Source organism: Camellia sinensis, chromosome 2 (assembly GCF_055761805.1).
Source record: "Camellia sinensis isolate YWXY chromosome 2, ASM5576180v1, whole genome shotgun sequence".
In the NCBI taxonomy this organism is placed as follows: domain Eukaryota; kingdom Viridiplantae; phylum Streptophyta; class Magnoliopsida; order Ericales; family Theaceae; genus Camellia; species Camellia sinensis.
Window position 1 is genome coordinate 159,859,374 of NC_138962.1, and position 72,089 is coordinate 159,931,462.

Below are 72,089 nucleotides of genomic sequence, written 5' to 3' on the forward strand. Positions count from 1 at the left end.
ATTTTATTTTTTTCTCTTACAAATATTAAATCTAATTACATAAAAATTCAATCTTCTTTTCAAAAATAAAAATTTTAATTTGTTAAAATAGTTAAAAATTAAAATAGTCAATTTTTAAGCCAATATTTATTAAGTCATTTTAAGTTATGTATTCATTGACCACCTTTTTTTTGTTTTTTTTTTTTTAGCACCATTTGCTCCAAAATGAGCAGACTTCATGCAAGCACCCCAATCAAAAACATGTAAAATGTCTCTCCATAGAAAGGAACATGAATTCAGATGTCACAATTGGAAGAAGATATTACATAGTCATCACATCACTAATTTGAGAATTTGGGAAGGAATTTGAAAATAAAAGAAAAAAAGTATATAAAAATAGATAAAATATAAGTATATTTTATTCACATTTCACCTACATTTTCCTTCTCTTTCCCAAATCTCTCCTCAAATCTCTCAACCAAACACAGCGTAAGGGAGATTAGAGGAAAAAAAACAACGCCAACTTATTACATATTAATGGGTGTTTAGGAAGGAAAAAAGTAGGTATACACCTAACATTTGGCATAATATACAAAATAATTGTCCTGAGACTTGAACCTATAACATCCAAATTATTAGACTAAGGTTTTGCCTAGAGGTGTAAAAATGACCCGTGGGCCGCCCAAAGTCTGCTCGCGGCCCGAGTGGACCTGGTCTGGCTAAGCCCGGGACTTTGGGCCTAGGCTGTCTATTTGGAAGCCTGGCTTGACCCGTCCCGGCCCAAAAATTTTCACCCCCCTTGCGAGCCTAGTTCAATCTGACCCCACCCCCGAACTACTCCTGCGCGCCTAACCCGTAACAAAATTCAAAAAATAAAAATTAAACAATTCAACTAGTCATTTCACTGTTTACTTGACCGTTTACACACCCAACGGCCCAAAATTTTCTTTTTGCAAATTAACCCCACTCCTCCCAAACTCCTATAAATACCACCCCTCTCCTATTTTATTTCTCACAAACAATCTCTCTCTCAATCTCTCAACTCTTTCAATTAATTTTGAAATCTCATACCTAAGTGTCAATTGCAATTGTGTAAGAAGAAACTAATTTTTATATTGCATTCACTAGTCGGTAACTTTAATTATTTAAATTAAATTTGTTAGTTACTCATTTTTTTACATTAATTATTTCTTAGCATATATTAGTTGTTATTGTTTACTCATTATTTAAATTAATTGTTAGTTCTTATATATTATTTTACTTACATTACTATTGATCATAATATTCTTAATGTTTATGTCAATATTGATGCATATATTACACAACATGAATCTGTTGATTCTCCTTCTAATATAACTAATAACCATCTTCTAACAACTGGATCATCATCTTGAAACACGATTAGTAGTGTTTGGGAGCATTTCGAAAGAATATCTGTAAATAATCCTGATGGTACAATTACTGTTAAAGCAAAATGTAAATATTGTTCACATTTACTTAGTGATACATCTGCATAGAGTACTAGTCATCTAAAAAGGTATTATAACAAACATTTACAAAATCAACAACTTGATATTAGAAGTCAAATGCAAACATTTGCAAACATTTTTATTGAGAGATTCATCATATAGTCATTTTTATATGATCCTATACGTGCACAGAATTATGTAATTGATTATATTATTAAAAAGAACAACATTTTACTACTAGTGAATGTCCCCATTTTTTAGAAATGATTCATGGAGATTTTGCACAGCAATATCAAGGTTTTTCAAGAAATACTACCAAATGTAGGATTTTAAAGAAATGTGAGGATATTAAAAGTGAATTATTTGACATCTTCAAAAATTTGAATGGAAGAGTTTGTTTAAAATCTGATCTGTGGTCAAATAATAGTTTAGAATATCAATGTATCACTGTACATTTTATTGATAATGATTGAAAATTAAATAAAGAATTATTTTATTTAGATTAGTTGAACTTCCATACACTCGTCATTCTCTTGGTGCAGAAATAAGAAATGTATTATATAAGTGGGTTTTGCAAAATAAAATATTTACCATTAATTTAGATAATGCAATATATTACAATAATACTATAGCCCATATGTATTTACCACTTGTTGATGGTGATTTATTTCAAGTTCGTTGTTGTACTCATATTTTAAACTTGATTGTTAAATAAGCTATACATATTATGTCTTCTGCTAATCGAATTTCAGAATACAGGAAAATTTGTCAACAAGAAGATATACCATTTAAAAAATTAATTTTAGATGTAGACAGTATTAAAGACAATTTGTAAACAAAGAAAAGTAATAGATTTATTCTTCACAAAAATATCAATAGGAGGAGTACTAACTCCCACAGAATTGAATTGGCACCAAGTAACCTTGTATAAAGATTTGTTTTTAATTTTTTATACTGCAACAAAATTATTTTCTTATATATACTTCACCATTTTGTTTTACATATATTAGTAAAAATAATGAAATTTTTTACAAATTATACGGGTAAAGAATTTTATGTAACTATTATTACTGCAACAAAAGGGAAAATTTAATAAATATCTTAATCCATTTCCTCATCTTTTAGATTTAGCCATCGTAATTGATCCTTGTAAAAATAGTTTATAAGAATTTTTAGAACGTATTTTCGCTAATAAACAACTTGCCTCTATTTTGATAAAATATAGAAAAATTATTTGAAGAATATAAGTGACTTGTAACTACAAATACATCTACACATACTACACCAACCTCATCTCGAAATGAAAGATTAAGTGTTTTTTCAGTAATAAAAAATAGAAAAATAACGTATAAGTACAAGTAGTTTTGAACTACAACGTTATTTAAAAAGTCAACCAATGGATGATTTTAAAGACTTTTGACATTCTAGATTGGTGGAAACAAAATGAAATAATGTGGCATGTACTTTCACAAATGGCGCGTGATATACTAACGTTCCTATTTTTTCGGTTGCTTCTGTAATAACTTTTAGTGTAGATAGATGAGTGTTGAGCGATTACCGCAGCAGGTTTTCTTGCCCAAATGGTTGAGGCATTGATGATATCCAGAGATCATATGCACACATGTGTTTAAAGCGAGTAAATTGTGAAAATGAGATCATAGTGAAAATGAGATAATTCAAAGTGAGTAAATTGTTCCAATGATTGATCAACAATTTGTTTTTTACTATTTCATTTTTTTTTTTTTTGGTATTAGATTATTTACAGTGATGCAATTGTTCTACCATCATCAATAATTTACATCTATTTTATTTAATGATTGTAATATATTGAATATAAAATTATTCATTTCAAAAGAACAAAATTACATAATTTCATACTTTTTTAGTTATAACCAACAAAACATAAGTCATACATAATTAAATTTAACTACCACTACACACAAAACAAAATGTTGGGCCTCGCAAGCTCTCGCCAAAATTCGGGCCAAGCTGGGCGGCCCAAAAAGTTAGGCCCAAGCCCAAGGGATATTCGGGCCTTGGGCGGGTTGAGCTCGAGCTGGGCGAGTGGGCCTGAACATTTTTTTTGTTTTTTCTACCAAATGTTATTATTTCCTACTAAAAAAGATATTGGGCCTTAAGCAAGCCATGGGCCGGGCTTCAAAATGATGGCTCAAGCCCCCCTAGGCCCACCCCAGGTAGCGAGCAGGTTTCAGGTTGCCCACAGGCCCTTTTTACACTCCTGAACATAACCAAATATCTCATTAATTTTAACTAAAATACTCTAATACAATTTTTTTTTTTTTGTTTTTTTACCCTTCATAAATAATCTATATATGTAACATATTTATCGTTTATTTTTTGTAAAAATAAATAAATAAATAAAGAAGCTCAGCTTGTAGCCTAGTCCTAATCTGAGTGGGCCTGGGCTCCTAGCCCGGCCCGGCCCGAAAATAAGGCTAGAGCCCACAAGTCTTGGGTGGGCCGGGCCGGAATTACACTCCTAGTTTTACCATTGAACCAATAAAACTGGAGAAATTTAAAAAAAAAAAAAAAAATGCCACAAATTATCGAGGTAAAACTATAACATTTTATTCACTGAACTTGGTTTCGAGTACAATTATAGAGCAATTAGAAATCTTAATTACAGTTTTTCTTCTCGAGACCAAATGAATCGGAAAAAAAAACGAATGTAAATGTTCTAATTTAACAAGAAGAAATATGAACGAATGATGGAGACTACCAATGGAATGAAACAGATAAGTTTTAAGGGTAAAAATGAATTGAAAGAATTGAGTTTTGAGGTTCAAAAGCTTATTACTGTGTTTTTAGGTAGAAAGAGTGCAAGGCTTTAAAAACCAGAAAACATCCAAAGTTCTTGCTTCTTTTTCTGCAGCAATAGAAGCACTTTTTACACGAGTATTATCGTCTGCAGGTTCCTCCTTTCTTAACTCTGTATTGCTCTGCTCCAGCTCTTGAAGGATTCCCCTTTCCTAATAGATCAACAATTTACACAAACAGCAATCAGTAAATACTGTTGTTCCAAAAAATATAAAGGACCTTCCAAAAAATCACAAAATTCAATGCATTTGTACGAAAATCAATACACTATATAACATTTTCACATATTTTCAAGACATTTTTTACAAACTTTCCAACATTAAACAATGCCTATGGTGCACTTGTTAGCATTTGCCGAAAAAAAGAATTGCAAATATTGATGTTTCCATCGATGTGGGATATCATGTAAGCCAATTAGGAATCAAGTCAACCACTACTGGTAAATTGAGCTTAAACATTTTGGGTCATATCTCTTCAAGTTATTGGGCCAATAGGTTAACGAAACCCTGGATGTGTGTAACCACCCGCTAGCCTCGCATATTGAGCGAAGTAGCGACTCGAATCTAAGGGTGTTGCATACTACTACAGGAGGGCTTGAGCATTTTGGGTCACGTTGGGAACACAAATATTGGGTAATTTGGTTGGAGAGGAATACTAGAGCTTTTTAAGTCCAACGTAGAAGAGATTGCAGAGATTTGTTATTTCTCCTCTTTTTGGGCTTCAGTATCTTCTCTATTCGAGGGAACTATTTTGGTTTTTATTTCTAGGGTTAATATTCTTTTCCTTCTCTTTGTGGTGAGCTTCTTGTACTACATAATTTCGTAATGATCCGGAAAAAAGTTCTGCCTAATTCAAGAGAGGCAGAGATAATTGAAGTCTGCTTATTCACATCTTGATTGCCTATGGATAAAGGAAAAAGAAAAATGCAAGGAGAAAAGGGTAAATGATCAAAAAGCTTGTGCTAAAATAAGCGCACAACTCAAATCATTACCATAGTGAGAATCACCAAAAGCAATTTCAAAAGTTCAAAAGCATTTTCACTCTGGATTCTGTTTTGTTATGGATTTAAAAGCTTAAAAGCATTTCTAAACAGTGCAAACGACTTTCCCAGATATGTAACAATTCCTTTTTCCTGATAAACAAGGTAAATATCATTACAGAGCAAAAGTCGAAGTATGTGAAATAAAAATTTTGACCGTCACCTAGTGGGAACTTATAAAAAAGTGAGCGTCTACCACAGCAAATAGACTAGAAACACCATATATAAATTCCCCTTCTTAAAAGGTTCAAACAAAGAAATTGTCAGTGATCATATCAGTTTGATCTTTCTTAGAATATGATATCAGAGCATCTTCCTTGAAAGTTCAAACAAATGAATAGTTGGGCCTGTTCTGTATTATTTTTGTTATCTTCGTTTTTGTTTTTGTTTTTGTTTTTGTGTGTGTGTGTGTGTGTGTTTTCAGAAACAAGAACAATATAAAGTTTGAAAACACCAATCATTTTGAAAACTGTTTGGTGTTTCATAAAAACTAGGTATTTTCTATGTATTTGGACAACGAAAACCATGCCAAACAATATTTTATGTGTAACTATGTCATTTCCTGCTCTGTCAATTATTTAATCTTCCTTTCCTATCCTCCTTTGACCCAAGCACACAACAAAGAATAACAAAACAAAAGAGGGAGCCTATTCACTGCATACCGGCAGAGGCCTGGGTCTGGAAGCTTTGAGAGGGACAGATTTGCCGGGTCCATGAGTAGCCGAAAAACATTGAGGAGAGGGGGGACAGGTTCGAATTTGCAACAAATTATCCCCCTCCTTGCGCTTTATATTCTTCAAATCCACGGAGATTGGAATGTTTTCTGTCTCATCCGCTCTCCTGCACACAACATACTAAAAAATTCAATCACCTACAAGAAAAAGAGAGAAATAAAAGCGATCCTCAATTGGTAGTTACTAGCTATTATCTTTGTTTAAGTAGGGCTTTTAAAAGACTATTGAGGAGACACAGAAGATAATCCTCTTTTGGTAGGTACAAATCACATAATCATGACTGCTTGCACAGATTGAAAATAATGTGTACCCCCCAATGGCTCCTCTTCTTCCTATTAGGATCTCCATGCAATACATCATATACATTTGTGCAGATTAATTGAATTTTTTCTATCATTTAAACTGCCTGAATATAGGGCTGAGTGTTTTCCAAGTGAGTTCCATTATAATTATTCAAGATCATGCAGATGGAGATGGACCGATGAAAGCTCTAAGTCTATAGTATTGTGATTAAAATAATCAAACAACCATTCATTTCTCATTGACTTTACAAAATACTCTGGAATGTGATCAACCAGATAATAGTCAAGAGCCTTCTATTTGTCAGTTTTCAATTACAAGTTTCTCCCAAAGAAGTACTCCACTCCAAATTAAACAAAATGTAGATCATAACCATCAATTTTATCAATCTTCATTCATTTGTGGAAATTGAACATATTTTGGTTAAAGTACTAAAACAGTCTTCAAATTATAGGGGGGTGTGTGTGTTGCAAGTTTTAGATACATCATGAATTGTGCTATTGTTGAAATGAGAGAGGGACTTACTTCTTCCTTCTCAACTTCTCCTTGACAGTGCTCTTCTCCATAGTCTCACATTTCTCTTTGCTTACTTCAAGCAATGGCTTCCTCTCCTTCTCCCTCTCATCCACCACCTCCCCCAAATTATCACCACCACATTCTTTTCCCTCTTGTTTCTTCACCGCCACCGGACTCTTCTTCACATTTGATCTCTCCGAATTCTCTTTTTCTTTTGTCCTCATGGCCAATCTCTTCAACTCGTTGCAAAATTCCGATATCTGATTCATTATATCCCGTCCTCCAAACAGATTTCGTGCTGATAACGTACTTTTCAGCCGTGGCATCTCTTCCTTTTGCACAGAATTATCAATCTGCTTCTTCTCTGCACTTGATTTGATTGTTGCTTTCATGATGTTGTACTGGCGACTTGGAGTAGTAGAGAAATTAGGGTTTTGATTCTCTCCATCTTCAACAAATCTCTCACATTCGGAGTTTTTGTTTGATGAAATTGAAGGTTGAACAAGCCCCCTTCTCTTCAAATTAGCATCTCTGTATAAAAAATAAGAGTCAACTTTTTAACATAAAGATGCAGAAAGTGAATTGGGTTTGATTGTTAAAAATCAAGTGGTTTGTTAGTACCTTCTATTTCGATCACCAAGTGGAAGGATCTCAGAAACACTAGCTGACCTCTGAAACTTCACAGAACAAAGCAAAAAAATAAAGAAAAGGAATAATTAAAAAAACCAGACAGTTACAATAGAGCATTAATCCCCTGTTTGGTAGCTGGCAAAGTGCAGGAAAAGAAAACAAAGTAGGATTTTGAACCCAAAATTTTCCCCTTTTCATAATTGCCTCAGTTCAGTGGAATTTTCATTACCCCAAGTCAACTGAAAAACCAAACGGACGAATCTGGGCATTTTCTTCTCTTTTCCTGCATTTTCTTGGAAACCAAACAGGAACAGAAGAAAATTGTACAAGAAATTCAAGAATTGGAACCTTTGAAGGAGGTGTGGATTTGAGGAAATCTTCAACTGTCTTTGGATGATTGCAATCTGCAACAACAAGATGACGAAAATGCGTGATTAAAAACATGGGAATTAAATTCTAAACTAAAATGTTGGTATAGAATGGGTAGAGATATATGGTATCATACCAGGTCTGCAGAACCAAGCTTCATCATCAACAGATTGATCTGGAGCAGAGAAATCTAACCATTTGGGAGCATTGATGTGCTCATACAGATCGTCCTCTACAAATACCGAATTTATGCTTTTCCAATCGATCTTGGCTGGCTCCATTTTACACCCACACAGAGATAGAGAGAGCTGAACAAGAACACTGTTGTTCAAAACAGAATTCACAAAGATTTATATATATGTATATATATAAATACAGAGATTGTATAGAACACAGCTAACACAGAATTGAACAGAGAGAGGGAGAGAGAGGGGAAACGTTAGTGGTGAGAGCGAGACAATGAGCCGTTGAGGGGAGGGGATTTATTAATTTTTCGACCGTTGGAGACTTGTCATTTATTTTAGTTTTTTTATATTTTATTTGTGTTTTTGGACTTTTTGAGGCTTCGGCTTCCTCTCCTTCTTCGGATCCAAGTGATCCGGGCAGTCAGACGGGAGTAAGGATTGCATCAAGCATCACCCACCTATAATCACTACACTTCTTTTTTTTTTTTTTTTTTTTTTTTTGTTGTTGTTGTTGTTGTTGTTGTTGTTTTAACGGTGTGTTTGGATTAAGAATTTAAAAAAAAAAATTAAGTAAAACATGAATAAAATATATTTATCACACTTCTTCTTCTTCTTCTTTTTTTTTTTTTTTTTGTTGTTGTTGTTGTTGTTTTAACGGTGTGTTTGGATTAAGAATTTAAAAAAAAAAAAAAGTAAAATATGAATAAAATATATTTATATTTTACTTAATTTCACATATGTTTTCACTTTCTCTTTCCAAATTCCTTCACAAATCTTTCAATCAAGCACAAGCTTTTAATTTCTATTATATTTTTCAAAGTATCAATGAAAAAAAAGGGAAGAATTATTACTTACAAAATCACTCAAATGAAACAAATGCAAGAGAAATTGCTATTTTGTTATTCCTATTATTATTATTATTATTATTATTATTGAGAATTTACAAATCTTTCCAAAATAATTGCGAATTTATGAAAAATTTTATGATTTAATTATTAAAATTGATAAAGTATGCACTAAATTGAATTTTTTGTTTTTCAATTTCCCCTATTTTTTCCACCTTAATATTTGCAAACGATGTACGCTTTTTATTCTTATTTTAATAAACTTTTTTTTTTTTCGTTATGAGAAATGAAATAAGAGAAAATTGTTGCAAAATCCAATCTAAGGAAGGTATAAGGTATTAGATCTATTGAATATTTTTTGTTAGCGAAAGGTCTAGCATTTGTGAAATAGTTTGGTGAGAAATCCTTTCATTAATTTTGGAGGACATTTTGTTTTCAATTTTACCTTTTAATTGTTGATTTTTGTTTTATCTATTGACTTTTCGTTGACTATTTGTTCAAATTTATATCTATCTATTCAAATTATTTTCTATCTGTTCAAATTTATATCTATCTGTTGAATTTTTTTCCCTATCTATTCAAAATCTGTGGGTTTCTCTCCCTATCTGTTTAAAATTTGTGGATTTCTTTTTCTCAATCTATTTAAAATATGTGAGTTTCTTTCTCTATCTGTTTAAAAAATACAAAGGTTTGATCTATTTGTTGAAAATTTCACAAACTTTTTTCAATCTATTGGAATTATCCAATGCAACAACAACACACTAACAAATCTCTCTCTCTCTCTCTTCCTCCCTTTCTTTCATTATCATCACCATCATCATCTGATCACCAGAAGAATAAATTTTATATGTTTTTATCTATTGCAATACCAAGCCAAACCAAACCTTTATCTGTTCAAATTTTTTGGATAAAAAATAGATAAAAAAAACACAAAATAAATTTTTGAACAGATAAAAAATAGCTCGATCATCATCATCCAATTAGTCTATCTCGAAATGTCTAGATCTGTCTTTGAAATGTGCAGATTTGTCCTCGTCACCACTTCGGAATGTCTAGATTTTCGAAGCTGAACTCAGATCTCACATTGGGAGTAGTATGTTCAGATTTGATTTAACTCCTCATTATTGAGCTTATCATATAAACCACACACAAGGGCTCGAAGATCGGTTTCAAACAATATTATTTCTAGAACCGAAAGCTTCAATGACTTCGAATTTTCAGGTATTGAGCAAGTACAAAGAGATTTGAAGAACACATCCTTTTTGCAAAGGCTAGGGTTTTGGCAGTAGCCTTCCAACGGTGAAGGCTAGGGTTTTGTCACTCAAATCTAATATCGAGGGGGCAACAACGAAGTAGATGACAGTAGTGTGGCTTCAAATGATAAGACTTGAGGAGAGAACGAGGAAGAGCATGAGAGAAATCCAAGAGCAAGAAAGGAAGTGGGAGTTAAGGCTAATGGAGGAGTGACGGACAATGGAGATGGGGGCAGAGGAGGAGGAGAAAAGGTTGTAGGAGAATAGGATAGGGTTTGGGGTGGCATGGAGTGGTTTGAATCTGATAAATTAGACGAAGCTAATATGAACTCTGCAACGAAGGTGTGGTCCGTTGATAGTGGTCATATAGTGGCGACAAAGCAAGGAGTAGCGGCGAAGAGATCAAGGACGTCGATTTGTAAGTTTGCAATAACGAGAGCGAGAGAAAAAGTAAGGATATATGAAGGAATAAAAGCGAGAGGCGAAAGTGGAGGGATATTTTGGTCATTATATGATAACTTGTTCTTATGAACAAAATAAATTAGCGCCTGAACCTTTGGGTAAGAAAAATTCAAACTTAGAGTTTTGGCCCAAGTGCCCATGAAATAATTTTTGATAGATATATAACTAACTAACTAGGCTAGAAGAGCCTTTGGGCTCAACCCAATTGTGTAGCTCACCATTGCTAATTAGCCCATATTAGAGTTTCTCTATAAATAAATAAATAAAAAAAAGGGTAAATTACAAAAATATTATTTGAGGTTGGCTTAAAATACGAATCACCTTATATGATTTTAGAAATTACATTACACTCCTTAAGATTTCTAATTTCGTGATAAATGATCTTTTTTATTAATAAATCATCAAGTCAATTAATAATTTTTAATGATGTTAGAAATATATTTTAATTAATAATTCAGATAATTTTATTATTATATAGGAAAGTAATTAAGAATTTTATTTTTAGTTAATTCTATTAAATAAAAAATTCTACCGAAAGAATATTTATAATTTTTTAAATCATAAAAGACAATCTGTATTTTAAACCAATCTTAAAAATGTATTTATAATTTATCAAAAAAAAAAAAAAAACATGCTAAGACAAAGACGAGGTTGGCAATATTTAGCAACCTCAAAGTCTCACCTCTCAATCCCTATCTATTCTTATGCTGTTATGATTGTATTATATTCCAATAAAAGAGAGTACTGATAAATCATCTAAGGGTCTTTAGATGACACCACGTGTCATTAAAGACTCACCTCTTCTTTTACAGGATCAGTGAATCAGCTCAAAATCATACACATTTGATGTTCATCGATCATGAACATGTGGGGGTTTTTTTTTTTTTTTTTTTTTTTTTGAATTAATTGTGCGAACATCGCTACCACCACTGAATATCATTTCAATAAGTTTCAGGATGTATTTATAATTTATTCATAATTAAAATTTTAAACTTTTTTTTATTAAAATGTAATAATTTTGTAAGAGTACCATTCAAGTTATTCATTTTAGATTATCTTTTTATTTTATTTGAGTCACATTACTTCTTATTTAACTTGTATTACTTTTCTATCACATTGCATAATTTTATAAAAAAAAAAATCAAAAAATATATTTATTTAAATCATCTCAAATAACCCCTAAGTGTAATAATTTTCCTATCCTTTTTTCATTCCAAGTAGCTATTCCTAAGTTTGGAGTAATTATTCATTATAAGCTACGAGACCTTCACGTGGTCATGCCACAAATTAATAACCAATGCATTTACGAGACCTTCACGTGATCATGTCACAAATTAATAGCCAAGATTGATTTGTGTAACTATAACACAGTGGACAGTAAAAAAAAAAAAATTCTAATTTATATCACAAAAGAAAAGTAAATAGATTTTCTTGAAGTATTACCTAATAGAGTTTATTACACTTTATATTTCTAAATTATAGTTAAATTGAGTCTATTAAATTCTTAAAATATATAAATCAAAGTTTATTTAATTTCTAAATTATCAATTCAATCCATTAAGTCCCTAAGTATTTAATTCAAACTTATTTAGTTATTGAAAGGATATAAATTAAATGTAAGCCCATAAGACCATCTCCAACGGTGCATCAAACCATGCATCAGATTTGAAATTTGATGAAAAAGTGACTTTTTCAAGCTCCAATGGTTTTACCAATTTGATATATATCAAAATGAGAATGGAACAAACATTTCATCAAACTGAGGACAAACTCTGTATATCAGTATTTCACTGTGCTTGCCCGTTGGGGTGGGCCAACCGGTCAACCAACCGAATGTCCGGCCGGTTGACCCATCGGTCGACCGGTTCCCTTTCAAATAAGTAGGTTCAAACCGGTCAAAAAGATTCAAACAGGTAAAAAAAAAAAAAAAATTAGACTTACCAGTTGACCCACCGGTCGACCCTTCCCTTTTGATGCACGGTTGGAGCAAGCCATATCAGATTGAGAAAATTGACTTTTTTTTACTCAAATTTGGTGAAAAATTTTGTTCACCGTTGGAGATGCTCTATGTATTATAAATTAGTTAAAATAACCTTATCTAGTTAAAATTTTATTTATAAAAATAAAAAAAAATAAAAACCTTAAATTCGTATTTTATATTTGAAAAGTGGGTATCATTTTTTATGGTGAATTTATTTTATAAGGGTAAGGGTAATTATTTATAATATTTTCTTATTTATATTTTATAATGGCTATTTACTTGACTTTATCTAGTATTATATGTCAAATTTCGTTTATAATTTTTAATTGATTATAATTATGTTTTTTACAAAGTTTTTGTTATAACTTAATTAATCTATTATTTTGTTCTATTATCATTTGTAACGAAATATTATTATTTAAATTATCTAATTATATTTCTTCAATATATCTAATACTCATATAATTTTGTTGGCAAAACTAATAAACCAGACTATAATACTAATTTAAGATTTTTCTTAATAAAATCTTAATTAGGTAAAATCTTTTATAATTTATAATACTTATGGTCATATATTTTATTTTTGTAATCATTTCATAAACTAAATAGATTTGAATTAAATGCTTTAGAGATTTAATAGATTTAATCGATAATTTAATAACTAAATAGACTTTAAATTATATATTTTAGGAATTGAGTAGACAATTTGACTATAGTTTAAGGATATAATATTATTTGTGCATAGTAAGGTGATGTTTGATACCCTGATTCAACAATTAAAACTGATTATATTAAGTAAAATCAATTAAGCCAGTTTGATCACTTAAAAATAAAAGTAACTCTTAAATGTAGGTTAAAACTTAAAAGAAACTTATTTGATAAGAAAATTACTTAATTCTAACTGAATTTATAAATATCTATACATAAGTATCAACATATATCGTTATGACCTCATAACATCCGGCATCATCACTATGGCTGCCACCTCCATCACCGCTACTACTACGACTTCCACGACCATCACCGTCATCACCATTGTCATTATTATTATAAATGTCATTATCATTTCACTACCACCACCATAATCGTTATTACTGCTACCACCAACACTACAATAATTACTGAGAGGGTAATTTTTGGGAAAAACTGGGCCGAGCTGCGAGTTGGGCTTTAAGGCCCAGAAAAGCGAAGGACTAAGTAAAAAAGGCCGTATTGAATACTCCGGCCTAGAAGGCAAGGTTACTCCGGCCTTGGGGAGACAAAGTTACTTCGGCCCAAGGAGGTGAGTTTATTCCGGCTCAAGAAAGGATAGTTGCTTCGGCCCAAGGAGGAGTAAAGCTACTCCGGTCCAGAGGCAACTCGGAGTTAGGCCGGTCTCATTGTTAGTCCGGTCGCGACATACTCTGGTTAGGTCAGTCAGAACTTGCTACTTGGAAGTTTGATCTAATCGCACCAAGGTTGAACAAGGGCAGCCGAAGTAATGAGTTAGTAGAGAAGACCGAGCTAAGGATAGTTCGGCCTTCTATGTGGCTCAGCATAGCTAGTGTTATTTCGGTCATGTGGTAGTTCGGCCATGGAGAAAACCATCCCACTTGGTTTAAGCAGTGGGGGAGGGTGTAAAAGGATAAGCATTATCCTTAGGAGAATGAATCCTAGGAGGACTCTACATGGAGAAGTACAAGTCCTACTAGGATTGTGCCACGGGAAACTTATAAAAGCTCACAAGCATCACCTTGGAGGAGGTAATTGAACATAATCTTTCTGAGAACTTAGAGCTTTGTCTACTTGTCGAGTTTTCTGACTTAGGCATCGGAGAGGTTTCCGGCACACACCCGCCGGCTAGCTCACGTTTGTGTTTTCAGGTGATAAAGCGACGTCGTACGGAGAAGCGTGGACTTGGTCAACAGGATTATACGAGGAGAATTATTTCCTCCCCGTACAATTGGCGCCGTCTGTGGGAAGAACAGACAAGAACAAAAAACCTCTTGACTAAGCTTCTCCTTTTCTCATTCAATGGCACACATTGAAGACTTGCCGCAGTCCGCCGTCGACGGACTAACTCCAGAGGGGGGCGCAAGGCGCGAAGGATTACCCTCTGTCCCTCCTATGGCGGATCTGGAGCCCCAACAACATAACTCCAGGAGGGGTGGCAGGGGAAGGCGAAATAGCAGCCCTCGTCACTCTCAGAGTCCTGACAGGCAAAGGAGGAGGATTGATCCTCAAGCCCTGGAAGATCGCGTGAAGGAACAAGATGAACTAATTCGAAGGATGGCGGCGGACATGGAGGCCTTGAAACGCCAGATGAAGACCAAAGATGTGGCGACAGGAGAGGGACGCAAGCACAAGACGCCCCCTCGCCACTCAGAGAATCGTAGTAGGAATACTACGCCCTCCCAAGGAGAGAACAGAAGCCTCAGGACAGGCGACACTCACTCCTTGTCCTCAAGGACTCGTCACTCTAGGTCTGAGAGGACGAGATCCGAAAGATCATACACTGAGGGAAGCACGTATTGGCCTTCACATTCACACCAAACCAGATCCAGACAAACCGAGCTACCCAGGTCATCCGACTTACGAACCGTGCTAGAAGAAAAAGCACGATGCAAGGAGGATGCCAGGGCAAGGGATCCACACCGAGTTTCGGCCTTACAACGGTTGGCTCCTCGGACGCACGGAAGCGTCGAGGTTGGAATGCCAATACCGCGACCGGCCTACGAACCAACGGACAAGGCATTGGCAAGACTACAGACTTCGCCGTTTGTCCCAGCGATCGAAAACGCTCCCCTACCATCAGGCTTCCTTCAGCCGAAGTTCAATACATATGAAGGGAAGACGGATCCGTATTCTCACCTGAGCCACTTTCGCCAAGTCATGGATGTGTACAGGCGAAACGAGGCCCTAATGTGCATACTCTTCCCATCAAGCCTGGGCGACTTAGGCCTGACTTGGTTCGAAAAACTCCCAGAGGGCAGCATAGCCTCCTGGGCCCAATTGGCAGAAGCATTCGTAACAAGGTTTCGGACAAATACTAAAACACCGGTGGAGATAGACCAGTTACTCTCCATCGACATGGGTGAGAAAGAAACCCTCAGATCTTACAACAGTCGCTACTGGGAGACATTCAACCAGATTGGAGACTGCCCCACCAATCTAGCCATTGCGCAATATAAAAGAGGCCTACCAGTAGGAAACCGACTAAGGGATTCAATTACCATGACGCCACCCCTCACCATGGAGGCCCTGATGGAGAGAGTGCATCAGCACATCAGGGTAGAAGAGGATGGCGCACGTGCAAAGGCGAAATCTAGCGCTACCATACTACCAGAAAAGAAGACCTCAGCAAAGGTCAATACAGTAGATAGACAGAACAAAAACGGGCGTGGCAGACGAGATAACGGAGAAGACCCAGACAAAAGATGGTTGAGAATCCGCACTGCCATAACAACGGTGTTCAAAAAACCAATATATCGGATTCTGAGCGAAATCAAAGACAAGCCTTTTGTCAAGTGGCCAGCCAAGCTAGGGGAAGGTCAGAAGAATTACGATGACAGATCACGGTGCACCTTCCACAAAGAAAAGGGGCACCGAACTGAGAATTGCACGCCACTAAGACAGCACTTGGAAGAATTGGTGGCAGCAGGCCACTTGGATGAATACATTGAAGGAGGAGTACAGCCGGCCCCCCAAGATCATAATGACCATCCCAATGGAATGCCAAACGATGCACCACCTCAAGGCATTATCAATGTAATTCATGGAGTTTTTGAACCTGAGCGCGTATGCGAGCTTAGAGGTTCGATCAAGAAGGCTGAGCACTTTAGGGAAATATTGAGTGCCCAACCTGCCATCAAGAAGGGAAGGACAGAGGCAACAAACGTCATGACCTTTTCAGATAAGGACTTAGAACGAATTTACTGCCCCCATAATGATGCCCTGGTCGTCACTCTCCGAGTCAAGGATTTTGACGTCAAGCGGATTCTGATTGACCAGGGTAGTTCATGTGAGATCATGTATTACGACACATTCAAGCAACTAAAGTTGCAAGACAAAGACTTGGCACCTGCAGTTTCTCCCCTGATTGGATTCAACTCCATGCCAGAGTGGCCTGTCGGCAAAATAATCCTTCCAGTCAGAGCAGGAAGTGTATCAAAACAGGTGGAGTTCTGGGTATTGAAGGTCCCCTCCACCTACAACATCATCCTGGGCAGAACATGGCTGCATGCCATGCGTTCGGTAGCGTCATCATACCATCAGGTAATGCGGTTCCCCAATGACGCCGGTATAATTGAAGAAGTCTATGGCGATCAGATCATGTCAAAACAGTGCTTCGCCACAGCGAATGGAAGCCGAGCTGCCAAAGGATACGTTCATTCGGTGGAAGAGCCAGAGAGTAATGAACTATTCGCTGACGTCGGCAAAGAGGCTGATCAGAAAGCGGTGGAAGACTTGGTGGAGGTAAAAATAGATGAGAAGAACCCGGATAAGTTCTTCTTGCTTGGCTCATCTTTGTCCAGCGCTGAGAGATTAGAGGTCTTGGAATTCTTGACCTCTAATATCGAAGTGTTTGCCTGGACACCTTACGACATGCCAGGCATTGATCCAAACTTCATTAGTCACCAACTCAATGTCCACCCATCCGCCAGACCAGTCATTCAACGCACACGCAGATCGGCACTCCACCACGCCGAAATAGTGGCAGAAGAGGTAGGCAACCTACTGGAGGCAAGAGCAATAAGGGAAGTGCACTACCCAAGATGGATCTCCAACACCGTCGTAGTGCCAAAAAAGAATGGTAAATGGCGTGTCTGCGTCGACTACAAAACGGTCAACAAGGCGTGCCCAAAAGATAGCTTCCCCCTTCCAAGGATAGATCAACTGGTGGACCTAACGGCAGGGCATAACCGACTTAGCTCTTTGGATGCATACAGAGGCTACCACCAGATCGCCATGCATGAACCAGACCAGGAGGTCACATCCTTCACAACACCGAGGGGGTTATATTGCTACAAGGTCATGCCCTTTGGCCTAAAGAACGCAGGGGCGACATTCCAAAGGATGGTCACCAAGATGTTTGAACCATTGTTAGGCAGAACAATGGAGGCGTACATCGACGACATGGTGGTCAAAAGCAAGGATGAGAATGACCATCTGAAAGACTTAGGCGAGATGTTCCAGATCCTGAAGAAACACAAGCTACGCCTCAATGCGTCCAAATGCGCATTCGGAGTTGGATCTGGCAAATTCTTGGGCTTCCTGGTGACCAACCGAGGTATAGAAGCCGACCCCTCTCAGATCAAAGCAATCCAGGAGTTGGAGAGACCAAACTCTGTCAAAGAAGTGCAGCATCTTACTGGTATGGCGGCTGCACTCAACCGGTTCATAAGCAGATCGTCGGACAGACTACGACCGTTCTTCCAAGCATTAAAGGCCAAGTTTGAGTGGGATGAAGAATGCGACCGAGCTCTGGAAAGCTTGAAGGAATACATGTCTTCCCCACCACTACTTGTTACTCCAGTACCTGGTGAAGAACTCTTTTTGTACCTAGCAGTCTCTCAACACGCAGTCAGCGCAGTGTTGGTTCGTGCAGAAGGAATACAACACTTGCCCATCTTTTATGTCAGCAAGACATTGTTGGGAGCCGAAACAAGGTACTTACCATTGGAGAAACTAGCATTAGCATTAATGATGGCATCCAGAAAATTGGCGCACTACTTTCATGCCCACACCATAGTCGTCCTCACGGCCTTTCCACTAAAAGCTCTGTTTGAAAGGGCGAATTTTAGTGGGCGAATTTTGAAGTGGGCGGTGGAGTTGGGACAATTCGACATCAAATTCCAACCCAAGACAGCAATAAAAACCCAATCTTTGGCGGACTTCGTCGCGGAATTTACTCCTGGAAGTCATCATATCTGCCCAGTCGACCTGACTGACACAACCGAACTAGGGACGGAAGTTGACGCCGGAATAGCGCAACCCCTAGTGGAAGGTAGTCCAACCGAACTAGGGACGGAAGTTGACGCCGGAATAGCGCAACCCCTAGTGGAAGGTAGTCCAACCGAACTAGGGACGGAAGTTGACGCCGGAATAACGCAACCCCTAGTGAAAGGTAGTCCATCAAGCACAAAGGCAGACTACATTAAGGACCACAAGGAAGAGACGAACAAAGGCTCACCAGCAGTTCAAACAGAGGACGAAGGGCAGACAGCCAATATGGACTTTGAAGAAAACACCATCCTTGACCCCACGGCATCGTCTGACCCTTCCACCTGCTGGAAACTATTCGTTGGAGAGATGTGGAAGCTCTTTGTGGATGGAGCATCCAACCGACATGGTGCAGGGCTTGGCATAGTCCTCATCTCTCCAGACGGCCTGGTTATAGAGCAAGCAATCAACCTTGGCTTCCCAGCATCCAACAATGAAGCGGAGTATGAGGCGCTTCTCGCAGGACTCAAGTCGGCACACTTCATGAAAGCAACCGAACTAATGGTGTACAGTGACTCACTGCTGGTGGTAAACCAAATTTCTGGCGAATACGAAGCAAAGGATGACAGAATGGCCAAGTACCAAGAGCTAGTCAGAACGGAGATCAAGAAGTTTGATGTGGTAAGGATAGAACAAATTGGCAGGGAGGAAAACAGCCGAGCGGACGAGCTAGCAGGCCTTGCCTCAATGGCAGATACATCAATCCCTCATCCATTACTCGTCGACTTCTTACCAAAACCAAGCATAGAAGACCCCGAAGCAGAAGAAGTATATTGCGCAGAATTAGGGCCCTCTTGGATGGATCCCATAATCCTGTTCCTAAAAGACGGCATCCTACCAGAAGAGAAAAAAGAAGCCAACAGAATAAGGGCGAAGTCGCAGCGGTTTTGGCTATCTCCATCTTTGGCATTATATAAGAAGTCATTCTCTGGGCCTTACCTCAAGTGCGTTCATCCCAGCAAAGTAGAAGCATTCCTGTTCGAAATACATGAAGGGGTATGTGGAAGTCACCAAGGGGGAAGGTCGCTCGCTTACAGGGCTATTTCGCAAGGATATTGGTGGCCATATATGCAAGCAGACTCAGAGAAATATGTGAAGAAGTGTGAAAAATGCCAGAAATTCGCGCACCAAATACATCAACCAGCAAGAGAACTCCTACCTTTAACTAGCCCATGGCCTTTCGCAATGTGGGGCTTAGACATAGTAGGACCACTTCCAACAGCATCCGGAGGCAGAAAATTCTTTCTCGCAGCAACAGACTACTTCACAAAATGGGTGGAAGCAGAAGCATTGGCATCAATCAAAGAAAAAGATGTGAAGAAGTTCGTTTGGCAAAATATTATCACTCGATTTGGCATACCAAAAGCACTGATCTCAGACAATGGAACTCAGTTCGACGGCAGAATCTTCAGAAGCTTTTGTGAAGAATACAAGATAGAGTTCTACAATTCCACACCGGCGTATCCTCAAGCAAATGGGCAGGCTGAAGCATCAAATAAAGTCGTCTTGGACGGACTAAAGAAAAGGCTAGAGAAAGCAAAAGGCAAGTGGGCGGATGAACTTCCTCATGTTTTATGGGCTTACCGCACCACACCTCGGCGATCAACTGGAGAAACACCATTTTCCTTAGCCTATGGCATGGAAGCAGTGATCCCACTAGAAGTTGGCCTTCCCACAATTCGAAGCGAAAATTTTGACCCAGACTTAAATGGAGAAGCCATAGCCTTAGAACTCAACCTTGCAGAAGAAAGAAGAGACAGAGCGTTGGTCCACATCGCCGCATACCAACGAGAGTTAATCAAAAAATACAGCAAAAAGGTTCATCCAAGACAATTCAAAATTGGCGATTGGGTACTGCGCAAAGTAATGGGAAACACCTTGGTCCCAGGAGACGGCAAGTTAGGCCCAAATTGGGAAGGTCCCTATAAGGTGGTTGGGTTAGCCGGCAAAGGGGCATACCACCTAGAAGACAAGGATGGCAAGGCAATCCCTAGGCCATGGAATACGGCCAATCTCAAGTTATTTTACTTTTAGCTTTTCTTTTTCAAACATGTAATTTTCTCTTCCTTCAATAAAATGAGAAATTCTTTTTGGCACAAATTACTCTTTGTAAAAATTAGCTTTCACGACTTAAGTATATTGCAAACATGTTATTCTAAGTTAGCTGGAAAAACTAACTTAGAGGTTGGCTGGATTAAACCAACACCCTTCCTAAGCCCAGGATAAGGATCCAGGCTGCAGGACATTTGGTCGGAATAACCAAATACTATAAGTTGGCCGGAAAAACTAACTTAAAGGTTGGCTGGAATAAACCAACACTTGTTACTCTTCAGCCGAAGTAAGTGTTAGGCTGAAGAGTGGTTGGCTGGAATAAACCAACTCTTGTTACTCTTCAGCCGAAGTAAGTGCAAGGCTGAAGAGTGGTTGGCTGGAATAAACCAACTCTTGTTACTCTTCAGCCGAAGTAAGTGCAAGGCTGAAGAGTGGTTGGCTGGAATAAACCAACTCTTGTTACTCTTCAGCCGAAGTAAGTGCAAGGCTGAAGAGTGGTTGGCTGGAATAAACCAACACCTGTAACTCTTCAGCCGAAGTAAGTGCAAGGCTGAAGAGTGGTTGGCTGGAATAAACCAACACTTGTTACACTTCAGCCGAAGTAAGTGTAAGGCTGAAGAGTGGTTGGCTGGAATAAACCAACACTTAATACTCCTCAGCCGAAGTAATTATGTCGGCTAAGGAGTGGTTGGCTGGTAAGTATAGTTTAACCAACCAAAAACCGAAATAACACTTGGAGTGAAAGGAAGACATTACAAACGCAAGCATACACACAATAATCGGAATAAGAGAAGTAAAATTTTCATTCAAAGAGAAGTCATTACAAGGGGGCTTAGTTCGGTTACAAAGGAGAAAAAGTAAAAAATCAAGAGAAAAGTTCATCAATTTCAGCGTCGAAAACCGCATCGGCATCAACTTGAAGACCGGTCTCCGGAGGGAGCTCATTCACACTAGGGTGAGCCACTTCGGCTACGGTTCCACTGGGAGGATCAACAGTTAGGTCTTCAGCAGTGGGCACCGACCGAACTGGCTGGTCCACATTTTCGGCCGGAGTATCTTCATCAGAGGCATCATCAGAGTCAGAGTCTTCCAAAAACTGGTGTTGCAGAGCAGCCGCGTACTCCGCCAGGGACTTCGGTATAAAATAATCTGGAGGGTTGAAGACCTCGGTCTGTTGATCTTGACCGAGCTTCTCCACTGCCACCCTCCAGCCGCATTTGAAGAACAGCTCCTTTGCAGCGTCACATTGTTTGACGTAGGCGTCTTCGGCCTTCTTGTAACCTTGTTTATAGCCCTCCTTTTCGGCTTCCACCATGTTTTTTCTTAATTCGCCTATTTCGGCATCTTTCCTCCTCTCAAGCTTCACCAACTCCCGCAAATACTTGTCCTTCATAACGATGGCAGCTTTCTGCTTCTCCGCTTCCGCCGAATTAACTAGATCGGCAAGACGGCCGTTTTCTGCTTCTAGCTCGGCCATCCTCTTTTCGGCTTGTAGTAGTTCGGCCGACTTGGCTTCGGCTTCCGCCATTGCCTGCCTTGTGGTTTTGCGGAGCTCTTGGACTTTCCTATAAGTGACATTGTTCTTTTGCAAGGCCTGGCAAAACAAAAATCTCATCTCAGCCGAAGTAAAAGTTAGAAAAATTTAGACAGGATAAAGCAGACAGAGCTACTTACCAAGATCATGGACTTGGAAGCAGACCGAATTGATTTCATTTCGGTGTTCAGTTGCTTCAAGTGGTGCTCCATGTCCTTGGGGAGGCACACACTTTTGGCCAGGTTAAAGGCCAGTTGGTGGTCTTTTTCAGCCACGACCGAATCAGTGGCTTTGATGTTTCGGTCATTGAAGATCAAAGGCGGAGCCCACTTCGGAGAACGAGCTCGGTCAGTTTGCTCTAGTTGGGAGGCAGGATGAGGACTTTGGGGGACGGATTCGACTTCGTCAACAAGTTGCTGTTCGGCTGACGTAGATCGGGCGCGTTTTGAAGGGCGAGATGAAGAAGGCCGTTGTGAAGGAAGGGCTACGACGGCGGGCTGAACCTCAGTAGTTGGTGTTACTTCGGCCCTGGTTGTTGCGGTCAGGAGGGCCCTAACTCTGCTTTTCTTTGCCATTTCTTCTTCAGCTGTTAGTGGAACAAGTCTTATCTCGGGCAAAGTTGGGTCCGGTTCTGGGTCTTCCTCGAGAAGAAAATCGGTTACCTTTGCTTTCCGTTGACCGCTGTAGCGGTAGGTCGGTTCGAAATTTAGAAGCTTGGCCCAATCTCTTTCTTTCACCCGAAATGCGGCTCGCAAAACTCCGAGGTTGGGATAGCTATACAAGGAATGGAGATGGGCGAAATCTGCAAAAAAGAGAAGTGTTAGTTCGGCTAATAGACTAAACAACCGAGATAACTTACAAAGCAGAAGACCGAAGTAAAATTACCAGGCTCTCCCATTTTCCAATTTATAGGTCGGCCAGGAATTTGAGCTTGAAAATCCTCAAAGTTCCCAGAGACCCAAAAGAAATCATCATCATTTAGATCTTTATCCGGAGTATGTTTAATTATCTTCTCTCGACGGCGACGAATTCTAAGGTAGTAGACCCACCCAGCATTCTTTGAGCCAATAGAGTATTGATGAAAGATCTCGGCCAAACCAAGATTCAGTCCGGTTTGGTGGTTTAATGCGGCTATCCCCATTATAATACGATATGTGTTGGTGGATAGTTGGGTGGGACATAACCTAGTCTGTCTAAGAAATTCACAGACTAGCGGTTGGACAGGAAACCGTAGTCCGGTTTCTATTATGGATTGCAGGGTAAAGGGCACGAAGCCTTCATTGTTCCAGGGGGTAGCATCTTTTTCGGCCAACGTCAGATGGACATCATCCGGAATCTGGTAATCTTGCCTAAATTCGGCCATGCCACCAGGGGTTTCGACTAAATATCTATACTTACCCATTTGTTGTATAATTTATGAATAAATTATTTCGGTACAAAAACTAGGCTCAGTAGCTCGGTTGAGCATACGCAGGAGTGCCTGGGCAACCTAAGTCTGCAAAGTAGAAAACAAAGGGGTTAAGCACAGATCGTTGGACCGCACTACAAATTATAAAGCAAGATATACAAATCCTACTTCGGTTTAGTGGGCTGGTTCTACCTCGGCTCATCGGAAGGTTTCTTAGCTCGGTTTTGAGCAGTTTAGACCGGTTTAACGTCTGGGGGCAGCTTTCTGAGTTCGGTCTAAAAAACTAAGAAAGCTGGTTTAGTCCCAAGGCCTAAATCGGTTGCGGTGTGAGGAGAGTTACTCCGGCTGAGCCCCTAGGGGCGGCTTTCTGAGTTCGGCTTCAGAACTAAGAAAGCCGGCTTGGCCCCAAGGTCTTACCTCGGTTGGAGACCGAAGTACCTAGTTCGGTATGTGCAAGCTTATTCGGTAATCTTATCTTGGCTAGAGTGGTTCAGGATAAACTACTGACATTCCTACAAGTTCTAGCTCGGTTATTGACTACAGAAATCTACATATTAGGGGCAAACAGAATCCTAGTTCGGTCGCAATGTGATTTTGGATCTAAGGCTTGTTTTTCTACATAACAGTTCATACACATACAAGTTCTACTGGTTTCTTCATAGAAAGTACAAAAGCAGAGCAGATAAATGGAGAAAATGTTTGCAAAAAGCATACAAAACAGAAACAAATGGTAAAACAAACAAAAAATTGCAAGATGGTTAGATTTTCTTACCAGAGAAGAGAGAAAGAAGACTGGAGTCGGAAACGGTGGCAGCAAGAAAAGAACACAAGCTCAACACAAGCTCGAGTATGGAAGAAGTAGAGATACAGAAAGAGGATGAAAACAATAGAGTAAATGGTTCCAGAATCGAAAGGGCTGTTTTGTGTAAAAGGGAGAGAGAAAAAGGCGGCAAAAAGAAGCGGGAACAGTACAAAAATTCTGAAGGACGGCGTGACAGTTGGCCACAGCTTATCAGAGCTTGCCACGTGTCACTGGAATTGGAAGCGTTACAGTCGCTGTGATTGAAGAGACGTTTTGGCCGGACATAGTGATACCCGAGGTAAACTTAGCTCGGCTGGAAAGGCTAAAGGGTTTTTAGCTCGGCTGGAAAGGCTAAAGGGTTTTTTTAGCTCGGCTGAAAAAGCGTAACAAACTTTAGCTCGGCCAGAAGGCTGGTAATCCCAATCATGTTGCACAGATGGAATTAAGGGGCAATTGAGAGGGTAATTTTTGGGAAAAACTGGGCCGAGCTGCGAGTTGGGCTTTAAGGCCCAGAAAAGCGAAGGACTAAGTAAAAAAGGCCGTATTGAATACTCCGGCCTAGAAGGCAAGGTTACTCCGGCCTTGGGGAGACAAAGTTACTTCGGCCCAAGGAGGTGAGTTTATTCCGGCTCAAGAAAGGATAGTTGCTTCGGCCCAAGGAGGAGTAAAGCTACTCCGGTCCAGAGGCAACTCGGAGTTAGGCCGGTCTCATTGTTAGTCCGGTCGCGACATACTCTGGTTAGGTCAGTCAGAACTTGCTACTTGGAAGTTTGATCTAATCGCACCAAGGTTGAACAAGGGCAGCCGAAGTAATGAGTTAGTAGAGAAGACCGAGCTAAGGATAGTTCGGCCTTCTATGTGGCTCAGCATAGCCAGTGTTATTTCGGTCATGTGGTAGTTCGGCCATGGAGAAAACCATCCCACTTGGTTTAAGCAGTGGGGGAGGGTGTAAAAGGATAAGCATTATCCTTAGGAGAATGAATCCTAGGAGGACTCTGCATGGAGAAGTACAAGTCCTACTAGGATTGTGCCACGGGAAACTTATAAAAGCTCACAAGCATCACCTTGGAGGAGGTAATTGAACATAATCTTTCTGAGAACTTAGAGCTTTGTCTACTTGTCGAGTTTTCTGACTTAGGCATCGGAGAGGTTTCCGGCACACACCCGCCGGCTAGCTCACGTTTGTGTTTTCAGGTGATAAAGCGACGTCGTACGGAGAAGCGTGGACTTGGTCAACAGGATTATACGAGGAGAATTATTTCCTCCCCGTACAATTACTATAATCTTTCATCTTCACAACCATTATAACTATTGTCATAACTATCACCATCATCTCATCACAAGAATAACTACCATCATTACACTGATATAGCCACCCCATCTTTATAACCACTACATCACTCATCCACCATCGTCATAACTATTATCTCTCAATTTGCACCACCATTATCATTGGCGTTATATGCAACCATCATCATAACTATTATCTCTCAATTTGTACCACCATTATCAATACACCCATTATTGTCTCCAGTACTATCACTATCAACCTATTATCATAATTTAAATTTAGCAATATTATATCTATCAAATAACTTATGTTTTTTTCAACACTTAAAATTTTATTAAATAACTTTTTTACTTAAAAAAATCTATCCATTCAATATTGAGTACTTAATTTTTAATTTTTAATTTTAAGTTGTATCAAACAGTATCTAAGTAGGTCTTCTAACTATTTAAGAAAAGCTAATCAACATATCTCACCCGTAAAAATTTGAAGAAATTACAATTTAGTATACACTTCCCAAAAAAAAAAAAGTCATATAAATGGTAAAACTTACTAACTTAAATGGTTTATCACTTTAATAATTAAAATTATAAACTTTTTTATAAATTTAAAAACAGCATTGATTTACTTTTTTTTCTAAAAGAAATTCACTGCATTATTAGATTGGAAATATACTATGTTATAACTACTGAATACCACACTTGCTAATTTGTCACGATCTCTACATTAATAGATTAAATACTTAACATTTTTATGGATTTTATTTATTAGATGTACATTTCAAGAAAATAATAAATAAATAAATTGGCAATCACTACAATATTTTCTTAATTTAATGACACTTGAAAATGTCACTAAACTACTCTTTCAGTGACATTTTTTAGTTTTGTAGCATTTTGAACAACTGTCATTTATACCCGTGCCACAGTAGATACTTGCAAGTGCCACTATACTATCATGGCTAAAAACTTTCAATGACACTTTGATATCATGATAAATATTATTTATGACATTATCAAGCGCCATTAAAAAAAGACTTAGTGACACTTCAGTTACACTTGTAATTGTCATTACACCATCAGGATTAAAGACTTTTAGTGATACTTTAATGTCATGGTAGATACTATTCGTGACGCTATCAAGTGCCATTAAAAAAGACCTACAATCTAAAAAATGTCACTATATGAATTTTTAATAACGCTTATTATGTCACAATTGATATTTTTAACTTCATAAATGCCACTAAATCCAATACATTTGTGCAAGTGCCATTGGAGCTTATTATAGTGACACTTTATAAAGCTACTACCATTACTATAAAATGTCACTTATATGTTCTTTTCATTGACACTTTTAAAAGTACAACTAAGCATATGTAAATGCCTGTAAAAATTTAATCGATTTTATAAACAATTGAATATTAATTGCAATATCTTATATTAATTTGACATTCATTCATCTTGTAATATTTTCATAATAATAAACAAACATTACCACCATAGGATCATCACATCAAAACAAAAAAAATTCAAACCATAATCCTTTTTTTATCTAAAAATATAAATTTATTAATATTGCAATAAAAATCATAATCAAAATTATAAAATATTCTATCACACAAATAAAGTTAAAGCAAAAAAAAATTAAAAGAAAATTATTACAACTATAAATTCTGAAAAGCCATAGTGATATCCATCTTTCGGAGAGACATTATCAAAACAAATTTAGTTCCCAAATTCTCAACCTCACCAGTATAAATATTCTCGACTAGCATCCATAACTTGCGAAATCTGCATCCAAAAGATAAACATATAAAGGTAATTGAAATTATATTAAGTTAATATAAATTTGTTAATGAAATTAATATTTAAGAAAGAAATATACCACAAATGGAGCAAGCCAAGCAACATGAGCTCCAATAGCTTGTCTAATTATTTTGACAAGTCCATATGATCGGATCAAGCTCTCATTAGGTTTGACTGGCACTTGAACATGTATCTTCCATATTAGTCAGATCTTAGTTCTTCCCCTTTTACTTCTTTAGATGGGTCTATACTTTTAAGTACTCCAATTGCAACTGTTTTTGTTGACCTAATGATACTTTTTAAAACAACTATATCCCTCACCTGTAAATCAAGATTTAACTACTTAAGTAATTATATATTTACAATTAAAAAATAATATTTAAAAAATAAACTAGTAAAAGTAACATGATTTACTCACTTAATTGATTCACCACACTACAACAAATTATATAAAAGTAACAACTGTAAATCTTTAGACTATATTAAACAATAGCTTAAAAAATCAATAATAATCAAAGGCACCAATCAACAACAATCAAAACCATACCCATTATTAATATCAGGATCCCCTAAACTCAACAATATAAATCAAATATAACTGTAAAAAATGACAATCAATTAATTACTTTCAAGTAAGATTTGTTCTCTATAAATTTTGTCATAAAAATAATGAGTTCCAACACTACCCAACCAAACACCACCAATTAACATACTGCTCACAAAATCCAAACTAAGGCCTCGTTTGGGAACAAGCTCTTTTAGTAACTTTTTGACTTTTTAGCTAAAATGTGATGTAAAAAAAACTAATATGTTTGGGATGACTTTTTGGCTTTTTACAAAAAGATGTACAAAAAGTAAAGAGAAAATGGAATCTTTGACTTTTTGGTATGGATTGTTGACTTTTTGATTTTTTTAGTAACTTTTTGACTTTTTGGCTAAAATGGACACTTGTCAAACGAGGCCTAAACTAAAACAATTATTAATATAAATAAACAGAAATTTGGGATAGAGCAAAAATTCCAGCAGTAATATTAAAAACCACATGAAACAAATGTGAATAAAGGATTTACAGTTATTTAACATTTAAAATGTGTAAACCAATAAAAATAAGAGTAAGCATGAGAAATGAATAGAAGATGTTTCTTACCTAAAATCAAAAATAGTCCTTCTAACACCAAAGGCACCACCTATTTACACCAACATAAGAGAAAACATAGTACAATTTTAAAGAGATTAAAAAAAAATACACCCAAATACCGTATAATACACCCAAAATAAATAAAATCTACAGGGAAGAAATATATAAGAAGCTTAAGAAATTAAGGGAGAACATTTCTTACCTGAACAAAAGAAAAGTATTCCTTCCAACACCATGAATCAAATAATCACCTTTTCACTCACAAAATCATAAGAAAATTATAAACATAAGAAACATAAATCATAAAAAAATTATAAGAAAATTAAAAACATGAATCATATTTATTAATAAGATGATGAGCCATGAATCACATTGGAATGGAAACCACCCACAGAATCACAATGGAAAAATTACCCATTACTCGTTAATAAAATTTATGAACTAAAGTTAATTAGAGAAACTCTTATTTTAGTTGATAGTTAAAGTTAGAAACAGGAGCAGCCTCATTTTTGCTTGATTTCCCTTATTTCTTACCTATTCATGTATTAGAAGCCCCTGAAACCCATTAAAGAGAAACCCATAGAACTCATTTCATAGAAAGAGACCCATTTCACAACTATTTCACAGAAATCATTAGGAATGCTTTTTGTGAAGAAGCAAGATCATGCCTCACATTCATTAAGTGAAGAATATTAGGCATCAAAGCACTCAGATTACAAGTAGTCACAAAGCATGAGGACCAAAGTCCAAAAAACAGAGTTCTCATGTCTACTACAATTTGCTAGAATGCTAATGACTAATATCCGAAATCAAAGATGGAAACCATTTGATAAACCCATTTCAGATTCAGAAAATAAAAACAGAAACTATCTAGGAAACCCATATCAAAGAAATCACACCATTTCATAACTGAAATCAAATCATTTCGAAACTATTTCACTCATAGAAACCCATTTCAGAAAATAGAGAGTGAAATGGAAGTTTCGTTACCTGTATGGAAATGGTGTGATGGTAGTGATCCAATGGTTCGACGAGACAGAAACAGGGTAAGCTTGTAGAGATGTTTCATGTGAAAGATGGTCTCTTTGATGCAATGATAGTGGTCCGTTGGCCTTTGGGTGTCATGAATCGGTAGTCCAGGCGATTCTTGTCGATGATATGTAATCCATCATCGGAGCCATAGAGGACGGAGAAAGACGCAGAGACCCCAAAAAAAAAAAAAAATAGGGAAAAAACCCTAGATGGTTGTCTGTGTATCCTCTTTTCTTGCGTTTTCTCGTCTCTAAGAAAATTGAATTATGGCTAATGAAACAAAAAGAGAGGCAAAACAATTGAAAAGGAAGAGTGATACTGTGATTTAAAAAAAATATAATGGCACTTAATTAGAGAGTGACATAAAAAATAAATATAATTATATTTTTATTAAAATATGTGATTAAAATATATATATATATATATATATAATCATACTTAATGAAAAAGTGACATAAAAAATAAACAAGATAAATTATAAATATACTCCTTGAGATTTGATTAAAATACAAATTGCTTTCTGTGATTTTGAAAATTACATTCCACTTCCTGAGACATCTTTTGATAAATGTCATTAAAATAATTTCTTGTGTCATTCTTTTATAAAACGCCATAAAATTGATGCTATTAAATCATACTTTTGTTGTAGTGAAGTGACACTTCTTTATTAAAATGCCACTAGAGTCTTGTATGTTTGTGGTGACATTTTTCTAAAACGTGCCACCAAATATTCTTTTTGTGACATTTTTTAAAAACATGTCACTAGTATAGTGTCATTAAAGTGTATTTTTTGTTGTAGTGTTGTGACACTTGTTTATTGAAAAGTCACTAGAGCCTTTTATGTTTGTCGTTTTGTGGCATTTTTCAAAAACTTGCCACTAACTATTATTTTTGTGACATTTTCTAAAAATATGTCACCAGTGCAGTGTCACTAAAATGTGTTTTTGTTGTAGTGAATATTCACTTTACCTCCCTTTGGTTTTGTTTTGAAACACTTTACCCCTTATGGTTCAAATGTATGTAGAGAATCTTTTAAGATTTTGGACTAAGGGTGGTTTTGGATAATCTAAATAAGTGTACTTTTTGACTCTTTATGAAATATGGGCTAGGTATAGGTTACGTTTGATTTGAAGTGATGTGTTAGAGAGTTGATGTAATTTAAATAAAATGATGTGACTTAAAGATAGTGACTTTTTAACTTTTTAATTTTTTTAGATCATGTCAAACTAAGCAATTTTTTCATTAAAAGTAACGAAAGGTGTGTTAGAATCTTCCAAATTGAGAGTGAATAATACAAAAGTATCAAGTCAAAGTCAAAATTTAGATTAAATGTCAAAAATACCCTTATCTTTATCTTTTTTTCCAAATTAAATCTTGTTCGTAACCCAACTCTAACTCCAATCACTACAATATTTTCTTAGTTTAGTGACATTTGAAAGTGCCACAAAAGTATTGGTTTAATGACATTTTTTAGTCTTATGGCATTTTGAACAAGTGCCATTTGTATCTGTGCCACGGTAGATACTAGTGCCACAGTAAACACTTGCAAGTGCCACTACACTATCATGGCTAAAAACTTTCAAAGACATTTTGATGTCATGGTAGATATTATTTGTGACACTATCAAGCGTCATTAAAAAAAGAGTTAGTGACACTTATAAGCGTCATTACACCATCAAGACTAAAACCTTTCAGTGACACTTTAATGTCATGGTAGGCACTATTTGTGACGTTATCAAGTGCCATTCATGACGATAATTCATTGTAGAATAATTTGATCCGCTCTTGCGGAGACTCGAACCGCCAACCTCCCGCACCATAAACCTTATACACCACACTCTTCCCACTACACCTCTATAACACCACATGATTATATATGCAACATATATTATTTATATAGTACATACATCCATATTAATATAAAAGTATATGTATATACATAATTATTTTATTGAACATAATTTATGTAAAATAAAAAAAGACCACTTTTGGCTACTAATTATTTTTTTAATTGCTAAAAAACTTAACTTTTGCCGACCAAAATCGGATTTGGTCGCCGAAGATGCACTTTCAGCTACCAAAATTTTAGTCGCCAAAATATTTAATTCCAGCCTTAGGATTTTAGTTCTCCCGCGCTAAAAATGACCACTTTTGGCGACTAAACTTATTTTTTAGTCGCCAATTGTAGACTTTTGGCTACTAAAATTTTTTTAGCCACCAAAAAGCTTTACTTTTGGCTACTAAAATTTTTTTAGTCGGTAAAACCCATATAATCAGCGACCGAACTTATTTTTAGTCGCCAATTGTAGACTTTTGGCTGCTAAATTTTTTTAGTCACCAAAAAGCTTTACTTTGGGCTACTAAAAATTTTTTAGTCACTAAAACCCATATAATCAACGACCAAACTTAGTTTTAGTCGCCAATTGTAGACTTTTGGCTACTAAAATTGTTTAGTCGCCAAAAAGCTTTACTTTTGGCTACTAATGCTGTTTTGGTCGCTGAAAGCTATACTTTCATGGACCAAATTTTTTTTGGTCAAGAAATTTAGTCACCGAATGTACTTTTTCCTGTACTGTATATTGAGTTTTATTTATTTATTTGTAATCATTTACCGCATTTTAAAAATTTAGAAAATATATTGACATTTTTTGTTTTTTCAAAAATGCCATTATAAGCTTGGAAAGTTTTTGGCTTAGTGGCATTTCTCAAAATGCTATAAAATATTTGTTTATGACACTTTTCATCTAAGTGCCATAAAAAGTAATTTGCACCTACCTAGTATCCTGACATTTTTTAAAAAATGCCATTGCTACTAAAGTTTAGTGGCATCTGTTGGCAAATGTCACGAACATGATTTTTTGTATCATTATTTTATAAAATGCCATAAAATTGATGTGACATTTCTTTATTGAAATGCCACTAGAGCCTTATATGTTTGTGGTTCTGTGGCATTTTTCTAAAACATTTAATGCCAATTTTTATTTTTGTGGCATTTTCTAAAAATATGTCACTAGTGTAGTGTCACTAAAGTGTAAATTTGTTGTAGTGACATTTTTGTTGTAGTGAAGTGACACTTTTTTTTAATTGAAATGCCACTAGAACCTTGTATGTTTGTGGTTCTATGACATTTTTCTAAAAAATGCCATCAAATATTCTTTTTGTGACATTTTTTAAGAACATGCCACTAGTATGGTGTCATTAAAATGTGTTTTTGTTGTAGTGAATGTCCTCTTCTATCAACAATTTAATTTAAAATTTTATTAAATGAAAATTTGGGTTAAATAAAAAGTTAGATTAAGGTAATTTTATGATAATAAATTTGGGTGCTTAACTTAATTCATAGTTTAATTGTTAAATACATAGATATAGATATATATTTATTTATTTACATGTTTAATTTGAAATGTCATTAAATAATAAATTAGGTTAAAAATTAAAAATTAGGTTAAGGTACTATTATGATTTAATTTTATGGTAATAAATCAATATATTTAGGTTAATTTATGATTTAATTTGTTATATATATATGTTTAATTTAAAATGTTATTCAATAAGATAATTTTTGGTAATAAATTAGGGTATTTATAGTTTAATTTATGATTTAATTTGTTATGTGTTTGTGTGTGTATGTTTATATTTATTTTAAAATGCTATTAAATAAAAAATTGGGTTACAATAAACAACTAAAAAATTAGATTAAAGTAATTTGATGATTTAATTTTATGGTGTTTAGGTTAATTTATTGTTTAATTTGTTATATATATATATATATATATATATATATATATGTATGTATGTATGTATGTATACTTAATTTAAAAATAAAAAGTTGGGTTGAAAAATTAAATTAAGAATTAGATTAAGTTAATTTTAAGATGTTTAAGTTAATTTATGATTTAATTTATTAAATATGTGGTTAAGATAAAAAAATTATATATATAAGAAGAGAGGTAAACAAGTTCTCTACCTATATTTAAATTATGGAAAAGTAAAGTTGTCTGAAGCAAAACTATAAAAGGGTAAAATAAATTTTCCTCTAAATAGATAAAGATCATTTTAATGAAGCCCATGGGGCTACCGTTAAGATGAAAAATATATCAGAATAATTACAATTTGAATGTGTTTTTCATATATTTTTATAAATTTTTAGACACTTTATACACATACATTGAGATTCAATAATATTAGCTCGATCCTCTCATATGAAAGATTAGAGATTCAAACATCATCAAAGGCGAGTTTGGGGTGTGCAAAGCTTCTTCAACTCCGATATGCTCCATCTACTCCAGTCGCTAACTAACTTCCTTTTTCCTACCTTTTTCAGTTGATTAAATATGGGAGGAATCACAGCACAGTGAAGTAGAAAAAAAATACTACAAAAACTGAAGAAAAAACATGAGGGGATGCGTGTGATGGGGTGCAAGTCAAAACTGTGGAGGTTCGATTTGAGTTGCACCCCTTCATATTTGTGGCATGGTTTTAAAAATGGACCCGACTGGTCGATTCGACTGGTTGAACCGTCGACCGATCAGGATTTCGGTCAGCATATACTCTCTAAACTATTATAAGCCAAAAACCAACCTATTTAGAGAGAATTGAAAAAATCAACAATTGGACCGTCGAACCGAGTGACCCACCGATGAGTCAGTCAAACCAGCTGGGTTGATGAAATTAAAATTTTGAATTTTTTTTTTTTATATTTGTTGACTTTTTTTTTATTATTTCTTTCTTCCTTTCTTATTATATATATATATAAGAAAATTTTAATTAGAAATTCTCTTTCAAAAGTCTCCTCTTGTGAGAAATCCCATTGAGAGCTAAAAATTATTATGAAAATCTCTACCTATTTATAAGAAAAAAATTCTTCTAAAAAAACTTAAAAAATTCATGTCATATAACCTGAAATTTTAATATCTCTTCAAAATTTTTGCTCTTTATTCAATCAAATTATTTGAATTAAAATCATACGGAGGAATCATTGAATATTTAGTTTCCTCTTCCAAAATTAAAAGGGTTAATTACAAAAAAAAAAAAACTAAGGTTTCACGTGTTTTTCAATTTAAACCTAGAGTTTCAATTTCAACAAATTAAACCCTAGAGTTTCATCTGTGTTTCAATATGAACCCTCCGTCTATCTCCGTCCATCTCTGTCTCACTTCATCTTCTTCCTTCTTTCAGATTCAAACCCACATGTTCAAATCATTGTATCTCTCTCGTCGTAGCTTTGTTTCGCCTCATTTTCGCGTCGTTGAATTCATCTCATAGCCTAGTTTTCATTCCACTCCTCATATGTCTTGTTCCACCTTTTTTTGCATGTCGTTGGAGCTCCAAAAATTGACTAAAAATAAGATTTTTCTCCTATTTTTTTCCCTTGCTGCTATCACGACAATATTCTTGGCAGCGAAGAAGCAAAAGGTGATGCTATCACGACAGAGAAATCTTATTTTTAACACCCCTACCAGACATCAAGTCAGCACAGCGCCATTTTCTCCCTCTTCCTCCCTCTTTGTCATTTTGATCTTCAACAAATAAAACAATATCAATTCATTTAATTTTCCAAACCTCATATGAACTGAATAAAAAAAAAACTCATATGAACGAACAGATGCATATATATATATATATATACACACACAAATGAAAACTTCTTATTTACAGCAAAGAATACAAAATCATGTTCACTGTTATCTCACATGTGCAGAGAGTTACATATATATATATATATATATATATATATATATACGCACACATAGAACTATTTATTTGATTTCCAAGTATGAAAAAAAGATCCAATTCAATTAATTTTCAAATTTGTTTTTGTTTAAATTTTTTTTTTCTAGCAAAGATTACCAAACCCAGTTTAATTGACTTCCAAATCTCATATGACCAAACAAATACATATATCTACATATATACACACAGATAATCATGTAGGAACTTCTCAACTTGTTTTCAGAGAAGCAATGGATGATGGTTGATTGGAAACCAAGAATATTGTCGTAATAGTAGCGCGCGCGCACACACACACCAAAAAAAAGAAAAAAAAAAAAGAAGAAGAGAGAAACATATTTTTTTTAGCCAATTTTCGGAACTCCGATAGCATGTAAGAAGAGGTGGAACAAGGCGTATGAGGGGTGAAATGAAAAATAAGCCATGAGGTGAATACAACGATGCAAAACTAAGACGAAACAGAGTTATGACGAAGGAGATATGTGACACTTCATACTTCTTGGATTAATGAGATTGCTCTGAACACCTTTATTATTATACTTGGAGCCTCTTAGATTCATTTTGGAATATTGATTGAGATGGTTTCATGCTTGGGAAGTAAGATTGAACCAAAAACTTTGATTCGGATAATTGTCCTATGAGCAATCATCACTCTTTTGCCCTTTTCTTTTTCCACACTTTGAATTTGGATATGAGGCAAGAACCATTGGAAAGCTTATTTTCGAGGCTTTGATTTGGACACAAGAACGACCTAAAACAGAGTCTGGATGAGGGAGTTATGCCCATTTGAATTTTGAGTATCTGTGCTGGAAGTAAATCCGCTCAAGCGCAGGAAGTTGTGCTCGAGCGGTCTGAGCAAATTTCAGGAATTCTGGAAGCTCTTTTTCTATGCTCGAGCCTAGCTTTCTTCACTCAAGCGAACTAGTCGATATCAGTCACTTTAAAGTGATTTTTTGACCAAAAAACTTTGCCTGCGTTTGGTTGTGTTTTGTAATTATGATTTGAGAGTATGAGTTGTATTTTGAATTTGTAGGGTTTGGAATTATGATTTGAGTGTAGAAAATTTGTTTGGTAAAGAGTTTTGAAAATAGTTTTGAGAAGAGTTTTGATTTGAGTGGGGAATTGTTGATGTGACATTTGATAGTTAATACAAAAATTTACAACTCATAACTAAACATACAACTCAAAATTATTTTAAAGCACATAAATTTTTTTTAAAATTTTAGAAAATATTTTTTTCGATTATATAAAAATTAACATATCAATTGCACAAAAAAAAAATCACTATTCCGATCAACCGGCCGGACGTCCCGTTAGGCCAAATTTTGAAAAAAAAATTCTGAAAAGCGGGGCTGCTGCAGAGAACTCTACAGAGTTTTGGAAACAAGTTTCCAAAACACGTTCCAAACACCATACTGAAAATACAGTGTAGAATCATATTTTGAAAACACAAACAAACAGAGCCTTTATTTTTTTTCTTCCTCTCTTCTCTCCCTCTCCTCCATACCCGAAACCCTAGCCCTAAAAGTCTTGATTTCATCCATTTTTCACCTAGAATCCACTATGGATCTTGCATTAAAGATGAAGAACAAGTGAAGATGAGCATTTTTAATCGATTGTATCTTGGTTTTGTGAAGGATTCTCTTAGAAATCTTGCTCTCTTGCTCTTTTCTTGAGGTAGGATTACTTTTAGTTTTATATCTCTTGATTTTGAGGATGATTATTTGATATTATTGTGACATTGATGCTATAATTAAAATTTTGAGGTTACAAAATTGGGTTTTGTTTAAAAAATGAGATTTCCCCTACTTTCTCTTGAGATTTTTATTAATGGCTATGAATTATGGAAATTTTAGTTTGAAGATAGTATTTTACATGGTTTATGGGCAAAAGTCCCAAATTTATGAAAACCCTAGTTGTCAAATTTGGAGAAAATATGAAATTGATTTCAAATATTTAAATTCATGAATGGATTATGATATTTTGAATATATATTACTTGAGATTTATGAATTTGAAAGCCTTTGAGATTTTTCTTCAGAAATATGATGATTATGTATCTATAATAGTGCAATTATTTGCATGGTAATATTTATTTTTGTTCTCATGGATGTATAAATGCTTAGAATTTATGGAAACAGTGGAAATATTGTTTTAAGGGAGTGCTAAATGTAACGCCCCAACCCTTCACACGTCATCGATATTGTCCGCTTTGGGCCACGCCTGCATGGATTTGTTCTTCTCACCACCCGGGAAAAGGCCTCGATGCTATATAAGGGTCTAAGTTTTTACTTTTATAGCTCAGGAACTCCTCATCTATTCGCGATGTGGGACACCGGGACCTTACAATCTACCCCCCTTAGGGCTGCACATCCCCGTGCAGTAGTCTGCCAGCTCGCAAGCTCGCCCACATGCACTGAGAGAGGGGCCCACACTCAGTACTCTAGAGAATCGACTTTGATACCATTTGTAACGCTTCAACCCTTCATACGTCATTGATATTGTCCGTTTTGGGCCACACTCGCACAGATTTGTTATTCCCAGTGGGTCATCCATCACAGAACTACTCTAGCCTAAGCATGCTTAACTGGGGAGTTCTGCTAAGAATCTCATCACCCGAGAAAAGACCTCGATGCTATATAAGGGTCCAAGTTTTTACTTTTATAACTCAAGAACTCCTCATCTATTCCCGATGTGGGACACCGGGACCTTACAATAAATATCATGTAAATCTAGGTAGAGAGTCGGTTTTGAAAAGAATTGTGTATTGTCAGTACCTGTGCTAGGAGTTAAGGTGTCCAATTGTCATAAGTTTATTGCCGGACAAATGTGGGGAAAATGTTTTTGGATGCCCACGTCCTACCGTATAATAGTCAGTAAATATGAGAGTATTTTGGATATAAAATTATATATATGTATGTATGTACTAGGGCTCTCTTTAGGGACTTCATGGCTCATTTGCCCCCAGTTTTGAAATGTGATTTCTCCTGAAAATGATAATATTTGATTTTTGATGCTTAAACATTTATCATGTGTTTAAAAAGAAAAATGCTTTGGTTGTGATAATGCCACATGGATTTTCAGATAATTAGATACTTTGTTAAAAGTATTTTACTGGACATCTAACTCATTCCTATCTAACAATTTCAAGAATTGATGATGTGCAATCACCCCTATGAGAAGGAGGTGGACTTCTTTGTTTGTTGGAGCACGAAGGCTCATGGATGTATTATGTGGAAACTTCGAGCATATATGTTTTGAGACCATGTGTCCATTTTGTTGTAACAACACCTTGCCTTGATGTTTGTACGCTATTAAGACATTATTATTTTTATTTTCTAATTTTTTGGATTATGTAAATGTTATTGTTATAAGGTCAAGAACATGAAAATTGTAATATTTGATATGTAGATCAATAAAAAAAAAAGGACTTTTGAGATTATTGCTATTGTTAGTTTGGAAAGATATCAGATTAATCAGATTTGGAGTGATGTTTTAGTTTAATAAATTTGGGGCCATTACAAGATACAAGGTTTTAAACAGGTGAGTTTAAATCTGAAAGAAGGAATAAGATAAAGTGAGACGGAGATAGATGGAGATGAACAAAAAGTTCACATTGAAACACGGATTTAATTTGTCAAAATTAAAATTTTGGAGTTTAAATTAAAAAACACGCGAAATTAGAATTTTTTTTGTAATTAATCCAAATTAAGGGTTGGTTTGGCAAGTTAAAAAAAAGTCAAAAAGTTACCAAAAAAATTAAAAAGTTATCATTATTCACCAAAAAAAAAATTAAAATTAATTTTACACACAAAATTACAACTCATCAATCTGACCCTTTCAGAGTGTGCTGCGTTTTTTAAGAAAAATTGCACAGTTTGGATGCAATTTTAACACATTGCAATTCAACCCGTGGGGGCCTATCACGAGTCCCGTTTTGATAATCTGAACCGTTGAATATGTAGAATTCATCGAGTACTATATGTCTGTAAAAAATCACATTGATCGGATATCGATAATTATATGATCAAATCAGTTTTGTATAAAAAAAAATGGATAGTGTTATAGTTAATGGTTGAAAAAAACAAATCTGATCAGATAGTTATCAATATCCAATCAACGTGATTTTCATGAGCATATAGTACTCGACGAGTTCTACATATTGAACGGTTCAGATTATCAAAACGGGGCCCGTAATGGCCTCCACGAGCCGAACAGCCCGAAAAGTAGACAATTACTTCTTAGCATCTATTCAACCTGCGCAGATAGGACAGTCGTACAACTCACACTCCTAATCTTCTCTTACACACTAATTTATACAATTTTTTAATACACATTTTTTCATAAAAAGTCAAAAAGTTAACCCAAACAACCATATTTTTTTCTCAACTTTTTAGTTCAAAAAGTCAAAAAGTCAAAAAGTGTACTTATTTAAGACATCCCAAACAACCCAATAATATATATTATTATATTTTTTTAGTAAAAAAATATTAAGAGAAATATTTAAGATAATTTAATATTTTTAATTTTTATTTTATTTTATAAGTTTATCACTTATATTTTTATTTAAATATAATTTTAATATATTTATGACATCATGGTTCAATTTTGGTTCAATCCGACAGTTAAACCAATAACCCGTCCACCCAATTCCTTTTCCGATTATCGGTCCAATTTTTAACACATTGATTTGTGGTATTTTTTTCTCCAACCTTCACTAAAAAGTGATTTCTCCTTAAATATATATATATATATATATATATAGGCTTCGTTTGGGAAGTTGCTATTTTAGTAGGCTATTTTAGTTTTTGGCTATTTTAGTAGGCTAAAATTTTCGTGTTTGGAAAGATGATTGGATTTTTTTGTGGCTGGATGTGATATTTGTGAGAGAAAAAGTGAAATAATTATGGGTTTGATGTGATATTTTGTCTTATTAGCTATTTTAGCCAATTTTATTTTTTTGTGAATTTTAACCTAAACTAGGCTATTTTTTTTCTTGCCAAACACCCTCATAGTAAAAAATATATGTACAGGTCTATGTCAAATAATTATTTTTTGGGGGATTTGGTCATAGCCCCCTCACTATCTAATTTCTCTTTCAAAAGGATAAGAATTATATAAGTACTTTCAAAACCCCCTGATATTTTAAAACTTGTTTCTTTTACTATATTACCCTCATATCTATCAGCTCTCCTATTAAGACATTTTCACTATGTATTTCAGAGTAAAATTTTACTCTGTATGAAAGTAAAATTTTACGCTATGTAAAAGTAAAATTTTACTATGAATGAGAGTAAAATTTTACACTTTGAAACTAAAAGTAAAATTTTACTCTGTATGAAAGTAAAATTTTACTCTGTATAAAAGTAAAATTTTACTATGAATGAGAGTAAAATTTTACTATGAATGAGAGTAAAATTTTACTATGAATGAAAGTAAAATTTTACTCTGTATGAAAGCAAAATTTTACTCTGAATGAGAGTAAAATTTTACACTCTGAAACTAAAAGTAAGATTTTACTCTGTATGAAAGTAAAATTTTACTCTGTATAAAAGTAAAATTTTACTATGAATGAGAGTAAAATTTTACACTTTGAAACTAAAAGTAAAATTTTACTCTGTATAAAAGTAAAATTTTACTCTGAAAAATAAGTAAACTGTAAGACTCTGAAGCTAAAAGTAAAATTTTACTCTGTATAAAAGTAAAATTTTACTCTGGTTCTGTCAAATGAAAAAAACAGAGTAATAGAACCAGAGTAAAATTTTGCTCTGATTCTATCAAATGAAATTTGATGTTTACTCTGAAAAATCGATGGAACTTTGAGCTTTGAGCTTTGAGCTTTGAATCAGGCCTATAATCCTTGAATCAATCGATGTTTGCTTTGAAAAACATTGAATCATGCCTATAATCTTTGAATCATGCCTATAATCTGAAAATTTTAGAGAAATCTCAATTTTTCATACCCCGGTTCTTCAGATTTTTCAGATTTTTCAGATTTTTAAAATTTTGAGCTTTCAAAAATCTATATATTCAAATTCAAATCTCAAAACACACAAACACACACATATATATAGATATATATATATATATATATATATTACCGATCGGAATATGTAGATATATATATATATATATTCGAATTCAAATCTCAAAACACACAAACACACACACACACACACACACACATATATATATATATATATATATATGTATATGTATCAGCGCGATTTGCAAGTTCTCCACAGCTCCGGCTATGGAGGAAGCTAGGATTAGAAGAGAGAGACGAGATAGAAGATGAACAGTTGAAGGAGAGTTGAAGGAGGAGAGTTGAGAAGATGCAGAGAGAGATCGTCGGAGCTTAGGAATGACACAGCTCCGGCCATAGAGGAAGCTAGGGTTAGAAGTGAGAGACGAGAGAGAAGATAAATTTTGTATCTAGATTGTGTATATGTGATGGTATAATAGTCTGATAAAATATTTAAATAATAAATTTTGTCCTTTATGCAAGATTTTATAATTATGAGGAGGTTTAGAAAGTATAATTTTTTTCTTAATCCTTCTAACAATGAAAGGAAGGTAAAGGGGGTTTATAACCAAATTTCTCTTCTTTTTTTAGGACGAGTAATGTCAAATAATAAATAATTGTTAATCCTATAACACAATGACCGTCTGCTGGCAAGCACGACAGGTGTAAGAAGCAACACCCCCCCCAAAAAAAAAAGAATGTTATATCAAAACAATAAACCATCCAGATCGACCTCAGGTGACTAGAATAAAAATATAGAAATGATCGTTCTATCCGAATATTCATTCTTTTAACAAAATTGATGAAAAGTATATTAAAAATAAAATTATCATTGACCATTACAAAAAAAAAAAAACAGTAATAATCATTTTATTTCATTCCACTCTCATTCTAGTAAGAAAAAAGCTTCTTAAGAGTGTTGTTCCAAAAATAATAATAAATTAAAAAGATTTCCATTCCACTTTCATTCCAAGAAAGCAAACACTTCTTCAGAGTTTTGTTCCAAAAAACAAAAGTTTAAAAAAAAACTTTAAACAGATGACACGGTTAGCAATCAGCAACCATTCATGGCTTTCTTTGGAATACAATAAAAATGGTAATGTGGCATCAGAACCACCCTTTAAAAGGGCACACAAACGGACTACACATCTCTAAACCCATATGCCTTAATGGCTTTTATACCAACAATCATGTTACCAAACAAAGAATGACCGCGTTTGGTGTAGCTGTTAAAATAGATTATAGATTATAGTTTAACAGATTATAGATTATGACTTTAATCAGAAATTGTTAATCTGTTTGGTGTAACTGTTAGATTATAGATTTAAGTTACTGAGTAGTATTTGTTAAATAAGCTGTAAATGAACTTTTTCAATTATTTTTTATTTTTTATTATTCACTACTCGTCTACATTTCTCATAAAAAATAATAATAATATTCTATAGTCCATTTGGATCTTTTTTTATTTTTAAAAAAATAAAAAATAAAAAATAAAAAAATTTAAGAGTATAACCGAAAATTAACATGTCCACAGCAGGAGTTGATAATCAGAAGTAAGGGATGAGCAGCTTCTCAGAATCAGGTTTTTTGACTTAAAATAAGCTGTTAGAATCAGAAACTGTTTGAAATAAGTTCAACCAAACAGTCCAAAACAACTTTTCAAAAGTCAGAACCATAAATTGACTCAAAAAAGCCCAAACAAACACCACCAATGTACACCATCCCGAAATTTATTTATTTTTTTAACATTACACCAAAAAAGAACACCCTACATGTAATCTTACAACATAAAGCAAAAAGTTCTGCATTACAAAACGAGAATTTTTTTATGGAACTGAGTTGTTTGACCAATACAAAATCAATGTATGCCGAGAATTTATAGAAAAAAAGAACCCCACCCATGAATGGAAACAAGGCATATCTGCCTATTAAGGATATATACACATAATAGAGTACACACATATAAGAGGCTCAGGAGTGGAATCATGAATGGAGTCAAAACCATTACACAACATGAAAATCAGGGTTGACAGTAAACAAATTAAGCGAAGCACAGATCTAAAAGGCTAACACACACATGTAAAACAAAAAGGCGACTCAATGCCCGAGTCATCATTTAAGGAAATGGATTAAACCACAGTCATACATCATATTTCTCTCCCGTTCGGAACAAAAATTACAGAAATATGTTATTTCTCAATTCATATAACTGAATCTCGATGAACAACAACTCCATTAGCAGCCTTCAAATGTGGGGTTTATAAGTTAAAAAAATCCATCCAAAATGGAAAATTGGGTTTGGGAGTAACTCCCTCTACAACAGAATTATTAAAGACAAAAATTGGGTTCGGGAGTAACTCCCTCTACAACTGAATTATTTAAGACAAAAATTTGCCGGGTTGAATTCTCGGAACTTGATAATGTTTTTCATCACCATCTACTGTAAAAGGCAAAGTAAGGAAGAATACCCTCATTTAAGCACCACCAGATCCATACTTCTTCCCAAGGACAATCTCCTGCAGTTTATCATAACCAGCAAGCACACCAGCACCAGCAACAGCACGAAGAATGTTTGCACCAGCACCCTTGAAGAGAGACTTGGGACCCTCGTTCTTCAGGATCTGAGAGAATGCATCGAAGGAACTCTTGTATTTGACAGCCTCACCAGAGGTCATCATCATTCTTCTCCGAACAGTATCAATTGGGTATGATGCAAGGCCAGCACCATTGGTGATGACCCAACCAAGGGCAAAGCTAGCGAAGAAATTATCCTGAAAGCATCAAATACAGAAGAAAAAAAAAATTATAGTCATGCTATATGGTAATTGACAGAATTCCATTTAAGACTAACCAAAGAATCAAATATTAAGCAAAAATTTTATTCTGACTACTAAACAAAGTAAATCACATAGTAGAAAAACATTTCATTGGTGTTATTGAAAAATAAAAAGGTAACAAAAAAAACATTTTACTTGCACTGTTATACATAATCAATGGCAATTTATCACATAGAGGCCAATTACGCATGTGAACTGCAACAGTAACCGTTAACAAAAATAGAATCTGCAAGGAACTGACGCGCTTTTAACTGAACATAAATTACTAAATTCACTTGAAACTTGAAAGTAGTAGAAGAATGCATCATTCCCAAAGAAAAGTACTGTTGCAGCCTCATTTTGTGGCCATATCATCATAAAACATTCAAAAAGATCACACACAAGTTACTAACCTGCAATTTTCCAGTAAGGACCACCGGCTTCAGAGAATCATACATTCCAAAGTACAGACCACGATAGACAATGATCCCAACACATGAAATATTGAATCCTCGGTAAAGGCCGGCAAGGCCATCGCTAGCTAATGTCTTCTTGTAGACATCAACCAAGCCATTAAATTGCCTCTCTCCTCCCTTCTTTGCAGCCTTTGCATCATTTGCCAAACGGGTTCGAGCATAGTCCAATGAATAGACAAACAACAGAGAGGAAGCACCAGCTGCACCACCAGAGGCCAGGTTGCCGGCAAACCATTTCCAGTAACCATCCCTATCTTTCTTAAAGTTGAAAAGCCTCTTGAAGTAGTCTTTAAAGGCAAAGTTCAAGGCCTGGTGCAATTTCCAAAAGCTAAATAAGTATAAAGCAGGAAAAAGCATTTTACGAAAAAATTAATGTGGGGGGAAAGGAAAGAAATAACTAGCCTGAGTTGGGAAGTAACGGATGACATTAGCAGTGTTCCCTCTCCACAATGAAACAAATCCTTCTTCCCTAATTGTTCGGCCGAAACAATCACCAATGCCTTTGTATGGTTCAGAAAGTCTTCCACTTTTAATCATCTCATCCTGATTCTGGATCAAAAGCTTCACACGCTCAATTGGGGCGGCAGCTGTTTTGGATACAGCTGCAGAGACTCCACCCATAAGAAAATCAATGGCAAAGCCAGCTAAGCCTTTCTCCGCAGGGGCTTGGACAAAAACAGGTGATCTGGTTAAGGCAACCACAGATAAGTCCTGTGTTGCTCGACATGGCTGCAACATGGGAAACTTCAAAGCAGCATTTGTGTAATTCCCATATTGGAATTGTCTCTGGTACATAGAAGGTCGTTGGAAACCACTCCCATATGCCTGAAGACCTTGAGTTGGGCTTGATCTAAGAAGAAGCTGGCCAGCTACCTTCTGAGCAACAGTGGGGTGTTGTGCCTGATCAGTCATCATGTCTTTCCCTACAAGGAAGAACAATCATTCTCAAAGAAAGATACCAAAAAATAGCCATCTAAGAAGCCCTTATCTTAAAGGGGATGTACATTGACCAACCATAAAGAAATTCAAACTCTTTTTTTAGTTCTGAGGATGAGGATTGAGGAGGATCCAATAAAATTGCCTTATTATTAGAGGAAGGGAAAGCTACAGTTTTAAACAAACAGAAGAAAAACAATGGTGGTATTACCATAATCCATATATGAATAGACCAAATTAATTGAGAATACCAAGAAAAAAAAAACAAAAAACAAAAAAACATTCAAACAGGTTGTACAGAAACTCTACATATCCTAACAATTATATACAAAATAATATTTCTACATGTGAGATTATCCTTCATCTTCTCCGCCAGGCTTTATAGCCAACAGTGATGCAATAGCATTTTCAATCTTCAGCCGAAAAACCCAGTTCATGAAGTTCATCCAGCACAGCTCCACAAGGCTATATAGCCAATGTTCCATTAGGGTTAGCCGAAAATATGAGAATGGAAGACGATTAATTTCAATTATCCAGATTCTTCTTCAAGCCACTTCTGTCTTAAAAAGTGATGCAGCAAATTCATACATCTCATACCAATCCCTATTGGTATATGGAGGAACTGGCTAACAGCATTATAACTGATGATACAACCAAGGGACACTGAATCCCAGTTTGACCAGTTCAATGTACTGATCAGGTAAGCTTTTGATGAAAGGAAGTCGGGAATTGCTTACACAAAACAAATCTTCCACCACCACAATTAAACAGATAACAAATAACTAAATAAAAGAAAAAATAAAATTAGAACTCCAACAAAAGGTAAAATCTAAAAGTCCAGTTGTGATACGCACCAAGCAAAATAAACACTTTAGAACCAGAGACATCGTACTTCTCAAGCGTAACAGTTATCGAGACTGGACATAAATCTAATGATTAAAGGCAAAAGCAAAAATAAAACATAACCAAACTGCCAATATGACGTAAGGGTGGTTTATTCCCTGCCAATTGCATCCTTTTAGCAACACTTATGGACAAACATCGTGGATAAGCCTTGAAAAGAGGATATGTCATATGATATGACACAACTAATAACAAACAAGATAATCACATGTTGTAAGTACACTATTATCACTGTGCATAAGTGAGGAGAGGAAAAGACCAAAGAAAAAGTTTAAAGTGGGACAAATATTTGAGCTCATCAATTGAAACACTTTTATATAAAATTTAAGCACAGGCCACAACATATAAGCAACAGTCAAACAAAATGCATGCTTGGCCAGCTCTTGGAAACCAAAATAAACAATCTCACAGTTGTTTGCTGTTATTCTCTGGATAACATATGTGAGAAGAAAATCACACCCCCACTTTCATACTTAAGGATCATGACCAGTAGAACAGCATGAGGATAGTCCAAAAACCAGTTTCAGATCTCTAGTACAAAAGAAAGCCAAAAAGAGCCACTTTAACCAGCATGACAAAAAGATAACAAAACAATAATCACCAAGTAGTACTTTCCCAACCAGTTAATTGAAAAAGAAGGCCAAGAGAGAGAGGAGACAATGAAGAAACCAAATTGTTATACCACCTTCATTGTCAAGCAATCAATTGAAACAATAGAACAGCCAAAGACTTGGACCAGAAAATGTAATTATTACAGTACACCTGATATAACTGAAACATTTGCAACTTTAAAAACAGCAAGGAGATAATAATAATATGTTACGGTGTGAAATCCTTCCACAACCTCAAAAACATGGAAAAGTGATGCAAATAAATGGTTTCATCCAACCAAAGTGATTCAATTACTGGGAAATATGAATCAGAACTTGCAAAGCAAATTAATAAAATCAAAAAGAAAAAACAAAGCACAAAATTATAAAGCTCAATCAATAGATTTATAACCTATTATATGGGCTTCAGATCCCATGAAAAGTTTTGCAATATATTCAATTACACACCCAAACCAGCAATCAGAATTTCAAAGTTTGGAGAACTAGAAAAGATACAGCAAAACCCAATTCACAAACACCAAAGATGAGCCAAAATATTTTGAAGTTCAGATCAGACACTAAGCAACCTCTATGTGAAAATTAGGGAAATCCACAGAACAGATCACCATCCACATCAAAACAACAACCTATCTATGAAGAATTTAATCTCCATTGGTACAAACAACAGATATTGTGGAACACTATATTCATCATCACAATGTTTCTGCAGAATCCATACCCTCGAATCACATAATCATCAGATAAAGTCATAGCCTCAAACCAGATCATTTCAACAAAAAATTAGACACCACAACAACCCATCATTCACACACAAGTATAGATCAGATCTCAAAAACCAAAGATCTAAACTTTTCTATTAGTGATCCAAATGTGAATGAACAGATCGATTAGAGAAATGATCGATTCAACCCTTACCGATAGATATGGACCACCTTCGATATATTTGTCTGCGTAGATCTAAAAACTATGAAACGAAACTACAATTGACCCACAAATCTTGAGAAATTGATAAGAAAGATGGAATGAACTTATTTCAGAGAGAGAGAGAATTGTACCTTCAGAGGCCTTGTTGGTCTGCAATGTCGGTCTGTGAGCGGGAGCGAGTCTCCGCCGTTTGCTCTGTGGAGCCAAAGAGAGGCCGAAAGGTGGAGAGAGAATCGAAGAGTGAGTGGCCTACGTGCAGCGAGAGAACTTACGCAATCAGACAACTTTGAAATTTGCAATAAAATAAAGTGCTTTTATTTTACCGAGGCCAAACTTTCGTTCGGCCGTGCTGTGTGACATAAGCTTCTTCGAAATTTTTTTTTGTTTTTTTGTTTTTTTCAACTTAAAATCAGAAGTCCATGAAAAATAGTAATTGAAAATTTGTAAATAGTGATTGTACCTCAATCGAATGTTAGGGGTTGTTTGGGATGACCTAAATAAGTGTATTTTTTGTCTTTTTATGAAAAGATGTGCAGAAAAATAAGGAGGTCATGTGATGGAAAAAAGATAAAAAGATGAATTTTTACATATGATAAGCGAGAGAATTTTAGTCTGTCTGCATCGTCTAAATTTATATATGATAGTCATTTGTTCAGTCGTTCGATCAGTTTAAGTTGTCTCTAATTGAAAGTTGAACTGAATCAAACAGTCAAAGTATCTGACCGTTAAAGGTTTATGAAAATATAATCCCGCTTCAATTTTTTCAAAGACTCTTATTGGTGAGAGACAAATCATTCCTTTTAAAAATATATATATAGCCTCCGTTTGGGAAGTGGGTTGGCTTTTTGGCTTTTTGACTTTTTTGGCTATTTTAGCCTGGGCTAAAAAGTTTGGTTTGGGAAGGGCTTTTCGACTTTTTGGCTTTTTTGACTTTTTTTGTGAGAGAATAATGTAATGATTATGGGTTGGATGTGATGTTTTGTTTTTTGTGGCTAAAATAGCCTATTTTGTTTTTTGTGGCTAAAATAGCCAAAAAAACCCCGTTTAGCTCTTGCCAAACGGAGGCATATTAAACATGTTAATGTTTTATTTTTTGTAAAAATGAATAAAAAACGGGTTTAGTACCACTACAACAAGCTGGGTCTTGAATGACGAAATTTTTTTGTCTCCAAAGAACTAATTTCGTCACTATAGATATTTGTAAGGAAATATTTTTGTCACCGGTTTCGTTATTGAATGTTTGTCACTAAAAATCACCGTGACGAAAAATAATTTCGTCACCAATGAAATTACTTCAGTGACGAAATTTTTTGTCACCAATAAAACAGCATTTTGTCGCAAAAAATTCTCATTTTCGTCATCAAATAGTTATTCAGTACTATATTTATGACTTTAGTTGACGAATAAATTTGTCACGCATGTTGATCATTGATGAGGAAATAATTTCGTCACAAAAAGATTTAAAGGTGACGAAATTTTTCGTCTTCAAAAGTCATAATTTTTTGCCACCAATAAAACAACATTTTGTTGCCAAAAATTCTCACTTTCGTCACCAAATAGTTGTTCAGTACCATATTTATAACTTTAGTTGACGAATAAATTTGTCATGCATGTTGATCATTAATGAAGAAATAATTTCGTCACTATAAGATATAAGGTGACGAAATTTTTCGTCTTCAAAAGTCATACATGGGTAACGAAATATATTTTGTCACAAATATATATATACGTGACGAAATTTTTAGTCACCAAACAACAAAATAAATAAAAACTTTCATATATAAACTGCAGTAAATTTTGTCACAAAAAAAATTTATTAGTGACGAATAATCACTTTGTCATAATAACAAGCACAAATGATGAAAAAATTCGTCACTAAACTTGTTCCATATTTTATATTCAATTTAAATTATTATTTCACAAATATCTCTGCTCATATCCTAATAGCCTTTTAATTGTACTAAGAAATCCACTAGCTATTATACATCACTCTACAAAAAAATTCACTAAACGATTTATATTATAAATCAAAATATATCCATCAAACAACTTTAATAATAATTCATTAAGTATCACAAAAAAACCATCAAAGCAAATCCCAAAATGAACTAACATGGAGTCCACAAAAAAAAAAAAAATCAACACTCAATCTTGATTTGCAACTACAACTAAGCATTAGTTTAGGAAAAAAAATTCAACAGTTGATCTTCATTTGCAGGTATGCTTCCGAACGTCATTGTAGACACCCCATTTTTGACCGCCCTTAAGACTTGGGTGCTACTGATGGTTTGCTCGATGATGAAAGGTGTGCAGGGTAAAGGTTCAATTTCTTGGGCAATGAGAGGGTCAAATCCCAACTTCACACCCCATTTTGGACCAAAGTTATTTTGAATGGTTTTTAGACCTTAAAACCCTCTCTTTCAAAACATTTTTGAAATAAAGTTTCTATGATGTTCCGAGGCTCACATTTTGTCAAAAAATGCGCTTTTCGATAAACCGAGCAAGGACAAAGTGGAAATGAATGAAAGAGAGATGAAATCTTTGAAAAATCTTTCAAAACACCTTGCTTAGGGGTTTGAAGTTGAAGGAAAGAGGAGAAGAGGAGAGAAGCCAAGTTGGAGAAGAAGATAGGCAAGAATTGCTAAGAGGGGGACGAGCAGTCCTCGCTAAATCAAGCTTATTTGTCTATACACTTTGATTTAAGCTATGAGGCCACCACCGTTGGAAAGAAGACTTCCGGGGCTTCATTTTTCATTCAAGAATCTCTTAAATCCGAGACCGGAGGGCGGAGATATGATTGGTTGAAGTTGGGCATCATCCCGGTTGGACCGAAACTGAGTAGCCTTCACTAAAACAAGCATAAATTTTTTCACAGTTGGAATTTTGATGCAAGGCTGATGCCATTGGAAAGCTTACTTCCGGGGCTTCAATTTTGACACAAGAATGACCTAAAAAGGAGTTCATATGAAGAAGTTATGCCCGTTTGAAGTTGGACTTGCAGAGCAGATTTTTCCTGCCGACCGGCCAAAACAAATGGCCGACCGGAAAAATAGATGGCCGACCGGCAAGAAAAGATGGCCGACCGACCAAGTTTGCTAGCCGACGACCTTCCGGAGTATTCTACAGATTGAGTGGATGCCAGCTGTGCCAGCTGGAGGGCACAGACTGGATCCTCCATACACGTGTATGGAGGATCTTGGCTCTTGGTTTTGAAGCTTCTAAGAGAAGTCTTACTCCCTTGGCTCTATAAAGGAAGCTCTCTTCTTCCTTATACTAGGTTAGAAAAACCAGCTGGGATTGATATATACATCCCTCCATATATCTCCCTCTATCTCTCCCATTCAACCATCAAACACCCTTGTTCTTGGGCCATTTCTTCATCAACTCATAGCACAAGGCATCCTTACTCCATTGCAGCAACTTGAGGCTGTTCTTCAGAGCTTAGGAGCACCTAAACTTGGTCCAAGAGGTGCTGGTTTGCTGGTCTTCAAGGGTGAGTCCTCATCTTCCCTTTTCTAGTCTTTTCTTGCTTCATATCTAAGCCATAGTTTCTTGCATTTTTGGGCTCCGACCCAAACTGTAAATCATCATATTTTGAGGTCCTCTTCATGTTTTATTGAGGACCTCTTGCTGTTTGAGGACAGTAGCTAGCACTTCCTTCTTTATCTCTCCTTTAGGCCCTAATCTTGCATAATATTTTTGGCCTACGTGTGATCTGTTTTGGAGCATGATGTAAACTGTAGATAGGTTTATTTTGAGCCCTTATTCAACATTGAAGAAGGGCTTATCACTGTTTAGATACCCCATGTGCTACTTGCTTTGAAATCCATGTTTTTGCCTCATTTTGCATGTCTTTTTTAGCCTATTTTTCTTCTGTCTTTGGACCTTGGTCCGAACTGAAAGCGGCCATATTTTGACCCCCTTGTCATGTTTCATTAAGGGTCTTTGGCTGTTTGATGAATGTTTTGTATACTTGCTTCTTTAGCCACCTTTTGGCCCATTTCTTGCATAAGAGCTTAGCCATACCTATGTTTGTTTTTGGGGTTTTTACAGTTCTGTAAATGTGCATATTTTGGGCCCCTCTTCAATGTTATTGAAGGGCCCTAACCTGTTTGGAGTCAGAAGCTGTGAGTTGCTTCATAATCTCTTATTTAGGGCCATTTTTGCATACTAGTTTTGCCCTATTTATGTTTGCTGTTTGGCCATGATTTGAACTGGAAAAATGCTTATTTTTGGGCTTCCTTGCTACTGTCTATTCATTGCATGTCCATATTGTGCATGTTTGGTATAGCTATAGGCCATTTCGGGTGCCAAAATTCATGTTTCGGGGCTATTCCATGCATCGGGTGTACTTCCGCCTCATTTCGGGGCTGTTTTCCCCCACATTTCAGTGCTGAAATCCCATTAGCATGTTCGCATATTATTTTCCATGCCATTGCATTGCATATGCCATTGCCTCGGTTTACGTGCCCGTGTGCACGCATTTCGAGGCACTTTATTTTCATCTTATGGCCTCCTATGTGAGTGTGGCTGAGGTCCACTTGTATTGGTGTAAGCCCATCTTGCATTGTGTATGCCATGTTTCAAAGCGTTGCGCATGTTATGTTGTTAGCATTGTGTATGCCATGTACTTGCATAGCATGCTTGTATCCTTGTATGCATACCTAGGTTGCATTGCATTGGCATGCATGCCTTGCCTCTTGATCATGTGATAGAGGTTGGGCTTTATGTGTTTGTTTGGTTTGCATGACATTTGAAATCAAAGCGCATACTTGGTTTCCTGGACCATCACGCATCGAAATGCACAATTGGTGGTCCGAGAATCAAGGAACACCCCCCTTTGAGTCAAAAGCATGATAAGGGATGTGTTGGTGCACACATTTGCTTGGAATTTCATGCCATACACTGTCTGTCCTTTGTTGTTGTCAAAACTGTCTTCTGCAGGAGGTTTCTGCCGACCGGCAACATTCAGTGCCGACCGGCCATTTATTCAGTGCCGATAGCTTTATCTCCAGCCGATGGATATTGTACACGGCCGGTGGCCATCCCTCCCAGCTGATGATGTTTTGCAATGCTCATAGAAGGTTCTCTGGGACTTTGACAAGTTTTCAGAAAAGAAAAGGCAGTGAAAACAGAGGCAGTAGTGCTATGGCAACGAGTTTCCGGGCAAGTTGGATCGAACGTGCATTATTCACGCATCCCGAGGCGGAGGCTGCGGCCATCTTCCCTTGGCACCTTTTTTTGATTAGACTAGAAGTTTTGTAATAATTATTCGGGCCGTATTATTATTTTGGTCCCTCCGAGTGAGGGCGTGTCTGTAATAAGTGTGTGTGCGTGGTGTGCATGTCTTCCAACCTCCACTTCTTTCTTCCCTTTTATTTACTTGCTTATGATGGTAGATTAGGGCACATTTATTTTAGCATATCTTATGCTATGCATGCGTGCATTCATGCATTTGTTGACATGCACCGGGCTCGGTACATCATACAAACTACATTGTACTTTTCAATTCCAAATTGAATACATGTTACTTGTAGCATTCCATAGGCCATTTTAGGGATAGCCGAGCCTGTTTAGAGTGCATCTTTGCATGTGTTGCATTAGCCATTTTTAACATGAACTAGGATCATGCATATGATTACTAACTAGTTTCTGTTTTGGCTCGGAGTACTAGGTAAGCTTTTATGCTTTAGCATATCGCATGCGTGTGAGTGTTGCCATGACAGTATGATTACCATGAGGCTAGCTGCTTATGTGATATAACTGCTTGAATGCCTGTGGATGGAGGTTGAATTACCTAAATTGGAATAATGCATTAAAACTGTGAGTTTTAAACCCACTAGATAGTGGCAAAATCATCTTCTCTAAAAGCCCACTTGAGGGTGGCAAAATCTGCATTTTAGCCTACTTGCGAGTAGCAAACCATTTTCAAAACAAACATGAAATGTTTTGTTCCAATTTGGGCGATTTGGTCTATACTTGTTTGTTGCGCGCATAACATAGTAATTCTAGGCTAACAATTGGTTTAAGAACACATAAAGTTTTCAAAAACGGATATCACGATTAGTAGAGGCCGGTCTTCGGACCGGGCGAAAGGGGGTGCTCATAGCTGACCTTCCCCGATCGTACCCAAGCTCCTGAGCCGAGACAACTCCGGTGATGACGGACATGTGGCCTTCGGCACCGAGTCAGGGTTTCCTAAATTCTCCCATAAAAATTATTTAGGTGGCGACTCTGTATCTGGCAAAGCAGTCCATGTTTGGCACTTCTTTTCAAAAATCTGTTTCTCAAAACGATTTGCCGGATTTGGACTTTTTGGTTCAGATTAAGAACCGTGACACAAATTGAGTCCGAACTGTAGTAGCATGAGGCCCACGGGCGCGTCTACAGTTTCTGGCGACTCTGCTGGGGATTTTATAGAGCTTGACTCGAATTCGTGATATCCTGTTTTGATTACACTTATGTGTTTATTTGCATTGCATGTGCATTGGTGCGCTTAGGACACCGTGTTTGCCATCTGCCATTCCTGAACGGTTTGCCGGAGGCTTGTCTTGTCAAGGCATGACCATAAGGCTGACCGGTTATGGGCTCTGACAGTATGGGAACACAAACCCCGGTTTTACCGGGGCACCCTTTTCGACCATTCGACCTAGTGCATATTCGGATCCATAGTGACCATTCCAAGTTAGGACAGGTTGCTTACCCAATTATAGGTTGTTTTAAACTGCTGTGTGCGTAGTGAAACCCTAGCTCCTGACAAAATAGGACAGGGAAACCCTACCCCAACATAGGGGTGTTTTGGCTCTCTCTTACTTGCTATATGCTTTTAGAGTGTATCTCTACAGGAACGTACATACCAGTTTGCAAGTCTGGGGCATCAGGCCTAAGGGCATTGGTATCAGAATTTGAGAATCAGTTATATCCGCGGGTATCAGATTCAGATTTGGGGCAGTGATTTTGCGGAACAGTGATCAGTAGTAAAATACAGTTATTCAGTTATTCCTATGCCTATTCTGATGAAATTGGGCTGAGATACTGCCTGTTTTCTCTTTTGCAAGGTAGTCCTGGAACCATAGCTTCAGAAGGCTCCACTATCCCCTAGGTACATTGGACTTGTGCTGATAGACTTTGTCGGGTCAGAGATTCAGTCCAAGGGCAATCAGTGTTCCTTCGCCAGAGGCAGGGTAAAAACGCCAGTCAGGCACAGATCATCAGTTCAACAGTCTTCGAATCAGCGGTCATTATCCATCTCACCTGTGCGTAGTTGGGTTGAGATATCTGCTTTTACCGTAGAGACAGGTATACCGGTTGCTCGGCTAGATCAGAACAATATGTCGAGTCTGGAAGAGATGGTGCGCCAACTCCAGGATAGTATGAAAGCTATGCAGCAAGACGCTGTCCATCAAGCAGAATTCGCCAAGCAACAGGCTGTGGTCATAGCCCAGCAGGCAGAGACAATTGCCAGGTTAGAGCAGCGAACTGGAGTATCTACTTCACACCAGGCTCCTCCCCCACCCAGAGTTCCAACACTCGGGGAGACAGCTAATGCCCAGGAAGATACGGACATTCCAGTAGGACCGGCTCTGCCCCCGATCCTACCCCAGTTATCTAAAGCGCCAATCAACCCGTCGTATTCACCTTTTGAGTTTGAGATAGACCCTACAGCGCTGAAGGTCAGCAAGCTGGAGAAGATGTTCAAGAAATCTCAGGGCGTCAAGTCCATCCCGGACATTGAAGATGGGTATACCGATGCGGTCGTGACGCTGCCAGACAGATTTAAGATGCCGCATATTGACCGATTTGATGGATCTGGGGATCCCATGGTGCACCTGCGGCTGTTTTCAGACATACTAAGGCCGATGGGCCTCACCAGACTACAGAAGCTTTCTTTATTCGGCCGGACCTTGTCAGGTGTAGCGGCCATCTGGTATGCAAAATTGGAAGACGATGTTAAGAGGAATTGGGATGAGATGGCCAGGGCTTTCATCGATCAACACTCCTACAATGCACAAATCGAGATTACAACTCGTGATCTCGAGACGACTAGGCAGGAGCCAAAGGAGGGTTTCTCCGATTTTGTAACCCGGTGGAGGGCCAAGGCCTCGATGATGACCACTAGGCCCACTGACAAAGATCAGATTCGGATGATTGTGCGCAATCTCCAGCCCAAGCTCATGCAGAAGATGATCGTTCTTCACTTCCCCACCTTTTCAGATTTACATGAGATGGGGGTACAAATTGAGGATGCTATGAAGCAGGGCCTCATTGACCAGGAGAGGGAGCAGCCCAGGAGGGCGTTTTCCCGCAGTTCGAATGCGACCACTAGTGGTGATGCAGGTGCAAGATCTTCTGAAGTAGACATGGTTACCACCACTGCATCAAAAACAGCTACCCCATTCACTGGTGCATCCGGAAGTAGCTCACAAAAAACCAAATATCCACCTCGAGTCAAGAGGGTCTTCACTCCACTTCATATGCCTTTGTCAAAGGCTCTAGAGGTCTTACTCCGGAAAGGACATCTGAAATCGTTGGAACAACGGCCCCTACCCGATCCTATCCCTGCAAAGCATGACCAGACTAAGTACTGTGCGTACCACCAACAAACCGGTCATGAGACCGATAGCTGCTTTCGTCTGCGCCATGATGTACAGGATTTGTTTGACAACAAGGTCATTGCCGCACCAGCTCAGTAAAGTCTATCACCACTGGATCAGTGAACTCGGGGGATAGTACGAATATGTGATCAGGGGATGAACCACCTGTGGGCGGCACTCAATTTACTCCAGATGTGGCGTGTGGCACGCACTGTTTTGAGCATTTGCGAATGCTGGTTTTTGTAGCTTCTGACTTGGGTGTTGAGTCAGTTTTGTGGTTTTGTTTTGAGTCTGTCTCTTTGTTTTGAGTCAGTCTTTTTGATTAAGGGTCTGTCTTGTTGTATCGAGTCAGTCCTATTGTACAGAAGTCGGGTGATTCCGTGGGTGTTACTTCGGATATCACTATTTTGCTTTGTGTTTGTCCTTTTGAGTCTGTTTCTGCCAGGGAGCCAGTTGTGCCAACAGATTTGAATGAACAGCAGTGATTTTCACACTCTTGTGTTTGCTTCTACCGTGTGCCAGTTGCGCTAGAAATTCTAAACGAGATGGCAATATTTGACTAGAAGCTGTGCCTTTTCTGTGCCTTGAAGTCATTGTAATGACCTAAGCTTTTCAAAACCTTTTTGAACACCGCGGTGATAAAAATGAAGAGGAAGGAATTCCTCAGATTTTGCAAAATTTGATCAAACTGAGGGAAAGAGAGGCGTGCTAAGCCCTTAATGAATGAGATCATGTTTGTTAATGTGAGTACTAAGAAGGATCCTGGCTTGATCCAGATTGGTCCCACACTGTCTTCAGCGCGAGCGATTTGTCGCTTTCTTAAAAACTTTCGAAAAATGTTTTGCGCAGTCCTGTGAAGACTTGTGTAGAATCGCTCTTGAGATTGTACAGCCTAGGATCGCTCTCAGCCTCCAGATTCAATCCATTTGTTTCTGAACCTTGAACCCATTTAGAACGTTCAACGGTCAACCGCCATGTGAGGCCTGTGTGGCCAGATTCAAAGCGGCCCTCGAACAAGAGGCACCAAAGTCAGATCAAGAAGATCAGATCAAAGGAAGCTTGCAAAGCTAGAACAGAAGTACCCTTCAAACTAGGGGCAAAGATGTCAGACGTGCTCGAAGAGCCGAAGATGAGTCCTCTTGCAAATCAACAGCCACTCTCCTGGATACGGATGGCTTCAAAATCCTACAACCATTTGGCATGGACCAAATTACGCTTTTACCCTTTGAGAGGCTCGCTGGGCCGAAAACCCGGAAGGGCGACCCAGGCAAAAGTTAGAGCAAAAGAAAAATACAAAAAGAAAAAAAAATGCAAAGAAAAGAACAAAAAAGAAAATAAAAAAAAAGGGAAATGAAATGAAAAGAAATGAAAAGAAAAGAAATGAAAAGAATTGAAAAGAAAAGAAAAACAAAGCTCGCAAGGTCGAAAACCCGCATCGGGCGCCTTGGCAAAAGTTAGAGCCTAAAAAGGAGAGGTTAAATACCCGAGTGTACCTTAACCCCGAACTACGTAAGGCTTGATTCCCATCTTTGGGATACGTAGGCAACTTCATTCCGAAGTCCAGCCGTAAAACACTTCAAATTCAACTGTGTCCATGTAATGGTTCTAGTCATCTTTGTCTTTTCTGTATTCGGGAGTTCGATTGCAATCGTCGCTCTGAGGACTGATTACAATACACTACGGTGCCATTCAAACAAGGGGCAACTTTCCGTTGCCATGCAGCTCTCTTCGAGCAAAGGGGCAATTTTCGTCCAGATCTGAGGTTGTACGTCTCAAGAGTAAGTTCCGCGCTTGTTAAGCATCGGCCATTTGCAAAAATAATTTTTTGCGAATTTTTACTGAGGTTGACTAATTTCCTCGAAAATTGTCCCATCTTTTCCAAAAATTGGACCATTTCTTGGACCCAAAAAAGGAAAATTTTCAGTGCTCATAGCCTGACTTGCATGATTCCAAATCAAAAATCGAACAAGTGTGTTAATCTAACTCTCATATTGGTCAAAATTGTTTTCGTAGAAAACCAAAAAAAAAAATGGTCAAAATGATGAACTAGGGGCACAGTTGAGTCAGGTGTTCTGTCTTTCTCCCGTCATCAACTACTCGCTAAGAAGGGCACCCTATCTGCCAAGAAGGGCACAACTGAAGTCAACAACAAAGGGCTAAAAGCTCTCTCATCCTCCAAGCAACGAGGAATCAAGTCAAGTACGAAGCACGAACTAGAATGGGGCGAGATATTCCACTCCCTCATCTGGACAGATCTAACCACGTCCAAACTCCCCAGCAGGGCATCATCAATCGATGTTAGCTGCAGATTTGCTACACACCCAGTTGTAGCACAACCCCTCTATGGGAGAAACTTACTGTTATGAACAAGAGTCTGGTAAAATACCAGGGGCAAGAGCCCATAATTTCCAGCTTATCCATCAACCACCCAGGGGAGGGATGAAAAACGAGAGATTAAAGAATAGAGAGATGTGCGCTGAGAGAAAAAGCGAGAAAAGGGTTTTGAGAGAAAAAACCGAACTTGAAAGCCGAGTGATGTGAGAATCACAAATAAGAAGGGGTGGGAATAATACCCAGTGAAACAGGCTCCCTGTGCACGTCTGTGTGTCGTGTCTTTTGTTTTGTTTGTCTCGATTCTTGCTTTGAGTCGTTCCGAGCGTGTCTCGACGTGTTTAGGTTGTTTACCTTTTGTTTTCCGTTGTTGAGTCTTTCTCGCTGTGTTCAGTCGTAGGCTCAATACCTGGTCGAAAACTCATCCCTCAATTTCAAAAATAAATCGTTTTGTGCTCAGAGTGCTGTGCCATCCTTCACGTTTGTGCAAACACAAGATTCTTTTTTCCATAAAACTGCAGGGTTCACCCTCGATAAGTGTGAACGGTGAAACCAGGACCTATCTGAAGCTATGATGGTTCCAGACTGCAAAGCAAAGACAAAAGAGCGAAAATCGAAGTATCTGAGTTTGTGTCAACTTCAGAAAATTCCGTAATTGTACTCCGGACGTACCTCTTCAGGGCCTTGTCAATGCTCCGAAATATGAGTGTACCTCTACCTCAGGCGCAAGATCAATCCTGCTTCAAGGTTATACACTCTTCCACTTACATTATTATGCACCCACTTCACTTGCATTGTAATGCATTATACCTATCAAGTTTCTTCCTCAGTCATGCACGATATTGTATGCACGGTTCATTCAAAGAAGTTCCGTTTTAAGGTCATTCACTTTTGTGTATCAACCACACACACTCACTTTAGTGTATCAATCACACTTCATTCGCTTAGTGTATCAATCACACTTCATTCACTTAGTGTATCAATTACACTCTAATTTCAATTACACTCTAATCTACTTAGTGTATCAATCACACTTCATTTGCCTTAGTGTATCAATCACACTTCACTCGCTTTGAGTATCTATCACCCACATTCTCATTTAGTGTATCAATCACACTCTCTTCACTTAGTGTATCAATCACATTTCTTTCATTTTGTGTATCTATCACACACATTCTCGTTTTCTGTATCACACTTTCAGTGTATCAATCACACTTCATTGATTTAGTATATCAATCATACTTGTTCACTAAGTGCATCTATCACACTTTGTGTTCACCTTTCGTATATCAATCATACTTGTTCACTAAGTGCATCTATCACACTTCGTGTTCACCTTTAGTGTATCAATCACACTCTGTTCACATAGTGCATCTATCACACTTCGTGTTCACTTTTAGCGTATCAATCACACTCTGTTCACATAGTGCATCTATCACACTTTGTGTTCACTTTTAGTGTATCAATCACACTCTGTTCACATAGTGTATCTATCACACTTTGTGTTCATTTTCAGTATATCAATCATACTTTGTTCACACTGTGCATCTATCACACTTTGTGTTCGCTTTTAGTGTATCAATCACACTCTGTTCACATAGTGCATCTATCACACTTTGTGTTCGCTTTTAGTGTATCAATTACACTCTGTTCACATAGTGCATCTATCACACTTTGTGTTCCCTTTTAGTATGTCTATCATACTTGCTCACTAAGTGCATCTATCACACTTCGTGTTCGCTTTCAGTATATCTATCATGCTTGTTCACTAGGTGCATCTATCACGCTTTGTGTTCACCTTTAGTGTATCCATCACACTACGCTTACCTAGTGTATCCATCACACTCTCTTCACTTTTGTGTATCTATCACGCATGTTTGTCCATTTAGTGTATCTATCACACTTCGTTCACTTTTGTGTATCTAACGCACATGCTCGTGAGAATTGCATAATTCTCTTACATCCTTTTCTGCATGAGATGTAGTTTGGTTCATGTCTACTTGCTGGCATAGCATTCGCTTAAAATGTTGTATTTATTTTGCATAATTGCTTCATCACAGCTACATTCGCGCTATTTTGCGCATCGCACTGTTTTGTGCAGTTTATCATTCGCGCTATTTTGCGCATCGCACTGTTTTGTGCAGTTTACATTCGCGCTATTTTGCGCACCTCACTTGTACTTGTTAGTACATTGCATTGTTTTGAGTACAAACTGGCTTCGCGTGGCGTATAAGTCCAATTATCAAAGTCTTCCTGCATATCATTTGCATCCTGCCCCTGAACTACGCTGGTTTGATTCCTTGCAAAGGGATACGTAGGCAGCCTGTGGGCACAACCATTTAGTTATCGGTATTTTGTTTGTTTGTCCAAGTCTTCGGCCTTGTCAAAAATGGGTCGTCTCTAGGCTTTGACATTCACTCCCGTCATTGTTATGACTTTCGAGTTCTGTCAAAGAAGGGCAACTGTAGACACCCCATTTTTGACCGCTCTTAAGACTTGGGCGCTACTGATGGTTTGCTCGATGATGAAAGGTGTGCAGGGCAAAGGTTCAATTTCTTCGGCAATGAGAGGGTCAAATCCCAACTTCACACCCCATTTTGGACCAAAGTTATTTTGAATGGTTTTTAGACCTTAAAACCCTCTCTTTCAAAACATTTTTGAAATAAAGTTTCTATGATGTTCCGAGGCTCACATTTTGTCAAAAAATGCGTTTTTCGATAAACCGAGCAAGGACAAAGTGGAAATGAATGAAAGAGAGATGAAATCTTTGAAAAATCTTTCAAAACACCTTGCTTAGGGGTTTGAAGTTGAAGGAAAGAGGAGAAGAGGAGAGAAGCCAAGTTGGAGAAGAAGATAGGCAAGAATTGCTAAGAGAGGGACGAGCAGTCCTCGCTAAATCAAGCTTATTTGTCTATACACTTTGATTTAAGCTATGAGGCCACCACCGTTGGAAAGAAGACTTCCGGGGCTTCATTTTTCATTCAAGAATCTCTTAAATCCGAGATCGGAGGGCGGAGATATGATTGGTTGAAGTTGGGCATCATCCCGGTTGGACCGAAACTGAGTAGCCTTCACTAAAATAAGCATAACGTTTTTTACAGTTGGAATTTTGATACAAGACTGGTGCCATTGGAAAGCTTACTTCCGGGGCTTCAATTTTGACACAAGAATGACCTGAAAAGGAGTTCATATGAAGAAGTTATGCCCGTTTGAAGTTGGACCTGCAGAGCAGATTTTTCCTGCCGACCGGCCAAAACAAATGACCGACCGGAAAAATAGATGGCCGACCGACCAAGTTTGCTAGCCGATGACCTTCCGGAGTATTCTACAGATTGAGTGGATGCCAGCTGTGCCAGCTGGAGGGCACAGACTGGATCCTCCATACACGTGTGTGGAGGATCTTGGCTCTTGGTTTTGAAGCTTCTAAGAGCAGTCTTACTCCCTTGGCTCTATAAAGGAAGCTCTCTTCTTCCTTATACTAGGTTAGAAAAACCAGCTGGGATTGATATATACATCCCTCCATATATCTCCCTCTATCTCTCCCATTCAACCATCAAACACCCTTGTTCTTGGGCCATTTCTTCATCAACTCATAGCACAAGGCATCCTTACTCCATTGCAGCAACTTGAGGCTGTTCTTCAGAGCTTAGGAGCACCTAAACTTGGTCCAAGAGGTGCTGGTTTGCTGGTCTTCAAGGGTGAGTCCTCATCTTCCCTTTTCTAGTCTTTTCTTGCTTCATATCTAAGCCATAGTTTCTTGCATTTTTGGGCTCCGACCCAAACTGTAAATCATCATATTTTGAGGTCCTCTTCATGTTTTATTGAGGACCTCTTGCTGTTTGAGGACAGTAGCTAGCACTTCCTTCTTTATCTCTCCTTTAGGCCCTAATCTTGCATAATATTTTTGGCCTACGTGTGATCTGTTTTGGAGCATGATGTAAACTGTAGATAGGTTTATTTTGAGCCCTTATTCAACATTAAAGAAGGGCTCATCACTGTTTAGATACCCCATGTGCTACTTGCTTTGAAATCCATGTTTTTGCCTCATTTTGCATGTCTTTTTTAGCCTATTTTTCTTCTGTCTTTGGACCTTGGTTCGAACTGAAAGCGGCCATATTTTGACCCCCTTGTCATGTTTCATTAAGGGTCTTTGGCTGTTTGATGAATGTTTTGTATACTTGCTTCTTTAGCCACCTTTTGGCCCATTTCTTGCATAAGAGCTTAGCCATACCTATGTTTGTTTTTGGGGTTTTTACAGTTCTATAAATGTGCATATTTTGGGCCCCTCTTCAATGTTATTGAAGGGCCCTAACCTGTTTGGAGTCAGAAGCTGTGAGTTGCTTCATAATCTCTTATTTAGGGCCATTTTTGCATACTAGTTTTGCCCTATTTATGTTTGCTGTTTGGCCATGATTTGAACTGGAAAAATGCTTATTTTTGGGCTGCCTTGCTACTGTCTATTCATTGCATGTCCATATTGTGCATGTTTGGTATAGCTATAGGCCATTTCGGGTGCCAAAATTCATGTTTCGGGGCTATTCCATGCATCGGGTGTACTTCCGCCTCATTTTGGGGCTGTTTTCCCCCCACATTTCAGTGCTGAAATCCCATTAGCATGTTCGCATATTATTTTCCATGCCATTGCATTGCATATGCCATTGCCTCGGTTTGCGTGCCCGTGTGCACGCATTTCGAGGCACTTCATTTTCATCTTATGGCCTCCTATGTGAGTGTGGCTGAGGTCCACTTGTATTGGTGTAAGCCCATCTTGCATTGTGTATGCCATGTTTTAAAGCGTTGCGCATGTTATGTTGTTAGCATTGTGTATGCCATGTACTTGCATAGCATGCTTGTATCCTTGTATGCATACCTAGGTTGCATTGCATTGGCATGCATGCCTTGCCTCTTGATCATGTGATAGAGGTTGGGTTTTATGTGTTTGTTTGGTTTGCATGACATTTGAAATCAAAGCGCATACTTGGTTTCCTGGACCATCACGCATCGAAATGCACAATTGGTGGTCCGAGAATCAAGGAACACCCCCATTTGAGTCAAAAGCATGATAAGGGATGTGTTGGTGCACACATTTGCTTGGAATTTCATGCCATACACTGTCTGTCCTTTGTTGTTGTCAAAACTGTCTTCTGCAGGAGGTTTCTGCTGATCGGCAACATTCAGTGCCGACCGGCCATTTATTCAGTGCCGATAGCTTTATCTCCAGCCGATGAATATTGTACACGGCCGGTGGCCATCCCTCCCAGCTGATGATGTTTTGCAATGCTCATAGAAGGTTCTCTGGGACTTTGACAAGTTTTCAGAAAAGAAAAGGCAGTGAAAACAGAGGCAGTAGTGCTATGGCAACGGGTTTCCCGGCAAGTTGGATCGAACGTGCATTATTCACGCATCCCGAGGCGGGGGCTGCGGCCATCTTCCCTTGGCACCTTTTTTTGATTAGACTAGAAGTTTTGTAATAATTATTCGGGCCGTATTATTATTTTGGTCCCTCCGAGTGAGGGCGTGTCTGTAATAAGTGTGTGTGCGTGGTGTGCATGTCTTCCAACCTCCACTTCTTTCTTCCCTTTTATTTACCTGCTTATGATGGTAGATTAGGGCACATTTATTTTAGCATACCTTATGCTATGCATGCGTGCATTCATGCATTTGTTGACATGCACCGGGCTCGGTACATCATACAAACTACATTGTACTTTTCAATTCCAAATTGAATACATGTTACTTGTAGCATTCCATAGGCCATTTTAGGGATAGCCGAGCCTGTTTAGAGTGCATCTTTGCATGTATTGCATTAGCCATTTTTAACATGAACTAGGATCATGCATATGATTACTAACTAGTTTCTGCTTTGGCTCGGAGTACTAGGTAAGCTTTTATGCTTTAGCATATCGCATGCGTGTGAGTGTTGCCATGACAGTATGATTACCATGAGGCTAGCTGCTTATGTGATATAACTGCTTGAATGCCTGTGGATGGAGGTTGAATTACCTAAATTGGAATAATGCATTAAAACTGTGAGTTTTAAGCCCACTAGATAGTGGCAAAATCATCTTCTCTAAAAGCCCACTTGAGGGTGGCAAAATCTGCATTTTAGCCTACTTGCGAGTAGCAAACCATTTTCAAAACAAACATGAAATGTTTTGTTCCAATTTGGGCGATTTGGTCTATACTTGTTTGTTGCGCGCATAACATAGTAATTCTAGGCTAACAATTGGTTTAAGAACACATAAAGTTTTCAAAAACGGATATCACGGTTAGTAGAGGCCGGTCTTCGGACCGGGCGAAAGGGGGTGCTCATAGCTGACCTTCCCCGATCGTACCCAAGCTCCTGAGCCGAGACAACTCCGGTGATGACGGACATCTGGCCTTCGGCACCGAGTCAGGGTTTCCTAAATTCTCCCATAAAAAATATTTAGGTGGCGACTCTGTATCTGGCAAAGCAGTCCATGTTTGGCACTTCTTTTCAAAAATCTGTTTCTCAAAACGATTTGCCGGATTTGGACTCTTTGGTTCAGATTAAGAACCGTGACACAAATTGAGTCCGAACTGTAGTAGCATGAGGCCCACGGGCGCGTCTACAGTCATCAAAATCAATCTGCAAAGAAAATAAACAAGACAAACATTAATATATTATCAATTACATCTAAACTCATATATGAATAATTTTATTTTATAAACCAATTTAGTAGAAATGCATATAACAATTCAAAACTTCAAAGATTTGAGGTGATCCTTGATGATAAAGCAATACTGATAACATAAGATGACAAAAGATCGCAAGAATACCATATATCACTATCACTAATGGCAGAATATATATAATAGCTCCAAAATATAACGTAGCATTGAGGTACATTTGATTCACGACAATGGGCCAATGACTTCTTCAATGAGGTAAATTTGATCGGTGAAATTCAACACAAGAACCTTGTAAGACTTTTGGGTTGTACCATTGAAGCCCCTCAATGCCTTCTTATTTATGCCAATTTGCATCCATGTATAAAGTAAAACAAACCCCTCAGTCCTAGTCATTACAACAAAGTTGACAATGATGGATGCATTTCAACTAAACTTCTATGAAATATGAAAAACAAACCTCATGTTTACAGTGTATGCATTTTCAACAAAAAGTTGGGATTAGAGAACCCCAAAGAAAGGATTACTACTTGTGTTGTTGGACATGGGTATTACTTGCAGGCATGGACGCGGAGGAAAGAGATTGAGAGGTATGAAAATCCGGGAAACAACTATAGGTATCGCATAAATTTTAATATACTTAAATGGATTGAAAAAGAAAAACATAAAAAGATACTACTATTTTTGTAAATTTCTGTTTTGCTTCTTAATCTTAATTTATGAGCCGGAAATCTTTACTAACCCAATCTAGTGTAAAATACAAACAAATTGGCAAGTTTAATTCCTAGATTTATGTTTGCTGGCCTTTGCTGAGGCATTCTTAACTACACCATTTGCTTCAACTGGAAATTTTGGACCTGGAAAAAGTAAAGCAAAGAGCTTAGTCAAGTAGAGCTGGGTTGATTGGGATTGGCAGCAAACACTAGTCTACGTGTTTACAAGCTTAATCTTGTTCCAGTCCCCACTCGTTACCATCTCATTTACCTAAAAAACTAGCACTAGAAGATGGTTTTTTTGTAATGAAAACTTTCTGGTCACAAAGATGGAAACAATAGGAAGCAACACCACCCCCCACCCGAATTAGGGCCTACTTGCCAACCTTTTAGAATTGACTTCAATTTTTCTACATCTGAAATGGCACTGACAATAGGATTAACATTAATCTTAATTCTGGAAACCCCATAATTTACTTTTAAATTACTTATCGTATCAAGAGTTCCAATGATTGAGTAAACATTTTATACTACTCTGAATTATGATGCTATTAACATAATGTTGTAACAATGATTAAATTTTTTTTCCATAAAATTGCAATTTGTAAAATGCTAAAGATCTGTAAACATTTTCATCTTTAAAAGTTACTTTCTTTGATACTATCCTGTGCATTGCAAATCGCACTGTTCAACAGCTATAGAAATATTAACTTTGCATAGAAACTATAAGGGCAGTTTGGTTATAAACATAATTTCTTCCTCTTGCTACTTGACATAAGAAAACTTTAGTTTTTTGCCGGGGGATGTTGAATAAGAGCAAATCAACTAAAATCTTGGGACACATAACCAAGAGATAGATGTATCCTAGATGAAGATATTTGTTCTCCTATGAACTTAATGATTTTTTTGTTTTTTGAAAAAAAATATATGTATATAGATAAAACATATGAACATACCTTTTAGGGAAAAATAGATTGCAAGGTGGCTTTTGGGGAAAAACATAGTTCCAGGTTTCAAAATAAGCAGACGAAAATGAAGACTTAGTTGATGAGACGTATTACAAGCAGCTGGTGGGTAGTTTAATGTATCTCACTGCCACGAGATCGGACATGATGTTTGTTACTTGTCTCACAAGTACATATATGGCAAAACCAATGGAAATTCATCTACAGGCAGCTAAGAGAGCACTTTGATACTTAAAAAGGACTGTGAACTATGGAATTCATTATAAGAAATGAGGAGATGGTGAGTTGTTGGCGTTTACGGATAACGACTATGCCGGAGATATTTAATACAAAAAGAGTACATCTGGTTACGTGTTTTTAATGAGTTCAAGTATTGTTTCATGGTGTTCAAAAAAGCAATACAATGCAAAAGAATAATTAAAGCAAATAAAAAACAGCAGCAATCATAAAGTGATATACAAACCTGACCAACCCACTGTCTGAGACTCAATAAATGTTCATTCATTTCTACTACTGTGAAAAACTCAATCAGAGAGACACCCTTTATTAATCACATCACTAACTTAGAGCAACTCCCAACACTGCCTAGCAAAAATACACAAAAAAGTAAACACATAGTTTTGTCTCTACTTTGGTTAGTGTGTATTTTAACTAGGGTCATGCTAAGTAAGAATTTTGATAATGAATCTATTTTCATTAAATACATCTTCAAATTTGTTAAATCTTAGTTAATAAGTAGTCAAACTGCTGTACTTTAACTAGTATATACTAACCAACATGAGAAAAATAAAATGATAAAATGAGCGAGACTTACCAAAAAGGCGATGTACGAGTTCATGGGATACCTCCTCCTCTAAATTGTCCTTTGAAACCTTGCTTCTTAAGAAACTCCATGATGCTTGATGTGATCTCAAAATGCTCATCAATCGACCCATTCATCTTCCCTATCTCTTTGTTTTGTGCTTGAATTTCCTCTTTTTGTACTTGAATTTCATGTTTCTGTGCTGTAATTTCTTCTTTATGTGACTGAATTTCTTCTTTTTGTGACTGAATTTCCTCCTTTTGCTCTTGTATTTCCATCTCTAGACGCCTCACATAGTCACTGTCAGTCGAAGCACTAGTAGTCCTGACAGAGAAGGAACGCCTCAATCCGAGTCCTTTAACATATCCCGACCTTGGCTTCAGCACCTTCACAGATAGCTCCTCCGGAGTAATTGGAACCACACCAGGTTCGGAGCAATGTTCAGCTTGGATCTTTATCATATTATCTTGTCATTTTATAAATAAAAAAAATAGAAAAATGAATAAAGATACAATTAAAATTGCAATCATCCTAATACAAAAGGTAAATATACATACATAATTCTTTTCACACATCGGAGAAATCCACTGCTTTGTGACATCATTAAAGTGTGTAGATTTGTAAACACATGGCAACTCTGGCAGTTGGTCCCCATTTGCAATTGTCTGATTTTTTTTGTTCAATTAGTAAGTTAAATAAGAACGATGGTAGTAGAATCATCTTTAAAACAAAAAAACAAAAAAAAAAATTAAAGAAGACCCACCATCTCGTGTACCCTAACTGGGAGAGATTTTGACCCACATCTATGCTTCGTCTTCAATTGATCTCTATTGTCAATGTTAGCATTTGATTGCTTCTACAAGGAGCAAGTTCCAATAGAAAAATATATATATTAGCAAGACAAGGTAATTGTCAACAATAAATAAACATAAGAAAAGTTTACCAGCCAATTGGTATCATTCTACTTCTTGTCAATCAAGTTTTTCCATTTCTCGAGGTCACATTCAGGCGGTGGGTGGCTTCTAGCACACTTCTCTCCCCTAGCACTTTTAAGGTACAGATATTTTTTTCGTAGTCTGTAGGTGTGGCTACTCAAGCTCCGTCCACACTTTGTTGCCACCGCTTTCCTAACATTAGTGGATTCACCTTCCTTGTCAAATTGATCCTAGCAACAGCCACAAATCTTGTAAGTCATAATTAATTATATTATATTAATTCAATCAATTATGTAAAACTTTTACCGTTAGACGCTGAAACATAGGTGCCGTAACTTCTTCATTGACATGTTTCCACCTGCGAATGCTAAAGTCTGGCAAGTGTGTTCCGACCTCAACACCAATTTTGGAGACTAATTGAGAGGCATGATCCCCCACTGGTGCACGATACTCCTGTGCTATGGGAACTTTGAGCTTTCCATCTTTTTAAACCATTGCTTGAACCTTCAACCTGCGTGTCAAGCCACGAGGGTGTCTACTAGGCACTGTTTTAAAGACATAACATTGGCTGGTTAGCAATTAATTAAAGCGAAATCATAAAAGCAATATAAGTAACTTTTTTTTTTTAGTAAGTCATAAAATAAAATGATAACATATAGAGATATACGAGGGGCATTCCCCAAGCCTTACAACAGCAAACCAAACAAAAAAAACTAGAGCTATAAAAGAGAAACAAAACCAAACAGATAAACTAAACTAAATAAACTATAAAGAGAATCATCCTAAAATTAACCACACAAAAGAATGTTCATTTGCCACATAAGAAAAAAAGGGCTATGAACATTCAATAGACTAGCCAAAAACAATACAAAATACACTTGCACAACCCTCAAGAGAGAAAAAACAAGCAAAACTAGAAAATAAACCCAAGAAAAGCCCTGCACAAACAGCACTAGCAGCAACCACACAGGTACAACTGCAGCTTTCTTCCCTACTCTCAAGTTGATGCTTTTCATTTCTCAAGTTATTTTCTCTTTTTCACAGTTATATTTGTTATTCTATTTTCTTGTTTCTTCACTCTTTCCTACATCTGTAGCTTTTTCGTTCTTCTCTGTTACTGCCAATTTTTTCCCTACTCTTTGTTTCTGTTCAGTCTCTCCTATACAGCTGCTGCTTTGTTCTGCAGTTGTTGCAGCTGTTGCTTTTTTTCCTTACTGCTATTGCCTTCTATTCACTAGTCTCCTTCTCTCTTTCTCCTATACAACATTAGTCTCCTTCTCTGTTTTGGTAAGTGGTTCAGCTACTCTCACCACAATTTCAGTACCTTGGGTGCTTCCATCAGTGGTGATGAAGTGTTCTTTACCCACAAATTGCATAATTTTTTAGGCTCAAGATTGACTGTGATTACCCCAGTGAGGACCTTTATGCTGGGCTATACCCTGGCCTCTATGCTGTTAAACCAATATCGTAAGCTTGGCTACACAATTTAACCTAAGATTTCACATAACCCAGATTTTACAGGCCTACTCCCATCTGGGATCCAACACAGCAAATATGAAATTTGAGCATATCACAATAGTGTTCTAAATTTAAGCATTTAAACAAAAACTACAACTTGGAAAAATGTATTATAGTGTAGTGCAACAAAGACAAGGCAACAATTAAAGATTAAAGTCTAGAAAATTTCGAGGTCCAGTTCTTCAGTTAGCAAAATCCTCAAGTGCATTAAGTCATTACCACCCGGTAAATCCTCATCACAAAGGAAGCAACCCAACAAGCAATTCACGTAAAAAGCCCAACAATTTCTCCTTAAAAAAATTCAATATGAGCAAAGAAATGAAATCAAAATTTTGGTCCTCAGATTCTTCAATAACTAATTCCACAACTTCATAGACAGAGGCAGACAGATATTTTCACCGAATTAAAGCACAATGGAAACTATTGGAAAGGTTTTCACTCTCTTAGAAACCGCAGTAGCATGATGGCACAAAAGAACAACATTTTATTTTATTTTCTATTTCCCCTCTTTCTTACATTTTCTCAGCTACCAAACAAAGAAAATCCTTAAAAAAAATTTAAAAAAAATAAATAAATAAAAAACACTTCATCACCACTGGCCTTTACCCACAAATTGCATAATTTTTTGGCCTTGTGCTGAAGACAAACAAAGAGTATGGAAGAAAGTGGTAGTAACAGAGAAGAACAAAGAAACTGCAAGGTAGGAAAGATTAAAGAAACAAGAAAATGGAAGAACAAATATAACTGTGAGAACGAGAAAACAACGTGAGAAAGGAAAAGCATCAACCATGAAGTCTCTAAAATTTTTCAAATCAGCCAATCTTGAAAAAATGTTTACAATTCAAATTTAAAAGGCTGTCAAAACAAATGTGAGAAGCCATCCAAAATAATGTCAAAACATCTTTAAAAGCAACTATATAAGAACCTAGAAATGATATTTTAGTTTAAAATTGAACAGTCTTTGACAGTTTAAAAAATTAAATAATTGTTAATCATGAACTGTAACACAAGTGAATAAGTAGACATTTTGACAGAAGGTAATATGTATGTATGTATGAACAAAACAAAACTTACAAGAGTTAAACTAGGGTATACCCCAGCACTTTTTACAGCAAAAAAAAGAAGAAGAAAAAGATCAAACCCTATGAAACAAATTGCTTGAAATTTTTTGCACCATAGAATTATATTAAAATAGAGAATTTCTTTAGCTTAGTAAAATTCCGTATCTTACCGACACTAGATTGTGTGGCTGCCTCTCTCGGTGCCTCCATATCGACATCAAGTGGCTGTGAGTGTTGGGTATCCACATTGTCATGTAAATCCCCATTTGGAACAACAATTGCCTCGTGCAAAGGTTGAAGAGATGACTGCGCCAATCGTTTTGGTGGCATTGGTAAGCCCTAAAAAACATAATACAAAAGCATAAGCAATAAATACATAAAAATGGATAAGTAAAGATATGTATATGGAAACTCATCAAGGCCACTTTTGATATTTGTAATCTGATCCAATCCACTCC

The 72,089-nt window shown here is 36.9% G+C and overlaps 2 protein-coding genes and 1 long non-coding RNA gene across 8 annotated transcripts; all 3 read right to left on the reverse strand.

Annotated features, from left to right (window-relative positions):
* Positions 1 to 4,012: 4,012 nt before the first annotated feature.
* LOC114308222 (interferon-activable protein) lies at positions 4,013 to 8,332 on the reverse strand. 2 transcript variants are annotated; one of them, XM_082915981.1, is made up of 6 exons: positions 8,011 to 8,332; positions 7,854 to 7,909; positions 7,497 to 7,546; positions 6,885 to 7,406; positions 5,988 to 6,165; positions 4,013 to 4,438 (listed from the first exon to the last, which is right to left on the reverse strand). In XM_082915981.1, the coding sequence occupies exons 1-6, from the start codon at positions 8,153 to 8,155 to the stop codon at positions 4,274 to 4,276; spliced, it is 1,116 nt and encodes a 371-aa protein (XP_082772107.1). In that variant the 5' UTR covers positions 8,156 to 8,332; the 3' UTR covers positions 4,013 to 4,273. The 2 variants fall into 2 exon arrangements, with proteins under 2 accessions (XP_082772107.1, XP_028109571.2); XM_028253770.2 differs by having other exon boundaries at positions 7,497 to 7,552.
* An 18,876-nt stretch (positions 8,333 to 27,208) lies between these two features.
* Positions 27,209 to 29,946, reverse strand: LOC145820421 (uncharacterized). 4 transcript variants are annotated; one of them, XR_014361930.1, is made up of 5 exons: positions 29,600 to 29,946; positions 28,812 to 28,860; positions 28,619 to 28,658; positions 27,551 to 27,792; positions 27,209 to 27,456 (listed from the first exon to the last, which is right to left on the reverse strand). It is a non-coding gene; the product is annotated as an uncharacterized LOC145820421 (long non-coding RNA). The 4 variants fall into 4 exon arrangements; XR_014361931.1 differs by lacking the exon at positions 28,812 to 28,860 and having other exon boundaries at positions 29,600 to 29,921; XR_014361932.1 differs by lacking the exon at positions 27,551 to 27,792 and having other exon boundaries at positions 29,600 to 29,842.
* A 13,529-nt stretch (positions 29,947 to 43,475) lies between these two features.
* AAC1 (ADP/ATP carrier 1) lies at positions 43,476 to 48,461 on the reverse strand. Of its 2 annotated transcripts, none has more exons than XM_082915982.1 (4): positions 48,193 to 48,461; positions 45,090 to 45,610; positions 44,625 to 44,996; positions 43,476 to 44,166 (listed from the first exon to the last, which is right to left on the reverse strand). In XM_082915982.1, the coding sequence occupies exons 2-4, from the start codon at positions 45,600 to 45,602 to the stop codon at positions 43,870 to 43,872; spliced, it is 1,182 nt and encodes a 393-aa protein (XP_082772108.1). In that variant the 5' UTR covers positions 45,603 to 45,610; positions 48,193 to 48,461; the 3' UTR covers positions 43,476 to 43,869. The 2 variants fall into 2 exon arrangements, with proteins under 2 accessions (XP_082772108.1, XP_082772109.1); XM_082915983.1 differs by having other exon boundaries at positions 48,053 to 48,208.
* Between the last annotated feature and the right edge of the window lie 23,628 nt (positions 48,462 to 72,089).

Bases quoted from the DNA above. Each gene is read 5' to 3' on its own strand.
- AAC1 (XM_082915982.1), bottom strand. From the start codon at position 45,602: ATGATGACTGATCAGGCACAACACCCCACTGTTGCTCAGAAGGTAGCT. The intron at 44,997-45,089 runs GCTAGTTATTTC...AAATTGCACCAG, and splicing joins TCCGTTACTTCCCAACTCAG to GCCTTGAACTTTGCCTTTAA. The intron at 44,167-44,624 runs GTTAGTAACTTG...TGATGCTTTCAG, and splicing joins TCCTTACTGGAAAATTGCAG to GATAATTTCTTCGCTAGCTT.
- LOC114308222 (XM_028253770.2), bottom strand. From the start codon at position 8,155: ATGGAGCCAGCCAAGATCGATTGGAAAAGCATAAATTCGGTATTTGTA. The intron at 7,910-8,010 runs GTATGATACCAT...TTGTTGTTGCAG, and splicing joins AGCTTGGTTCTGCAGACCTG to ATTGCAATCATCCAAAGACA. The intron at 4,439-5,987 runs GTATGCAGTGAA...TTGATCTATTAG, and splicing joins CCAGACCCAGGCCTCTGCCG to GAAAGGGGAATCCTTCAAGA.